The following is a 72089-nucleotide window of genomic DNA, read 5'->3' on the forward strand; positions in this document are numbered from 1 at the left end:
AAGTGGCGAAGCCACAAGCGCGCGCCTGCAAAGCAGGCGCGCGAACTAGGGGCGTCCGGGGGCATGCTCCCCCCAAAAAATTTTGAAAAACGGTTAAAAATCTGTGCAATTTGGTGCATTCTGGGCCTTGTTTTGAGGGTTGAGAGCAGCATTGTTTTGGTGGGGGGGGGGGGGGGGGGGGGGGTACCTTTTTCTCATCGGATTTCACATTGAATGAAATTTGTTAGAGACACACACAAAATTTATTTTTAAAAAAAACCCAAAAAAAACCACACACACTCAAAGCAAGGTACATGCTTTTTCCAGGGGGGGGGGGGGTTCCGGAACCCCTGGAACCCCCCCCCTGGGTCCGGCCCTGTTGTCCGACACACACACACACACAATGACACACACACACACCACGCACACACATGTAGCCTAAAGCCGAGCGGTGGTAGCTTCACCGCGGAAACATTAACTGTCTGTGTCTAAGATGTTACCGTGCATGTGTTTTTAAAAGGCATTTGTCAGGATGGCATTCAAACCACACGCACCAGACGAACAGACGAACAGAATACTTCTGACAACAAAATGTAAAATCAACAAGAGTGTAGTAAGATTCCAAATTGTATTCAGACAAAAACAATCAAAAAAACATACGTGGGTTCTTCCATAGAAGTATATCTATAAAGAATCTAGGTTGGCTTTAATACAGTCTTTCCTTCTCAACTAACAAATAAATTCTGAGTCTTTAAACTGCTGAAAAATCGGGCATGACCCGTAGGTACCCTGGTGATCTAACTTACTCTCCAAAACAAAACCTAAGTCCTAGTCTGCAGGAAAAATTGGGCAGGGGTTCGGGGCCTGGACAAAATTGAGCGACGCCGCTCGATCACTGCTTGTTGGTAACCTTGGAGTAGCGGGCACTACTCTAAGCTTCGTGGTAACCGAGTGAACAGCGCGCACTGTTCACTATTGCAAGTGGAACTGAAGCTGCGTATTGAGGACGTGGTCTACAAGGTCAGGCACTAGGCTCACATACCCGCAACCCACACGCAACTCCGGGGAGAGGCACCAAGCATAAGGAAAGATTCTCGCACCTTTTACCCAGCTCAATGTATCTCTCCCCAAGTGGTCGTTTTGATGACCCTGACTCTGAAACAGGGGAGACGCATGCTTCAGGTACTTATTCAGCACCCTACTCTCTCACACGTCTCCCGACCTAGTAAATTGTAAGGGGCTAATTATTGTCCGTCAGGTCTTAATTGCCTATATTGGACATGAATTGGTTTATACGATTCGAGTTTTACGCCCTCACGGCTTTTTGATGTTTGCGTGTTTAGGTGGTATCAGCCATCTGCACTTATGGTAGAATGACCAAGATCTTTAACGTGCCATTGTGGTGACAAGGGGGTGGGAGATGGATACCGTCTCTGGGTCTGCACATAAAGTTGACCCGTGTCCGTCCCGGCCCGGATTCGAACCAGCGACCTCTCGATCACAAGTCCAGTGCTCTACCACCTGAGCTACCCGGGCCGTCTCCCGACCTGTATGTATGTAAGTTTCTATTTGTGTCCCCAGAATAAGTTTCTATTTGGGACATGAAGTGGTTATGCGCTAAGAAAAGTTGGGTGTGTGGGGGTGGGGCCGGGAGGATGACGGGAGAGGGGCTGTAAAAGTTAGAAGTTGTGTTGATAAAAGTTATGATAGTTAGGTATTGGGCACGTATCAGACTGATTCGCCTATAGTTACTATTGTTGCTGTGTCTATAATTATTGTGTCAGGGGGTGAGGGGGGTATAAAATAGTTAAGTTTTTATTAAGTCTAATAACTTTTTTAAAAGTGATAAAATCAGGACCACCCTTTTTAAAAACGTTCAGTCTGCGAGGCATCTGTTCTGCCGAAGCAGTTTTAAAACTTGGTATTTAAAATGTACATATTTTACATAATATACATAATATACATAAAACTGGCTAGCTTAAAGGTAAATAGAGGTACATGAGGATAAAAAAAAAAAAAAAAAAAAAATTAAATTAAAATAACCCCCCCCCCCCCCCCCCCAAAAAAAACAAAAAAAAAATTAAACAAGTATCCAAGCAGTGTTTCATAAAAGATATTTTGTCATATGTTGACGCGATAATTGATTATAATGAGGTTAGTAAAAGTGTTGCGTATAAAAAGTTTGTCATTTGATGACGCAGAAGATAGTTGATTTGTTTGGTTTTTTTAAATTTTGGTGGATTGCCATTTTTGAGCCCTTGGCTGGGTATAGACGTATTATTCCAGCGTCGCGGACGACGCTGGTATCTGCGGTCGGGAAAGACTTTCCACGAATTTGCCACAGGGCGCCGCCATGTTTTCTGTGCTCGACTGCGAGCAGACCACAGGCACATTACACCCAAAATTCTTGTAGGCATACACAGACGCAACATAGCATATACAGACAATAACACCCACAACACTTCAACTGCATATGAAAGGAATAAAAATAAATCCGCAAATCAGTCGCGCACAATACACCAGTTAGAAAAACAAGGAGTACCAAAGCGGCGTGCAGAAACTAAACTGACTCGGAGACTGAGAAGAAACATTTATTACACGATGTGGATAGCAAACATTAAAATAAAACAGATAAGTCAAGCAAAAAATAAACACAAATATCGAAAACACAATAAACAAAGGTAAAGAAAACAAAAAGAGATGCTTGCCGACAGTCAGTGTGTGTGTGCGTGGTTTGCCGTGTGCGTCAGCGGGGTGTGTGTGTGTGTGTGTGTGTGTGTGCGTGCGCGTGCATGCGTGCGTAGGCTACGTTCTTGCGTGTGTGCGTTCGAATGAGAAAGAAGAGAGAGAGAGGATTGAACAATGAGGTCACGTTCTCTGTCACATGAATACATATACACACACTGAAGGCTACTTCGGACACGAACACTTGCCAACAACTGTGGTTGGACATGCTTTTGAAATGTAATATTTTTTCGACATGATTTCTGGACATACGAATCCCGCTGTGTTGCCTACTGATGTTGCGAATGATGAAGGTTTTGAGTTGACTGACCTTGAGGAGGGATTGCATCAGGCGTTTATCGTCTCAAATTATATCCTTGCTACTTTTCAGGAGTCAACTATTGCCATTCATGGTAACTTGGATAGTCAATGTTTTTATTTGTTTGATTCCCATCAAAGAAACAGAAATGGTAACCATTCTTCAAATGGCGCTGCAGTTTTGATGTCATCAAGTTAATTCCTTTGCAGAATTGATTGATTTTCTCAAAAGCCATTATCAATGTGTTTATCAATTAACACCTGTTCATTTCTGTCCAACTGCAATGCAAACTCAATGTGGAGGAAACAAGGATTCATTACAAACAAGTCATCCCTGTACATCAACAGATTTATGTACCTCAATCAATACTGCTAGTATGAGTGACAGGAATCTAAAAGAAAAAACAACCAAACGCAAATGTACTACTACTTCTACGACTCGTTTGAATGTAAAACAGAAATGTAACACTATCTGTGACAATGACGGTTCTACGACTCGTTTGAAGGACAGTATAGATCGAACCTTAACCCACAACTACGACAATTTGTGTCAGACTTTTTTGAACAGGAAAATATGCCTCTGTTCAACAGTAACCAAAACATGGAAGATGTTTTTGAAACTTTACAGAAATGTAACACTAGCCTATCTGTGACAATGTTGCTTTTGAATTGAACCCACATTTGTTGAACAGGAGAGAATGTTCCTGTTCAACAGTGCCCAAAACACTGAATCTGACGTTTTTGAATCTTTTCTGTCATCTAACTGAATCTGACGTTTTTGAATCTTTTCTGTCATCTAACCCAATTGCTCATGACTTCATCGATCTTGAACATGCCTACTTTTCAAAGAAAGACAGACAAAAGCGAAATCTGCATGTTAGCCATCTGCCTGAAATGGTCAATGCACTTTTGTAAAATTGTCACAGCTGTTATGCACTTTTGTGAAATGGTCAGTGCTGTTGTGCACTTATGCAAAACTTGGTGCTGTGCTGTTAACATTAATTTTGAACAAAATGCATTTTGTTCAAATGTTTAGTGCAACTTGCTACTATATAATCGCTGTATGCGCTTTGTGGTAATAATGCACTGTTGTGAAAAGTTTGCGCTAAATGTTGGCACTATGCATCATTGTTGGAGCACCCTCCTGTAGATGCACCATGCTGAAAAATGTACTTATGAATCAAGCATTGACTGAAATAAACAATTTATATATCCAGCACAACATGCAATTCATTAACTTTTGACCCTAACCTTTAACACTTCCCAAAATAAATCTTTGGTGGACATTGCATCGACGCTGTTCATTTTGAATGAACATTTTTCTTGTGTGAGTATTAGGTGGGCGGTGCACAGCTCCCCCCCCCACCAGGTGGAGCAGGGAAGGGAGAGGGGGGGGTGGGGGATAGCCCTTCGCTCCCAGCGGGGGGGATGCTGGCGTACGCGCACACCAAGTGGGAGTTGGGGTATAGTGAGGGGTGTTAAGGTTGGATTTTTAAAGCCATACCGGGCTATAAGGTCCACTGTACACACTGGGAGTTGGGGGATGGACCGGTTGAGAGCCTTTTTGTACGCGGTGCAGTATTTTTAGCCCGTCCGTTCTGTTAGGCTGGGACAAGAGGGTGGTTGAGGTATGGTGGGGAGGGTTAGGTACGTGTTCTGTTGGTATTAGGTGTGCGGTGCACAGCTCCCCCCACCAGGTGGAGCAGGAAAGCCCTTCGCTCCCAGTGGGGGGATGCTGGCTGGCGCGCACACCAGGGACGTTGGGTGTAAGGGGTGTTAAAGGCCGAGGTCCAACAGGCCAGAAATCCCATGGGTATAGGCGGAGCCTCTTTCCTGGGATTGGTGGCTGAGTGGCAGGTCTCGCGTTACTCTCAACTGCCAGAGCTGTCTATTTTTGACCACAGCGGTCAGTAAGCGTGAGAAGATAACACAGCTGCGCTGCGCCCGCTCGTCAGCCGTGAAACCATACGCTACGGATAACGGGTTTCGGTGCTAGTACTGAAGATTTGTGAGTGTGTGTGTGACTGACGATTTTATTCATTCCTCGTAATAGTAGCAGTACTAGTGTGTGTGTGTGTGTGTGTGTGTGTGTGTGTGTGTGTGTGTGTGTGTGCGTGTGCGTGCATCTAATTTATTAATCCATCTCTCACTCTCTCTCGCGATAAAAAACACACACACACACACACAAACATACACTGACACACACATGCGCGCGCATGTTCTCACGTATGCCTTCTTTCATTTCAATAACCTATAAATAAAGATAAAAAAAAGAGTTTGAATCAGTGAGCTTGTAAACAAACTTTTAATCGTATTGTGTGTGCTCGTATGACGTTAAAAACATCCTGGCGGGAAATGCGGTACAACATCAAAGGTCAATTCAAAATAATAGTAGGGTAAAAAAAAAAGGTTGTTGGACACACACACACACACACTTCTCTCTCTCTCTCTCTCTCTCTCTCTCTCTCTCTCTCTCTCTCTCTCTCTCTCTCTCTATCTCTATCTCTCTCTCTCTCTCTCTCTCTCTCTCTCTCTCTGTTTTACTCGGGAAAAGCGTAACACTGATGCAGAACAGTAATACATGCCGGGGAGTGAATGTAAACGTAATAACATAGGTTAAAATACAGCTATAATATTATTGCATCATGTACACTTGGGAGTGTATTATTGTTCTTCACACTGTGAGATTACTTCTGCAGTACACAACACTCTTCTCATGCAGGTCCCGTTATCTTGTTGACACAACTGTGTAACAGAAAGTGCCAGCAGATGCTTTGGCAGGGCTGGCATGCGTCTGGACCCCCTGAATTCAGTTACTGTTTACAGAGCTAAATCTGTTGACCAGACACATTTTACTAGGAAGTCCTTAGTCAAGAATTTGGCGCGAATATTTAACTCTATGTCATGTTGGTTGATCGTTTTCCGGCACTAAGGGTTATCCCATTGTGAAGGGTGGGGTAGAGCCTCTTACATTGGACATCCTTGCAAGTGCAATTCATGGTATGATGGAGATGCTTCTTTACCCATCCAAATTGGATTCTTCCAAACGGTCAGCTGGTCGACGAATCTTGCAGGCGAAGAGAAGAAAATTTGGAGGGAACCGTTATTCTAAGCCGTGAAGCAAGCGTTCGGTCATACAAAGGTTTTTCATCATGGCTGAGAAAAAAAGATTCGTTGTGACTGTGGAACTTTCGTCGGATGAATTAGACAGGTTGGAGGCATTTTTCCAGCAAAGTGATGTTGACTTTGATATTTCTGTTGATACTGATTCTGCGGGATCGACTAGTTATTCACAAATATCGGAATGTGCAGCCAACCCGGACCCGCCTTTTTATATTCCCGCGCTGGAGGGACGAGAAAGGTGTCCGTTTTGTTTTGCACAGCCCTGTGTGACGCATGAGGACTTTCGTCAAGGATGGTGGCCGATGGAAAATGTTGAACCACACCGGAAAAATCATCTGTACAGAAAAGACCTGTACAGAAGATTCTGGACAATGCTTTACCACCGAGGAGTCTGGAATCTACCTGAATACATTGTGAAGAAAGAAAACGCACTGGAGCTCGACGCACACAGAAGGAAATTTGTATGGAGTAAAGATAGAGACAAACGCGACATCATGCCGAACTGTGTGATATCTCTTATACGGACATGGTTCCCAAATCCAGCTTGCACCGCCTACATGGGTCATTTGTGGGAATAGACAGAAGTCGTCAAGACCTGTAACGCTCGTGTTTTTTTTAAATGCCTGCATTCCATTTATGTTTGCAAAAAGGTTGAACTGAATGTTCGTGTGTGTGTCTCGGTTGAGAAGTAGATCCTGATGTTTTCAAAACAATTTTAAATTTCCTTTTCATGGTCATCTCAACACGAAAATCATAACTTACAGGGCGTATAAAACAAAACAAAATATTATGTTCACAAATTAAAAATAAAAACGGACAAAAAGTAGCAGGAAGAATTCAGATGAACACTGGATATAAAAAGCGGTCAACTCTGTGCTTTCTCAGTGCTCAACGAACGTTGGTGTTAGGTATCAGCTCCAGCGGCAGTGGCCGCCAGTGACCGGAATGTTGGGGTCGTACGCCATCTGGATGACGTATTCCAGGTGGTGGGTTCTTACAGCAGGAACTATTTTTAGGATTCGGACGTTGCCTACGGCTATCATTGGCGCCGCACACTTTGGTTGACTGACAGCCGTTTGATTTTGAATTCAAACTTGGTGAGTGAGAATTTTTTTCTGAAAAAGCATGTTAGAAGGTTGTTTGTGATAAAATTTTGAACTGCATGTGTAGTGTTCATGCAGATGTAATCACTCGCACAATTTTGTGATTGTTGTTGTACTGCTGCCGTCGTACTTTACAAAAACTTGGTTCAAACGAGAGCTCGTTCCATCAAAGCACCCAATCACAAACTGGTCGTGGCACGCGCCAGTCTGCTTTTATACCCGGCCCTCGGCCTTAAAGTTGGATTTTTAAAGCCATACCGGGCTATAGCGTCTACCTGTTCTGTTGGTATTAGGTGTGCGGTGCACAGCTCCCCCCACCAGGTGGAGCAGTAGCCCTTCGCTCCCGGCGGGGCGAAGCTGGCGGTCGCGCACACCAGGGTAAAGGGTGTTAGTGTTGGATTTTTTTTTTTTTTTAATTTTTCTTAAAGCCATACGGCTATACAGTCTACCGACAGACTGTTTACTTTAGTTTGATTGGAGATACATTTTATGACACTCAGGACTATGGTTTAAAAACAGTACGCCGTATCAGAGTGATATATAAATATAGCATACATTCCTGACATGACTCCACCCTAATTCTGCGTGCTGGTGCAGGCATGGTGAAGGTGTGAGATTGTGTTGTTTTATGTAGCGGTCAAGTGTTGGGAATATTGTTCTGATTTCTTCACAGTCACTGAAAATGTGTTCAAATGAGATATTCGTACCACACTCACACACCTCATGAGGACTCTGGCTTTTATAGCTAACGGGGCTTCCTCCCACGTCACCCTAGCAGGACCAATGAGAATCTCGCTCTGGCAGCGCGGGAGCAAAAGGGAGGGGAGGTGGAGGGCTCCGAGCCTGCTGCAGGCATGGGAATTGTCCGCCGAATGGCGGATTTCCGCCGAATTTTTTTTTTGTTCCGCCGAAAATGCAAAAGTGTCCGCCGAAAAAATAAAGGGGGGAGGCACACAAAAAAAGCACCGGTTACTTTGGCCTTTGCGCAAAAGCCCGCGAAAACTTTCCGTACTTTGTTCACGCACTGCTACCGCCCGCCTCAGTTATTGAACTATTATGTTTGAAAGTAAACCAGATTGCACAGATTGTGTTACAAGTTACATTTTCCTGTTTGTCTCAACAGATAAATTTTTTTACAAATTTAAACCATATATAATACATGTAAGCAACATTTGGTACATTTTTGTACTAAAAACTCTGATTCTAAAAACAGAATTTAATGGCAAACTTGGAGCTCAGATGACACCAGATTGCACCATCTGGGTTCTTTGGAGAAAAAAAAATTCCGGGGGGGCATGCCCCCGGACCCCCCTAGTAAGGCTAGGCGCTTCGCGCCGTCGACTTGACGCTTCGCGTCTTCAGTTATAAATTTTCCGCCTTTTTTACAATTTTCAATTCCCATGCCTGCTGCTGCCAGCCTCCTTACAAACTGAAGTTAAATTCCTCAAATATACACAAAAGTTCTTCTTGTAAGAAAACCCACATGAAAAATGATGTACAAACATATGTCATTAAATGACAAACCTTACAACGTATCCGTAGATACCAAACACTTGTAGGTAGACAAAAACGCAGACGAACTGCAAAACTTCCAATTACACTGTCTCTCAGTTAAAGACTGAGCAATTATGTTACACACAAAAATACTTCTTCTTTATTATACAAAACGTACGCTAGACGTTCGTATCAGACGGCAAATCCATGCCCATAAAAACCCCACAGAAACGCTGCGTGCTCAAAGCAACAACGGCCCTTGCCATATTAACAAAAACGTCGGCACACACCGGTTTCATCCGTCTTTATACATTCGCATTAGCCACATATATGATTAACATAGCGCCTACATTCTACTGAATAAATGGATACATGTATGGAATATACGAATAAAAGAAATACTGAGGAAAATAATGGCAAAATAAAATAGCCTGGAGAGAGAGAGAGAGAGAGAGAGGGGGGATATGCGTTTGTGAGTATAGCAGGAGGAAACGTCAAGCCTAGTAATCAACAAACTAAAGAATGGGGTGCATGGAAAACGACTGAAAGAGAGGGTAAGAAGAGCACGCCCCTCTTCACTAAACCTTCATAAAAACTGACCGTAAAACTTAACAAAGATGGTCCTACAACAAAAAGGGACGTTATGTGTTGTATCCAAAAACGATGTGATTTAAACATTACAAGAAAAAAGGTAGGGCAAAGAAGATCCTAAAATCTCCAACACGAATCATTTCCAAAAGCTACTTGGGGGCGGGTAAAGTCCAGTTGCGGGAGGGGAGGGGGGGACTAGAACAAAGGCCCCTCTGTGGTCAGTCGGCTTCCTAGGGCCAGCCACGCTCGCCTCAGCAACACATGTGAAAGTAATTAACTCGCTCGGTACCGGAGTTTTGCTAAGGAATAGAGTAAAACTCAGGTTTGGCTGCACAAAAGTTGTCGGCTTAAAATGACCTACTTTCTCTGCTCAACGCACGGGCTATTCGTACTATATCTCCTCTTGTACACTTACAAGGCTCCTATGGGGAAAATAAGAGATACCAACAAAAAATGTGTGTGCACTGCACTTCAAGTTTCTCCACTGACACACACACACACACTGCACACACACCGACACAGTGACACTCACACACACACACACACAGTCACCACACACACACACACACACAAACACACACACACGGCACACAGTGACACCCACACAGGCTCAGCCACGAACAGAAGAGAGCGTTTTGGCGGGTTATAAGGCGGATGAAAGCGAAAGTAAAAGTTAAAAAAACCGGAAGTGAGCCGTGTATGTCGCAACTGAACCTTCAATTGTAAATAATTACTATCGCGTTACTATTGTTACGGTCAGATGTCAGAAATCAACATCACTTACTAGTATAACCTGCTTGTGTTTAATTTAAGTTTTGAGCGACACCGATCGATTTCCATTCTGAACCATCGCTATCGGAAGTCACGTTTCTTCGATCTCTACAGAAGTTGTTTGAGCGAAGTAAGGCATGGCCGGAGATAGGAGTAATTGACGAGTACGTACACTATTTCTTCAGCTGTGGCACTGCGGGCATTCTATGCTGCAGAGCACACAAATAAAGGTGAGCAAATTAAATTATTTAATTATGTGTGGCAATTTCGTTTAAATTAAAACTGAAAGGTTTTGCATGAGCAGCCTAAATTCGCACAAGTTGATGCTATCTGTGCTACTTCTTCTTCTTCTTCTTCTTCTTCTTAATTTCTTGAGAGCAACTAGCCTCATTTGGTTGGTGCGCCTAATTTCCCTAGTGCGAAAGATAAAGTGGATAGTGTTCCTGTGGAAATAATAACATGGGAGGGTTGGTAGACAAGCTTGCTTTACGTGATTTGCCCTGGCGCCCAATTTCGGGCCCGGCTGAGGGGCTGGCCTACCAGTACCACTGCAGTGCTACCTATTATCCAGGCATCTTAGCCACTTTAGTGAAGGGAACGTTGAAGTGACAATGACTAGGTTTAAAATGTCCCTTATCAGAAAGTTCAACCTCAGTCCTTTGATGTTTATTGAACACATTTTCATATAAAGTTGGCGCTTCATACGGAAACATGGCTTTGAAATAGCCTTGACCCACAAGTCAGCAGCGAATGTGATAAACGGGTTATCTCCCCTGAAAAGCGAAGCAAGCTTCGAAGATGGTGACGATGGAAAAGAGAAGAACTGTGAGCGAACTGCGAAAGGTGTGTGTGGGTGTGTGTGTGTGATGTGTGTCAGTGTGTGTGTATATGCGCGTGCTGTGTGTGATGTGTGTCAGTGTGTGTGTATGCGCGTGCTGTGTGTGTGTGTGGCTGTGCTTGCATGAGCTTGTGTGTGTGTGTGTGTGAGAGAGAGACAGAGAGCGATAGTGAGAGTAGGGTATGGTTGTTGGTGAAAGTTGAGTTGGACGCTGGGGTTGGGCGGGTGTGTGTGTCAGAGAGGGTTGTGTGTGTGTGTGTGTGGGGGGGGTGGACTGCGTGTGTGTGTTTATTTGTGTGTGTGAGGGTTTGTGTGTGTGTGTGTGGGGGGGGGGTTGACTGCGTGTGTGGGTTTATTTGTGTGTGTGAGGGTTGTGTGTGTGTGTGGGACTGCGTGTGTGTGTTTATTTGTGTGTGGTGTGTGTGTGCCTTTCGCCTTGTATTGAGGAAATTAAACTGCGTTTGCGTATTATGTGTGTGTTTGCAAGCGTGCGTGTATGTTAGACATATCTCAGTAGGTGTGTGTATGTGCGCGTACGTACAATGTGTGTGCGTGCGCGTGTGTGTTTGTGTATGTATGTATGTATGTATGTATGTATGTATGTGTGTGTGTGTGTGTGTGTGTGTGTGTGTGTGAGAGATAAACAAACTATCAAGAACAAAACAAAACTGAACAAACGAAATGTTTTCCCCCCAACTCTGATTATTGCTTGTTTCGGAGACGACTGTGATTTTGACTTTTTGAGTAAGCCTACACGAACACACAAGCTCAATACAGCCGGCAACAAGTTCGCCGGTCGGGGCAGTGAAATACTATTTCAAATAGATCTATTTCACTAAGAATGTCAATGGATATAGGGCAACATACTTATTTTTTAAATCAGTGATTGATTAGATCGTCATATTTTTGTGACACTGAGACCAAACCATCAAAAAATTAGCAATAGGCCTTGAATCAAAGTCGTGCGAGATCTGACCTTGCTGCAAATGTACGTGTACGACTTGATTGTGTTGACGTTCAACTGGTAAGCTGGGCGATTGCAGGCTTTTATCCAGCGAAGGCAGCGATCTAGATGGTACAGATGCTTTCCCGGTTTCACAAATGGGATGAATTTCACGCCAACACAGCGTTCAGGATACCTATCATCCGTTTTACATTGTCCCCAAGCACAGCGCTTGTTAGGCGGCATTTGTGTGTGTTTGCTTCCTAAAACAAGGGAAGTAACTCCCAGAGCCTCGATATGTGGATATGGTTAATTGACCCTAATCCTTCTTTGGGCTCTGTAAATGTCGTTTGGGGCTTATGGTTGTAAACTGGTATCTACTGGTCACCCCAATGTATAAACTGAAAACTCTTTCTGCACCAGAACACGCAGAAAGGATTGTATCTGCCTGATGTCTGATGCTTTTCAAAATCCCCAACCACTAACACCTTCAAAACGGACTTTACCTGACACTGTTGTTTTTCCCTATATAATCCTTACTATTTTTCCGAGACGTCGTCGTGTTGTGTATTTAGCTTGCCACAACCTCATACATGGTCCTAAAAGTTCAAGTTGAAGAAAATACTAAAGATAAATGAACAAGCTGACGCAGTGTCATTCGCACCGTGAATCCCCCCATGGGAACATACTAAAGTCTGGTTCCAAATAGGCTCAATTTCCTTCTATTTCTTTGTATTTCTCCCTCGTAGGGGTGGGAGTGTTCAAACCAAAGGCACCTTTAAACCAAAACTCATATCACACATCTTACTTCTTCTTCTTCTTGGCGTTCGCAGAGGTTACACAATCAGTCCAGCACTGGTGATAAATGTTGTCGTTTTCTCCAACTCCTGTCGACTGCCGTATAGTTTGGTCTGCAAGGGAGTTGGTGACGGCCACACTTCTTTTCGTTCCTCATCTAGTAAGGGACATCGCTGTAAGATGTGTTCCGCTGTTTGGTCCTCTTGACCGCAGGCACAGGTTGGTGATGGCGCCAGCTTGAACTTTCGGTTCATGTGAGCATTGAGCCTGTTGTGGCCAGTACGCAGCCTGATGAGGTTGACTTGCTGCTCTCTGGACATTGTGTGGTAGTCATCTCTGTTTGTCCTTGGCCTCATCAATGCCTTGATGATTGTCTTCTGCTCACTAAAGCTGACACTGTTTTCAGGACACATCTTACAATACTAAGACACTCAGCAGTGAAAGGGTGTCTGCTGGTAAAAAATTACAAACAATCCTAAAAGTACTTCACTACTAAACGTGCTTTTAAAAAGAGCCGTTATTTTTCCCTCTATAATCAGTATTGTCAGGCATGGGAATTGTCCGCCGAACGGCGGATTTCCGCCGAAATTTTTGTTTGTTCCGCCGGAAAAGCAAAAGTGTCCGCCGAAAAAATAAAGGGGGGAGGCACACAAAAAAAAGCACCGGTTACTTTTGCTTTAGCGCAAAAGCCCGCGAAAACTTTGTTCACGCACTGCTACCGCCCGCCTAAGTTACTTGAACTTTGAGTGAAACAGCTCGCTGTTGATTCGCGGGCACGCTATAGGATTCGCGGGCACGCAACAGCATTGAAGTGATTGAACGCAGTGTACCAGTGAAAATGTCGATCGCGCGTGTTGTATAACGTGGTCAAAGATTCGATGACACTGGATGCGCGAACAAATGGAAATGGGAGTGGGTGTCGGCTGTTGTGGAAGTGAATTGAGACAAACAGCGCGTCGGCACCCGATTTAGAAAAATTGATGTCCGTGGTTCAGCATGTGCATCGTCTGCAACACCTACTAACTGTTACTGACCATCTCCGCAGGAAGAAGCACATTGAAACGTGCTCTTCTCTGAAGAACAATCAACGTTTGCCAGGTGGGTTTTTTTCTGCTCAAGTAAGGCACAGTGCTCCTGAATTGTTGGATTTTCCTTCGATTTTATACGGCAGAAGAAGAACAGATTTTGGCTCAAGTCAAGCGAAGAACACCGCTTACAAGTTACATTTTCCTGTTTGTCTCAACAGATCAATTTTTTAACAAATTTCAACCATAAATATACATGTATATATTTTTTTTCTTCAAAAAATCAAAAATTGGTACTAAAAACTCTGATTCTAAAAACAGAATTTAATGGCAAACTTGGAGCTCAGATGACACCAGATTGCACCATCTGGGTTCTTTGGAGAAAAACATTTCCGGGGGGACATGCCCCCGGACCCCCCTAGTAAGGCTAGGCGTTTCGCGCCGTCGACTTGACGCTTCGCGTCTTCAGTTAAAAATGTTCAGCCTTTTTTACAATTTTCAATTCCCATGCCTGATTGTGTTTTCTGCGAACATGTAGTCTATTTAGATGGTTGTCATGTGCACATGAGTTGCTAAAGCGTTTTCAGTTGGGCCATATGTCGAAAAGCAAAGAATTAGCCATTTGAAAACCATCAGAACTGTCACACAAAAATAACATTTACCTATCTCACCAACTGACCAAACATAGGGCGTTTCCTTATGTATTCTGTATTGTCGTGTTTTTTGTAGCATACTTGTGAAACCAGCCACCACTGTTGTAAATGATACTTTAAAGAGCATTATTTCATTTTTACAGTTGAAGGACAACCTGGACTGCCGTATATTACAGCTGTTTTACAATCAGCCAAAATTTTCTTAACAAACGTATGTTTAAGAACAACTCCCATAGTGAAATTGAAGGAAAACAAAGTGAAAACCCCCCTGCCATAGAGGAGCTAAAGAATCAACAATAAACGACTGCATGGATAGCTTGATGCACGAATGCATTGCGGACATGTTTGTCTCCAACCAAGAGAAAGTTCCAAAAAATCCCTTTTGTGCTTCTTATTATACAGTGACGTCAAAGACAGCCTTTTCTGCTGTTCATACATTCAGGGGTTATGGTTACACTAAACGACGTAGTTGTAGCCATACTGCCATCCAGATTTATTTTTTCCTTGCGAGCAGTCACAGGGTGTTTGTGCTGTCTGCCAACCGTCAGACGACCCCGCCCAAGTCTGTTAAGGGACCGTTTGACCGTTATAGAACGCGTCTTTTTGATTTTTTAGCACATTTGGAAACGGTTGATTTTTATCCCTACCATTGTTTCCAAACATTATATAGGAATGTTTTGTGAACAACGGATAATAGCCGCTACTCGCATGTGTAGCAAAAGTGAGCGTACATACTCACCCTGGTCGTACAGCCGTTGTCCGTTGCCCGTCTTCATCTGTCTGTACAAATCATTACCTTTGGATTTTTCTCGAACGCTATGAAGTGAAGAAACACCAAATGTTGCAAAATGTTGTATGACCCCAAGAGCTCAAAAAAGATACTTGAGAACCTTGACCTTACCTTAAGGTCAAGGTCACAGGGAGAATGAATGTGGTCTAAAAACTGCAAAATTTCACATTGTGCCAGTTTTCTGGAAAACAAATTAAAAACAGCGGGCTTAGTTTTGTATGGTATACAAGAAAAAGAAAGCCTTATCTTCTGATACCATTTTGGTTGACCTCGCTTCAATGTCAAGGTCACAGGAGTCCTTCAAAGTTGAATTGTATACATGTTTTGAAGTGACCTTGACCCTGAACTATGAAAAAAATCTTTCAAACTTCATAATTGTGTGGGGCACATGTTATATACTGATATTGAGCCACATTTAGTCACATATCATCAAGGTCAAGGTCACTTTGCCCCTTATGAAATGTGACTGAAACGGGCAATTGAATCACTAAAAGTGACAATGTCTCTTTGTAGAAAGTGCCAATAAGTATGTTTATGCTTCCTATGTCTTGAATTGATAGCCTTGTGATGTGTGACCTTTGATGATCTTGACCTTGGCCAAAGGTCATGTGTAATTTGGTAGGAAAAATCTGTAAACCAGTTCTAATAGTGTACAATGTCCTTGCCAGCTTCAGTTGTTAGACCTTCACCTTCAAGGTCACCTGAAGGTCAAGGTCACTTTAAGACAAAGGTCAAACATGAGAGTCGCATGGGCTTTGCTTTGTTAAGATATTTTACCAAGACACATGGATTTCTTTACCCGGCTTGGTCACATTTTTCATAGGGGTCAATGTGACCTTGACCCTAACGATATGTGACCAGATGTGGCTCACTATGAAATTCTAACAAACGCCCCACTCAGTGTTTAAGTTTGTAAGAGATATCGTCCATAGTAAAGTTAAAGGGGCAAGCTCACATCAAAATATGTCTAACTTTGAAGGGCTCCTCTGACCTTGACATTGAAGCGAGGTCAACCAAAATGGTATCAGAAGATAAGGCTTTCTTTTTCTTGTATACCATACAAAACTAAGCCCGCTGTTTTTAATTTGTTTTCCAGAAAACTGGCACAATGTGAAATTTTGCAGTTTTTAGACCACATTAATTCTCCCTGTGACCTTGACCTTATGGTAAGGTCAAGGTTCTCAAGTATCTTTTTTGAGCTCTTGGGGTCATACAACATTTTGCAACATTTGGTGTTTCTTCACTTCATAGCATTGGAGAAATATCCAAAGGTAATGTTCAGTACAGACAGATAAAGACGGGCAACAGACAACGGCTGGACGACCAGGGTGAGTATGTACGCTCACTTTTGCTACACATGCGAGTAGCGGCTATTATCCGTTGTTCACAAAACATTCCTATATAATGTTTGGAAACAATGGTAGGGATAAAAATCAACCGTTTCCAACTGTGCCAAAAAATCAAAAAGACGCGTTCTATAACGGTCAAACGGTCCCTTAACAGACTTGGGCGGGGTCGTCTAACGGTTGGCAGACAGCACAAACACCCTGTGACTGCTCGCAAGGAAAAAATAAATCTGGATGGCAGTATGGCTACAACTACGTCGTTTAGTGTAACCATAACCCCTGAATGTATGAACAGCAGAAAAGGCTGTCTTTGACGTCACTGTATAATAAGAAGCACAAAAGGGATTTTTTGGAACTTTCTCTTGGTTGGAGACAAACATGTCCGCAATGCATTCGTGCATCAAGCTATCCATGCAGTCGTTTATTGTTGATTCTTTAGCTCCTCTATGGCAGGGGGATTTTCACTTTGTTTTCCTTCAATTTCACTATGGGAGTTGTTCTTAACATACGTTTGTTAAGAAAATTTTGGCTGATTGTAAAACAGCTGTAATATACGGCAGTCCAGGTTGTCCTTCAACTGTAAAAATGAAATAATGCTCTTTAAAGTATCATTTACAACAGTGGTGGCTGTTTTCACAAGTATGCTACAAAAAACACGACAATACATAATACATAAGGAAAAGACCTAGTTGGTGAGATAGGTAAATGTTATTTTTGTGTGACAGTTCTGATGGTTTTCAAAGGGCTAATTCTTTGCTTTACGACATATGCCCAACTGAAAACGCTTTAGCAACTCAAGTGCACACGACAACCATCTAAATAGACTACATGTTCGCAGAAAACACAATACTGAATATAGAGGGAAAAATAACGGCTCTTTTTAAAAGCACTTTTAGTAGTGAAGTACTTTTAGGATTGTTTGGAATTTTTTACCAGCAGACACCCTTTCACTGCTGAGTGTTTTAGTATTGTAAGATGTGTGATTTGAATTTTGGTTTAAAGGTGCCTTTGGTTTGAACACCCCTACCCCTACGAGGCAGAAATACAAAGAAATAGAAGGAAATTGAGCCTATTTGGAACCAGACTTTAGTATGTTCCCATGGGGGGATTCACGGTGCGAATGACACTGTGTCAGCTTGTTCATTTATCTTTAGTATTTTCTTCAGCTTGAACTTTTAGGACCATGTATGAGGTTGTGGCAAGCTAAATACACAACACGACGACGTCTCGGAAAAATAGTAAGGATTATATAGGGAAAAACAACAGTGTCAGTTAATGTCCGTTTTGAAGGTGTTAGTGGTTGGGGATTTTGAAAAGCATCAGACATCAGGCAGATACAATCCTTTCTGCGTGTTCTGGTGCAGAAAGAGTTTTCAGTTTATACATTGGGGTGACCAGTAGATACCGTTTTACAACCATAGCCCCAAATGACATTTACAGAGCCCAAAGAAGGATTAGGGTCAATTTCAAAGCCACTTTTCCATTTGAAGCGCCAACTTTATATGAAAATGTGTTTAATAAACATCAAAGGACTGAGGTTGAACTTTCTGATAAGGGACATTTTAAACCTAGTCATTGTCACTTCAACGTTGTTCTCTTATTTGCTTGGATCACTAGTGCAGAGGGGGGCGATGCTTTACCACGTGCACCGGGAATGGGCTTTTTGGACGTAACGTGCATGGGAATGGGGAAATTGTTGGATCACCGTGCATGGCACTTTTGGCCTCAACGTACACGTGCACAGACCCCCCCCATGGTGACCCTCAGTGCAGCAACCGGGCCCTGACGAAAACAATACAACCAAAACGGAGAAAGAGCGATAGAATCTACCTTTATCACTGCTGATGGATAGAGAGGGGGGGGGGGGGTCTATTACGGAGGGAGGGGGGGTGGTGGAGAGGGGGCGAATCTAGTGGGGAGGGGAGGCGGGGAGGGGGAGCAGGCATGGATCGAGTGGGTTTCGACAGGGGATGCCTATGGGCTCGCCCCTCGGAGCCAGGCCTCAACGATGGTTCTGAAGTCCTGGGGGGAGTCTGCCTCACAGCCTCTTGGGGGATCCCGTTATTCCAGAGGTGGATCGCAGACGGAAAGAACGACGTTCTGTGGGAGTCAGTGCGGGATTGGGGGACCTGTATACTATAGTCTGGTTGTGTGCCCCCTGGTGGATCTTGGGACCGATGTCAGTGTGCCTTCCCTTGGGGCTACCTCGACCAGTCCACCCATGATTTTGTACATCATGGTGGCCTCGGTCACGGTGTGTGCCGTTGTATGAGGGGGTCCAGCTGGAGCCTGGAGACGGGTTCCGTTGCGCTAATGGTGGGTTTGAAGTCGCGCAGGATTATCCTTGCGGAGCGTAGCTGCGTCATCTCCAGGCTGTCGGACAGGCCCTTCTGACGTGGGCCTCAGACTGGGGAAGCATACTCCAAGACCGGTCTCACCAGCCCCTGATTGTAGCAGGTGGTTTGAACAGGATGGAGGCAGCCCCTGAGGTTTCGGTAAACAAAGGCACTGGGTTTTTTTGCCTTTGCTGTGGTGGCCTGAATGTGCGCTCCCCAGTGCATGTCTTTCGTGAGCTCCACGCCAAGGTACTTGGCCTTGTCCACCTTCTGCAGTGTTTCCCCATGAAGGGTGTAGTTGGTGCAGACCGGTTTCCTCTTGCGGGTGACTGATAGGACGTTTTTCTGTTTTCTGATGGTCCTTGGAAGAGAGCGAACTTGCAGCTAGGATGCGAAGGAGATAATTTAGAATCTTGATGTTAGACATAGATGGCCAAGAATCTGTCAAGGAGTCCAAAAAGTGTTACAATTTTTAGACTTTTTTAAACCTCCTTAAATTTACATGAATAAACATCTCGGTATTCCTGTCCTTCAATTGCAGCATTTTATTTTCCAGTCAAGTGTTCGGTTTATCAAATATTTGCAGATAAAGCACAAATGACTGTATGTTACATTTACACCATAACATAATTTCAAGGTGCTGTCATTTTCTTAGGTTCAGCTTTAGGCAACTGTTTCACTATCCAATGGCTTGATGGCTGAATGTAGAGTTGATCTGTACTAATTAAAGCAACACTTGAAAAAAGTTTCTCCTGTCTCAATATAAGCAAAATCATTTATCCGTTAGTTACTTTACACCAAAGCCCAGAATCAAAGTTACAATTCAACATTTACCTATTTACACTGTTTTTAAAACAATGAAATTCTCTATGGAAGTGCAGAAAAGGTTCCAGTAAATTTTCATGTCATTTGTTTTGCAAACCTTAACCTCAATCATCAGGTTATTACTTAATTTGAAAAAAGCACGGTCAGCGGTGTAGAAATTATTATCAAATCACCCTCTTTAAATATTTTTACACTATTTTGGTCTGCAGTTTTTTGAGTTACAAACAAGAAATCATAACAAATCCTTTTCACGATAGAATAGTCAGGTTGGTACTCCACTACGGTACCAAATGTTAATTTTACCCATGATCTGTACGTTACTTTACACCAAACAGCAAGTACAAGGTACTACATTTACATTTAATGGACTATGCTCACCTCAGTTAAACAGTATTTCTAACTTGTTTGTTCTAAGCTACCTGTCTAAAGTCAAAATAAAGGGTTAAATTAATGGTTGTGCCTTTTTGGTTGTGTGTACATCTTTACACAAAAGGATGGTGTAAAGTAACATACAGAAGGCTCCGAAGATCTGCAGGTCCATTTGAAGGGTAATTTATCTTTTATTTAGCTCATAAACCCTCAACAGACTGTTATGTGCTGTTTTTAGCATTATTATGTGCTGCATATGGTCTCAGTAAAAAAACAAGGTGATGTATGTTACATTTACACCAAAATGTCCCAACAGTGGTCCTTCTGAGGTAAATTTTGTCATTCAGTGTGCTTGTTTTCATGTTGAAACAAAGGTTTGGTCTTGCTGGTTGTTCTTTAAGCAATGATAAGTTATCTTCTGTCTCTAAAACAAATTCATTGTCATTTTCAAGTATTCTCAGTATGACATTGTACGTTACATTTACACCCTTGTCAGATGGCCTCACTTAAGTCTCTCTACAAGCCAACAGGTGCAAGCACTAGGAATCCTGTGACCATAGTTTAACTACCAGGTGTCTGAGGTATAAGAAAACACACACTTTTGTGTATTATGGCATTATTTAAAGACTGTGACAAAACTTGTTTGGGCAAGTAGATACAATTTCTTAATTTATTTCATTTACACCAAACGCATATTTTTAACTTAGAAGTACAATTAAATTACATCCAACACAACTTTTTCGCTCAATTTAAAAATAAATACAATCATCCTACCTAATGACTTTCCTCTGCAATGATTTTCAAGTAAGTTTGACCAGAAAATTTTTTTTAAGATAGTTTCCCTTTTTGACTCACATGCGAAGCAAAAGTGAGTCTATGTACTCACCCGAGTCGTCCGGACGTCCGTCCGGAAAACTTTAACGTTGGATATTTCTTGGACACTATTCAGTCTATCAGTACCAAATTTGGCAAGATGGTGTATGATGACAAGGCCCCAAAAAACATACATAGCATCTTGACCTTGCTTCAAGGTCAAGGTCGCAGGGGCCATAAATGTTGCCTAAAAAACAGCTATTTTTCACATTTTTCCCATTTTCTCTGAAGTTTTTGAGATTCAATACCTCACCTATATATGATATATAGGGCAAAGTAAGCCCCATCTTTTGATACCAGTTTGGTTTACCTTGCTTCAAGGTCAAGGTCACAGGAGCTCTTCAAAGTTGGATTGTATACATATTTTGAAGTGACCTTGACCCTGAACTATGGAAGATAACTGTTTCAAACTTAAAAATTATGTGGGGCACATGTTATGCTTTCATCATGAGACACATTTGGTCACATATGATCAAGGTCAAGGTCACTTTGACCCTTATGAAATGTGACCACAATAAGGTAGTGAACCACTAAAAGTGACCATATCTCATGGTAGAAAGAGCCAATAAGCACCATTGTACTTCCTATGTCTTGAATTAACAGCTTTGTGTTGCATGACCTTGGATGACCTTGACCTTGGATCAAGGTCACATGTATTTTGGTAGGAAAAATGTGTAAAGCAGTTCTTAGTGTATGATGTCATTGCTAGGTTTAGTTATTTGACCTGTAAAGGTCAAGGTCAAGCATGTGAGTCGTATGGGCTTTGCCCTTCTTGTTTCATGATTATTTACACCAAATGTAACGTACTGACCAGCTAAAAAAGAACGTTCAAAATCCAAAACCTATGTTCAGATCAAACTTTCATTAATCTAACATATGTTTCTCCATCCATTTCTGGACCTATTAAAAATTAGATTGAGATGATACCCTTATCAGTAACTTGGTTATTCAATGCCCAATGTACCATGCGTTTCGCGTAACGCCTTGTGTGCCCAAAAAGGTGCTTTTTTTCTTGAACAAAGTCAATTTTCTCAGCATCCAGACGACTGACAGACATAAATTTGGTATGGATAGAATCTGCATGAGGAATACTTCATAACTGTATTGTTTATATTGTAGTCATTTAAAAACAGAATAAAATACAAAGTAATAAAAGTATCCAGAACAGGATTTTTGCATTTGGACACCTTGACAGATTCCTGACCTATATGTGTGTTTAAGCAGGCACTTCCAAAGTGCTATTATAAGGTAATTCCAAGGGAATTTCATATTAAAAAAATGTAGTCCGTCTTATCCCCCACTCGATCCCCCCCCCTCCCAAAACACACCATATTCCTTCTGTTATTATCTCTGTAAGAACCCTCCCTCTACCTTCTCGTTCTCTCTCTTTTCACCATAGCTTAATTTGTTCTTTTCTGTCTTCATCTCTTTCCTGTCTGTTGCTGCTGCTTATCCTCTCCATTTACGTCTCACCTGGATCATTCCTCCTCCTTTCCCCGACATACCCCATGTGCAATAATTGTTCCACATCCTCAAAATATTTAGTGGCATATTTTGCTATTCAGATAGACACGTGGCGGAATTGGGGGGTTGTGATGGGATAGAACCCTATTTCAGCGATTTTTCATGCTTCTAGTTCTATGGAACTGGTTCAATATTGTTTATACATGTCTTTACAACAACAAAACTACAACTTGTACAAGTGCACAGTTCCGGTTTCTCCCGCAGTGGGGCACTGCGGTTATGAAATTAAAGGCCCCTCCTGTTTTTGGAACCGCAGGAGCTTTCTAGTTTGCTGTTAGGTAGATTTTTGGTTCCTCTTTCCTGTCATGCTCTCTTTTTCTTCATGAATTCTTTTCTTTTTTCTGCCTTCTTGCTCATTCACCTGTATTTTTTCCAAAAATCTCTTCTCTTGCCGCTTGTCTCGCGATTCATGTATAGTTTAATCTGTTAGTGTTCTGATGTAAGTCCAGCAGTAGATAGGTTAAGCCTATTTTAACATACTGGAAACTGGTAATCTTCCAGTAGGTATTAATTTAGTTTTACTAAAGCCTACTGGGACACAAGTAATGGGTTAGTGCATTTGTAAACAGGAATCGCTTGACAAGTGGCCCCCTTCATCCCCCCCTTCCTCGTCCTGATATGGCTCTGCGTAGTCGGCTGGACGTTAAGCAACAAATAAACAAACAAAGTTCCGGTTTCACACAAACAGACAGTCTTTCCAGCGTTATCCTTCAATCAAAGATATTCAATTCTTCTTTCCAATGCTTGCCAACTCTAAAGATGATAATGAGCTACCCTAATTGGCCTATTTATCCAAGGAAACATTATAACATAATTTATGTCCTTGAACACAACAAAATCTTCAAACTGAAAAAGTGTCGAGCGCCGAAAGCCAAGTCAGTCATTCGAAATGGAGAAACAAATCACAAAAAGATTAGGTTTTTTGCTCTTCAGTCTTCTCATCGTCAGTTTTTGTGTGTTTTTTACAGGCAAAAACTCTCAAACTTTATGTTGTGTTGAGTACGAATACCGCTGCCTTGTTTGGTCCCAAAAGGGCAGAGAAGTGTGTATGCGCAATAAACATACGCAAAAAAAGTGTGTCTGCTCTTGTCAGAAAACAGTCGCATTGAAGTAATAAAAAACGCTCGCGCTGGACCCGAGTACTCTTCAGACTGGCTCGCTCCCCCAGTATGAAAGTTTTTGTCTTGTGCACGTTTAAGATCAAGTGATTGCTCTGTGTGAATTACAGGCATTCCCTTTGCTATATAACTACATTGCATGCGAGCCGAGGATGTGCGTGGTGACTGGCCTTTCTCTTTTATTTGATCACAGTGAAAAATATACTGCCGACCCTCTTCATAACTGGTGAACTGGTGGCCCACGAAGTTCTTTTACTGTCCTGGCTCGCGGATTCTTGCATTTATCACGCCCCAGGTAGTTTTACCAAATTCTTTAATGTAAAGTGAAGGTAAAAGACTGAAACATATGTAAACAAAAGAAACCATAAGAAAAAATACAAATTAATATGAAAAGGAAACAAAACACAAAATTGCGACCTCTAAACCACCGCAGTCGCGACCGAACAACCAACGCTTGGTAGAAAATGGGGTACACGAAAAATCACATTATTCAAACACACAACGCACAAAGCCTGGCAAATCGTCTCGCATGCCCACAACCTGACCTACAAAAATCCTCTGCGTGCGTGTGATCTTCTTCTGTCTTCTTCTGCGTTCGTGGGCTGAAACTCCCACGTACACTCGTGTGTTTTTTGCACGAGTGGGATTTAACGTGTATGACCGTTTTTACCCCCGCCATTTAGGCAGCCATACGCCGCTTTCGGAGGAAGCATGCTGGGTATTTTCGTGTTTCTATAACCCACCAAACTTTGACATGGTTTACAGGATCTTTTCCGTGCGCACTTGGTCTTGTGCTTGCGTGTACACACGAAGGGGGATAAGCCACTTAGCAGGTCTGCACATAAGTTGACCTGGGAGATCGGAAAAATCTCCACACTTAACCCACCAGGCGGCCGCGGCCGGGATTCGAACCCTCGACCTTCCGATTAAGAGGCTGACGTCTTACCACCCCGCCACAGCGCCTGTCCGTGCGTGTGATGATGCGGGAAATAACTAGCGCGCTGGCTGGCTATTCTATCAGGCTGCGTGTTGCCTGCCTGTGTGAATTCGTCCCACCGCCAAGTCGTTTTTGTGGTTTATTTCGCATTTAGGTCCCAGGTAACATTATGAAGTTTTAATACGATCAATCGGACCTATTATCAAGTTAGTGTATCAACTTTTGAACGAACTGCGCCCAGTAGCTTCCCAGCAATAAGCTGTTAAGTGGAGAAAGACACACACACACACACACACAATTAAAGTCTGCTGAGCCCATTGTACTAGCGTACTCGGGGAAAACTTACATTTTGTAGGTTCTTAACTCTATACCAAGTTCAGAATAGCAGTATAAACGCTATTGTGTTTTCTGTGTAAGGTCCAATATTTTGACCCAAACAAATACAATATCTATGCCTAGTCAGAAAAACTCGAACAACTATCATACTATTATTATAATTATGTATTATACAGTAAAATCTCCAACTGATTACTTTGAAAAAGTCTGGAAAAATCGGTCGTAAAAAGGAGGGGTCTTTATTTGGAATGTGTGGGTAGAATTTTGTTCTAGGGGAGGCAACTTCTTTTTGAATGTTTTCTGTAAGCAGCTTTGTCCGCTTTCCAAACTGTTCGGAATAGACTCTTGATCTTTGATTATTGACTGTATCTGGTTTGTTTTTTCAACTCCCAGACTTGTTTGTGATTCTGTTTGAAGTCACCACCTCTCAAAGATTTAGAATGAAATTGAACTAAGACTGAACACTTTGACAGACAACACCTCACAAACTCAAGTCAAGAAAAGTATTGTAAATGTTCATTCAGGATAATTCATTCACTCAGTAGTCGAGCACACAATCCACAGAATACATACACTAACAAACACAATGAACAAGCCAAAAAGAATGCTAGCGGGTCTGTAAGCAGAGCAGCATCCAATCTTGCATTATTGAGTTGTTTGCGGTCCTTCAATTGTGAAAGCAAATTGTGAAACAGGGACAGCTGCTGGTCACTTAATTTGCACGCACTACTGACTGCTTTTGTTTGGTTGTTTCGTTTATGGGCTGACACTCCCAGGGCTCTTACTTTTACTTACTTTTAATGCTTTTCAGCATACATTTTAATTCGTCTTCTGTCTTTCTAGGAAGATAATTTTTCGACCCACCTGTAAACAAGAATAGCAGATGATGGACTCCGAGAACAGGCCTAGCCAAGGTTGGTAATACATATATACTGTCTTTGTTTTAAACACAATTTTATTCAGACTTGTACATACAGTATAAAACACAGAAATGAGAAACTTACATGGTCTCTTTAACATTATGTGGCGGGATAAGACCCGCACGAAATGAACATATATGGCCATATAAGAGACATAATTATAAGAAACCTATAAGTTTCTTATAAGAAACATATAAGTTTCATATATGACAAGTAAAAAAACTGTGTATGTCAGTTATAGGAATAGGTTTCTTATAAGTCTCTTATATGAAAAAGACCCCAATTCATATATCTATATTATATATATACGACTAGTGTCTGTCTGTCTGTCTGTCTGTCTGTTCGCGATGCACGGCCAAAGTTCTCGGTGGATCTTTTTCAAATTTGGACACCGTATTCAGCTACACCCCGGACACTACCTCATCGATGAGATATTTCAACACGTGCCCTCAGCGCGCAGCGCTGTGCGCGCTGAACCGATTTTTGTTTTTGTTTTTTGTTGTTGTCGGGATCCACTACCAGTAACTCTTCCTTATCTTCTCCAGTGTTTTCAGCCGCGATTATCTCCCTTCCTCCATGTGGCGTCAATCCATATTCCCGTTACTACGTTACTATTTTTAGAAGGTCACTGCACGTTACTATTTTTAGAAGGTCTCCAGTGTTTTGCGCGTTTATCTCCTTTCCTTCGTGCGACGGCGAAGCCGGCGTACACCCGGCAAAGCCGGGTCACAGGCGCAGCCTGGTATTCGGCTCTACTTCTTCCCGGCGAAGCCGGTACCCGGTGAAGCGGGAATCATCTAGTGAATCATATATGAGAACCTGCACTTCCCGAAACCTATAGTTTTCTTATATGTTTCTTATATGAATCAGAATTTAGGACTTAGAAAATGTTTGGATCATGCTGAATAACTGGTAATACTGGCTTTCATATATGTTTCACTAGATGAATACCCGCTTCGCCGGGTAACCGGCTTCGCCCGGAAGAAGTAGAGCCACGGTGATTGGCGCACCGTACGCCGGAGCCGGGAAGAAGTAGAGGAATACCCTGCTTCGCCGGGATGAAAGCGTTGTGGACAGTGACCTTCTAAAAATAGTAACGGGAATATGGATGAAAGCGTTGTGGACAGTGACCTTCTAAAAATAGTAACGGGAATATGGATTGACGCCACACGAAGGAAGGTAGATAAACACAAAACACTGGAGAAGATAAGGAAGAGTGAGTGGGAATGGATCTGGGAAGATGAACAGAAAAACCAAAATCCGTTCAGCGCTGCGCGCTGAGAGCATGTGTTGAAAATTCTCATCGACCAGGTTGTGTCCGGGGTCTACCTGAATATGCCCACCAAATTTGAAGCAGATCCATCGAGAACTTTGGCCGTGCATCGCGAACACACATACAGACAGACACAAGCCGTATATCATATATAGATAGATATATGAACAGGAAGTTGATGGTTTGCCTTGAGCATTATCTCCCCCTGATAGAACGGCCATGTTGGATGGAATTCAAACTTCTTTGTGACAGCAGCTCTGTAAATGTTAAGCAGAAAATCAGTGAAAGAGCAGGACTTAAATGCAGAATTCTTACAGAAATGATTTGACTTGATGTATGAACATGTGAAGAGAATGTTTTTATCATGCTGATGTTTTTGGGTCAACAGCTTGACAGGTTTGTGTTTTTATTGAAAATCCAATTTCCCTCCATTACTGTATTGTTTTTGCTCTAGTTCTGGTTCTGCCTGCATGGTGATCAGTGATCTTAATGAGATCTGTTTTTTTTTCCTCAAACTGAAAAAAAATTCAGTAAAGATATATCCAGATAAGGTATTTTACCGTTGGATTCATTATAATTCAAAGTCAAGACAGTTTAGTTGGGTTAAGCAGGTCATTTTTGCTGTTATTTCCCTTGTAAACACAAATGTAGGTCAAGGTCGTGTGTTTAGTATGAGACCTGTAAGTGTCATATATGAGGCATATAAGGGAAATGTAGGTTTCATATAAGATTCTTATAAGTTTCATATATATATGAACATTTCATATAAGAGACCTATAGGTTTCATATAGGAGAATATAAGGTTCACATAAGAGACCTATATATATGAGTTCAGGTTATAGGTTTCATATTTGATTCATATAAGTTTCTAATAAGAATTTACCTCATTTGCATTTAAAATACCTATAAGCCACATATATGATTCTGTCATATAAGAATCTTATATGAAATGGGGTCCAATTTCTTATAAGTTCATTTCGTACGGGGAATGACAAAAATACCATAAACTACCAGTATCGAATAAACGCCCAACCCCAACTTTGGGCCGAAAACTGTGCCTAGGGCATACTTACCTAGTAAGCGCCATGCACCCACCATTTCTGGATTAATGATGTCACTCATACACTATGTCCACCCCTGGGGTATAAGTCAAGTAAAGTGTGCCTTTGATCGTGGTGACATAGGAGTACTGTACTCCAGTCTTGCTAAAGTGAAACTGAATTCAGCAGTTTACTGCAGTCTTGCATATAAGGGCACAAGATTGAGTGTGATGTCTTTTCCACCAGGAAATCCAACCATTCCCTGTATACAGGAAAAGCACCCACAGGAAGTCCACCTACAGGAAATGCACCCAGTTTGGGTCGAATTAGACCCCCTTCTGAGGATGAAAGTCGCTTGTTCATTTCAATGCTTGTTATTCTCTCAGGTGCCAGGAGAAAAGGTTCCGTACAACTCTCGCTTACTCTATTACACATGTCGTATGCATTAAGAGCGATTACTTCCCTTTGGTTATTTGATATTTGTTATCCTTTAAAATGTCTTCATTGCAGATGAATCCAGGCCAGGGAGAGTGCCTTCTAAAGGTCCGGGGCAGCCAGCATTCGACATTACCGAAGAAATGCTGTTTAAGTTTCTAAAGGACGGATTAACAGTGGCACAAATGGCATGTGAGCTGCATGTGAGCAAGAGTACCATAAAACGAAGACTGAGGTCAGTATTAGCTTTAATGCTCGTCGTTAGTTTGAGGTATTTTTTTTCACTAAAAAACAACAAAGAAACAAGTCGCGTAAGGCGAAATTACTACATTTAGTCAAGCTGTGAAACTCACAGAATGAAACTGAACGCACTGCATCTTTTTTTTACAATGACCATAGTCCGCCGCTTGTGCAAAACGGAGTGAAACTGACGAGCCTGTTCAGCGCGGTAGTGGTTTCGCTGTGCTGCATAGCACGCTTTTCTATATCTCTATTCTTTTTAACTTTCTGAGCGAGTTTTTAATCCAAACATATCAAATCTATATGTTTTTTGGAATCAGGAACCGGCAAGGAATAAGATGAAATTGTTTTTAAATCAATTTCGGAAATTTAATTTTGATAATAATTTTTATATTTTTAATTTTCAGAGCTTGTCTTTAATCCAAATATAAGATATTTACAGTAGTACCTGCCATATCCGGTCACCCATTAGTCATTGCAAAGGTGACCGCAAATATCAGGTGGCCGTTCATTACAGGCCCCCTCCTCCTCCAAAAAACCCCCAAAAACACGATCAAGTTTTCATGAAGAAAAGAAAGCGATCATCCACGAGCCGCCGATTCATTGTCTCTGTTAGTTTTGCTTTCGTTTATACATCTTAATTATTTGCGTGTTTAACTCGATCGTCCTGGCTAAGCTATTGTTTCGTATGTTTCTATGTGTGTTGTTTGGATTATTATATATGTATTTGAGTGTCAGATAAACAAGTGTTTCAAACTCACATCAGCTGTGATCGATCCGGAAGTGACTGCCGTAAATGTACATGTATGCGCATGTCTGTATTTACAGTTTGCGCATGCGTAAGTATTCATGTTGTCTGCTCGTGCTGTGCCGTCTGTGCACACAACACACACACACACACACACCACACACCGTCACACACACACACAGCTTTATTAACAGGCGATACATGTGTTAACAGTTATAGAAAGTGGACAGGTGCTGATTTCTAACGGCCAGATAGCAGGTGGGAGGTGGGTGGGCTGGGAGAGCCACAGGCGCTCGCCCGCGAAAGTGACAAGTGGCCGTTAAGTGGCCGCTCCTGTCGAGTAAGAGGGGCACCTTAGGGCAAAAATCAGTGACCGTTGACCGCGTCAGACAGGTTAACGGCCATTAAGAGTCAATTATAGAAGGAAAACTCATTAGTCATGGGAAAGCTGGCCGCTCCGGGCAGGTTCACGCCCACGAAAGGGCCGGAAATGGAAGGGACTACTGTAATAAAAAAAATAATTTTAATTACAAGTTTCCGATTTTTAATGACCAAACTCACTCATTAGTTTTTAAGCCACCAAGCTGAAATGCAATACCAAACCCCGGCCTTCGTCGAAGATTGCTTTGCCAAAATTTCAATCAATTTAATTGAAAAATGAGGGTGTGACAGTACCGCCTCAACTTTTACAAAAAGCCGGATATGACGTCATCAAAGGTATTTATCGAAAAAATGAAAAAACGTCCGGGGATATCATACCCAGGAACTCTCATGTCAAATTTCATAAAGATCGGTCCAGTAGTTTAGTCTGAATCGCTCTACACACACACACAGACACACACACACACACACACATACACCACGACCCTCGTCTCGATTCCCCCCTCTATGTTAAAACATTTAGTCAAAACTTGACTAAATGTAAAAAGAGATGTTGAGATACGTGGCCTTGGATTTAAATTTAAAGAAAAGAAAAGAAAACAGTGAAAACAATATGATAATGTGTAATAAATCACTTAGTTCACAAAAGATAGAACAGAAATAACAAGGTAATGTAAGATTATCAAAGTGAGTGAAATGCAGGCTTTGAAGTGCTTCACTTGTAACATGTGAAAATTACAGTCAATGATTTAATTTGAAACAGATTTCAATATATGAAATATACTTGACGCACCAAAATTTAATGTCTCATAATTCCTTTAGAGTGTGTTCATTTTACTTTTTGTGTGTGCAGTGTGTTCAACATTTCCACCCGTAAACCTCCCACTGATACCAGCAAAGAAGTAGATGACAGTTGCTCAGTTGATGCGTCAGGTCCTTGTGATGCAGAGGAAGGAATGCTGAACATAAAGTAAGGCTCATAATCTGAAATGTAACCCTTTTCCTCCTCAGAGAATCATGCTGTCTCCTTTACAGTTCTGAGATTTAACTGAATGCTCTAATGAAGCAATTTAGGCGTCTTTATTTACATATTATGCCATCTTTTGGCAGGAAACGGGGGATAGCGATTTTCCTGATTGATTAATGTGGTTGTTACTGGATCTACACATGGATTATCCAGCAGGCGATATTTGGTACTCTGGCAGGCATTGGGAGCTGTTCTAAGTATAGCTCTAAAGCCAGTTCATAAAAGCACCAAAGATTTCTTAGCGAACAGTGTTGGACAAAATGTTTGCATGGTCATGCATTTATTTGCAAACACTGTACTGTGAATATTTGTTGTCGAATGTCACATATTTGTTCTGTCTGGTTAAAATCGAATTAGCAAGGGCGTAAATTGTGATTAAAAAAAGTCTGACACGATGAAAGAGAAATGGTAAATGTTGGCACACAGTTCCAGCATCTGTGATTAGCTCTAGATACAAAAGCCTTGTGTAACAGGGTGATGCAGAAGTCCCACTTTCACAGCAGCTCCTCTGCACAGACGGAGTTGTCTGCCAGCCTTGGGCGTGAGCTATTTAAAGTAGCTCTTGCTTCTCATAGGTTGATAGACAGCACACCCGTGAGATGCTAAGAGCTGTTTGTGATAGGGTCCGGCTGCTGGTGTCTCCTGAAATGCTTTTGCGAAATTCACATAGCAGATTTCCATAGGGGTATTAACTTAGCCTGAACTGACACTCCTGTTTGACTGGCTTTGCCTCCAAACATGATTCCAGTGTTTCACACACTTGGTTACACACGTAAGAGAGGTTAGCAGAGGCATTATAAATGAAGAGAAGATGAACAAGTCGCGTAAGGCGAAAATACAACATTTAGTCAAGCTCAGTCGAACTCACAGAATGAAACTGAACGCAAAGCATTTTTTCCGCAAGACCGTACACTCGTAGCATCGTCTGTCCACCGCTCGTGGCAAAGGCAGTGAAATTAACAATACAGAAAAGCGCGGTAGCGGTTGCACTGAGGAGGATAGCCCGCTTTTCTATATCTCTATTCTTTTTAACTCTCTGAACGTGTTTTTAATCCAAACATATCATATCTATATGTTTTTGGAATCAGGAACGGACAAGGAATAAGATGAAATTGTTTTTAAATCGATTTCGGAAATTTAATTTTAATCATAATTTTTATATTTTTAATTTTCAGAGCTTGTTTTTAATCCGAATATAACATAATTATATGTTTTTGGAATCAGAAAATGATGAAGAATACGATAAACGTAATTTTAGATCGTTTTATAAAAAAATAATTTTAATTACAATTTTCAGATTTTTAATGACCAAAGTCATTAATTAAATTTTAAGCCTCCAAGCTGAAATGCAATACCAAAGTCCGGCCTTCGTCAAAGATTGCTTTGCCAAAATTTCAATCAATTTTATTGAAAAATGAGGGTGTGACAGTGCCGCCTCAACTTTTACAAAATGCCGGATATGACGTCATCAAAGACATTTATGGAAAAAAAGAAAAAAATGTCTGGAGATATTATACCCAGGAACTCTCATGAAACATTTCATAAAGATCGGTCCAGTAGTTTTCTCTGAATCGCTCTTCACACACACACACACAGACACCCGTCGCGATATAACCTTCGTAATTGCAAACGACGTTAAACACAAAATAAAGAAAGAAACACACACACACACACACACACACACACACATACACCCTGACCCTCGTCTCGATTCCCCCCTCTATGTTAAAACATCAAGTCAAAACTTGACTAAATGTAATACAGTGGAACCCCTCACAAGGACCCCCCTCTCTAACGACTACCCCGCCACAACAACCCTTTTTTTTTGTAACCGATGTGTTTCCTTATACAGTTGTCACCAGTGTAGCGACCACCCCGCTCTAACGTCTAAGGACCGACCTAACAGCTTGTGTAACGACTTTGTCAGACAAAGCCAAGACTCTCAGTCAGCTTAACGCATCACTGACAAACCGGTTATAACCAGTTATAACCGTCTCGCGTAAGCAAAGGCACTAAACCACTCAGAGGTGCAGAGGTGTGATGGTTGGGTGGGCTGAGTAAACATCACAAACCAATCATCGAGAAAACAAACTCACGTGACCAACATACACCGTTCAACTCAGTCAGAATAGACAGTCTTTGGACAGAAGAGCAGTGGAGATCGACATGGCGTCTACAAATAAAATAAAATATTTCACTCTCGAAAATCGAGTGAATGTTGTGAGACACAAAAAGGGAGAAACTGCCATCGCGATTGCAAAAAGTCTTGATGTTGGAAAATCGCAAATTCAAAGAATTATCCAAGACTAAGAAAACATTCTGAAAAGGTGGGAAAGTGGTGACAATGCCGATCGAATGCGATCAAAGCGGCAGAAGACAACATACTCTGACGTAAATGAAAAGGTTTGGGATTGGTTCCTGGCTGCCAGAAAAAAGAATTTTCCGATCTGCGTGTGCGGCGAGATCAAAGGCAGGTCCATTGTGATAGCTGGGTGGCCTTGTTTATAGACACTGACCTTCTTCCCTGGGGTCATTGACCCAGTTTTAGCTATGAGAGGTGGTTCCCCTTTCATATCTGAGAGAGGAAACACTTCCTGCACCCGGGTCAGTAACCGAGTTTAACCTATGGGGAGTTTAACCTATGGGGCGGTCTCTTTGATGTCTTGAGAGGAAACTTGGCCAGGGTAGTACATGCACCAGAACTGGTGGACACCAAGGACAATGTCAAACATGAAATCGAAGCAGTTTGCTTGAGGAAACGGTCGTCAGCAACTCAAACTTTTTTTTAAGAAAATCTTACTTTTTTTGTGGGCCCCTGACCCCGCCCCCTCCCTCTGTAAGGACCCCCCTCCATAAGGACCGATTTTTGTCAACATTTTCAAGGTCGCTAGAGAGGGGTTCCACTGTAATAAAAAGACCCCAAAATACTGCACTCGCTTGTAAATAAAGATGATACAAATCACAATGTTTGACCCTAGGGTGGAATATTGTGATTTGTATCTTCGTTAACACGTGAGTGCAGTATTTTTGTGTATTTTTATTTCTCGCTCTCACACGCTATCACTATTGTACTGCTTTCGAAGAGAAGATGAGTTGTGAAAAATCTTGTTCAAACATTACATGGAAGAGTCTGATGAAACTTAAGACATACCAGTTAAAGCCCCAGTCTGCCTCAAATGGTTTACAGAATGATTTAAATCTTCCCATGAAAAAAGCAGTTCTAACCTTATCGAACACACTTGCAATAACATTTAATACAGTGGAACCTCCCGTAACGACCTCTCCCAAGAACGACCCCCTCGTTTTGCCGACCGAATTTCTCGACACGGATGCTTTTCACACTGTAACTAACTTCCCAAGAACGACGTCCTCCTTTTTTTCCGACTAACGACCTGCTAACTTAGGGTCAATAACGACTTTGACCTTGTAACCAGTGAGTGTCAAAGTTCGTAATTACGCAGCACACGTGGAACACGCACGCCATTAGTCACGCATCAAGAGTCAGGGGAGGTTGTCTGTAGTTAGTAGTGCGTGCAAGTCAATTGGCCCACGGCTGTCATCTTCTCACCTATTGCTGTCACAATGGATTGACTGCCCTCGAAGTAAGGGGGGGGGGGGGGGGGGAGGGGGATGGGAGGGGTTGGGTAGGGGCAGTTAGAACGACAACTCAATAATGAATTGCTGTGTACGTATTCTGTGAGTGTGTGCTCACCAACTGAGACCTCGGGTCAATGACCCATACTTGCCAATGAGCAAGTTTTACCTATGGGACGGTCTCCTTTGATGTCTGAGAGGAAACTCTTCCTGTCCCAGGTTACAGTCACTGACGCTGATGGGGTCTATGTCGACCAAAAGAGTGGGATTCCCTGTAGGTGGAGTTCCTGGAGGGGGATTGATTTAGTTCCTGTAGCATATCGCTGAAAGTCATGTGATGCTTGGCGACATCGGTAGAATTTGATGTTTTTCAATCTTTTTTGATATTTCTTAGAAATTCGAGTATGGTTTGCAAGTTTTATTGAAAAACTCCACCCTGTGGGATTCCCTGTATACAGGGAATCCCCTCCAGGAACTCCACCTACAGGGAATCCCACTCTTTTGGTCGACATAGACGCCATCAGCGACACTGACCTTCTTACCCGGGGTCAATCACCAAGTTTTATTTATGAGACCGCGCGCGCGCGCGTGTGTGTGTGTGTGTGTGTGTGTGTGTGTGTGTTAAGTCTGCCAGTCTGTGCGCTGGTGTATGCACGTACATCATGCTTATCCATATGCACATCAAATGGGAACAAACATAGGATAAGGGACACAACTTTCAAGACTGAACTGCCCAACAGTTGCCACCCCTGTAAACAAAATGATACCTCCCAAACTCCCAATAAAGACCCCTCCTTTTTACGACTGATTTTTCTGGACATATTCAAGGTCGTTAGGAGGTTTTACTGTAGCATTAAATGACACAGTTCGTTTGAATGGCTATTTCGCTTGCCAAAACCACACACCAGTTTTCGTGGTTTATCTAACCCCTGAGCCGTCGTCGACCCGTGTGATCCACTTTCCTTTTTTTCACAATTTAGTTTTCAGTTTGTGATTTCAATGCGACACGCTGTATCTGCAATTGCACTTTATTGTGTACCTCTAAATCTAAAATGCAACAAACGGCTGCGAGTCACACAAACTTATTGGCGGCGGTTCAGTGGCTTCAAAGAAGCAGGCGTTATGCAGAAAATTTGTCTGCTTGGGCAAACAAAACCTTGCGTGAACTCCTTCCGGGCTCCCTTTTTCAAAACTTTCAAAAATTCGAGTTGTACTGATCTTGTCTTGATGAAAAAAGAAATATTTTAGGATTTAAGAATGTTTGTGTTACAAGCTGTCAATTTATTATTTAGATTTTAAAAGTTAGCGTCAAAACGAGGCGTCCGATTTGTCTCATGGCAAAACCGGTTGGCCACGCAAAAATAAATTCGTTGAAAAATGCTCGCTCTTTACGCAGGGCACCTAGGATGTTCTCAAGCGGTGAGTGTTTAAACGAAAGGGTGTTTGTACTGTCTGTAAAAGCCTGATAATCTTATACAAAATGGTCACATGTCTGAAAAGAAGACTAGTGCTTTTCAGGGCAAGCAGATTTTTTTGGACAGAAAACCATCCATAACTATGGTCACTTTCATTTTTGTTTTCAGGGAGTTGCGAGGAGTGACTGAGACAGAACAGCTGCAAAGTAATGACATTGCTCCTAGTGTCTTCGAACATTCTGAAAATTACGGTAAGGAGACACTTTTGTCCTGTTTTTTTCCTTCTATTTCTAGTGCAGCCTCTTATTCCCTTCCTGACCCTTACATGTTCTCTTTCTATTGCTTTCTCATGTCTCCCAGTTTGGCTCAACCTGAACAGGTAAGCCCTTGTAATGACAATAGATGCAAAAGATAAAAGTAGTTGAATCAGGAGCTTATGTGGTCATGCACCAGTGTTGTTCCCAGCCTCAGAGGACAAAAGGTCAATTGGACCTAAATTAAAAATATGTACAGTTCCAAATGTCCTGCTTTGTCCACTTATTGGTAGGAAAAGTGATGATCAGAAGACCTCCTACATGTCAAATGTATTGTATGTTTGACCGGCCAAGAGTCAGACCAATGTGTCAGATGAAAACAGTATGTGTCAATGACCAAAGACTGAGGTCTGGGAACATCACTGGGTCTCAACTCTCTCAGTTCCATCCAATCCCCAAGTACATAGCAAGGGAGATAACTTGCTTTCGTGACAAACTGTACAGTAGCATGACCTCACACCGGCTTAAGTTGATCATTTTGCGATTTTCTTGCTACACTTTCAGTTGTGAGCGTGGACATTAAATGCGTGTGAGTGTGTGTGTGTGTGTGTGTGTGTGTGTGCATGCATGTGTGAGTGTGCGTGCGTGTATAGAAGACTCAGAAACTCTGAAGTGTGTGTATATAGTTATACGTAAGTGTGTATGTGTCTGGACATTCAAGGCTCAGAAACTCTAAAGTGTGTGTATATATGTGAGTTTGTGTGTGTGTGTGTGTGTTTATTTGTGTGTGTGAGAGGGAGAGAGCTTTTTGCACGCTTTAATTAGTATCTTTGTTTTGCTTGACAACTGATACACTATTTTACAGCAAATGCTGACCCAGGATCAAGCTGTGTTGCCAACAAGGCTGGCTTCATCCGCAAGGGTCAACACAGGGGAATTTCGGCCGCTGAGTTACTAGGTACAGACACAGAGGATGGCATTTGTGGTGCTGAGGAGAACAACGAACAACAGGCCACCGGCAGAGGGCAGCACGTTATATCTCCAGGGGGTGCAAGGGTACAGGATGATAGCTGCCTACCTCCTAGACGCTATGCCAGAGAGGGGTACTATGATCTACAGATCCTCAGTCCACAGTCTCAGGCTGTCTCAAGCCTTACTGCTTTGAGTATAAGTTCCCCTGCTGAAAGGTCTGAGCCGGAACTCCATGCATATGATAACATCGAGATCCAGGAACCATTTACCAAAATAATTCCTGAACTGGAAGACGAAATCGAGAAGTACCTGTGTCTCCAACCTGAAGAAATTGAACACGAAAAAGCTGCACTCATTCGCATCTCGGAGAGTGCATATATATAGCTAAGTCTGGTTGTGAGAGTCGGCCTAGTGGTTAAAGGTGGTCGTCTACATTTTTGCTTTTTTTCAATAATCTTATGGTTAGATTTCTCTAAAAAGTTATGTCAGATGATGAATGAACCATGGGGAAAAAAGTTATAGAAAAAAAATATGTAAAAAAAGATTTTATTTTTGGGTAGCGTGACTCACGCTTCCAATATTTTGTTTTCTGTTTGCTGAGAACATGTGCTTTGCCTAAAAATACTGACCAATCAAATTCATGTCACTATGCTTATAGCCACGCCCAAACAAGTGCAGCTACAGTTTGACACTGGAGCGCTGTCCACGCTTTTTTTTAAACGCACGAAATGCACGGGATTTGAGAGGAGTTTTGCGCTTGGCATTTTCCAAATAAGGATATGAGTACTACGCTGGAATACTACAAAGAATTTTCAAACGGCTACACTGGCTTCGTCTTTCCTGATCGAAAGGGGGTGCATTGTTGATATTTGTAGATAATAGACTCTGCATTTTAATGGTCAAATGGCGATTTTGGTATAAAAATGTAGACAAGGACCTTTAACACATCAACCTTCCACGTGGAAGGTTCGGGGTTCAAATCACGGCCACGTCTGGTGAGTTAAGGGTGGAGACATTTCCGATCTCCCAGGTCAACTCATGTGGAGACCTGCGTGTCCCTTATCCACTTTGTGTGTACACTCAAGCACAAGATCACGTACGCACGTCTAGAGTTCTGTGGGTTATAGAAACAAGAAAATACCCAGCACGCATTCCCCGAAAACGGAGTATGGTTGCCTAAATGGCAGGGAAACAAATGCTCATACACATTCAATAACATATTCTTACCTCAACTCACATAGTTAGCATTAACTTCAGTTTATTGCTTAGGTATTGAAGTAGTACTCTACCCTGGTAAAGGGGGGAGGAACCCCCAAAAGAAATAAAGTCCTAAAGGACGGGAGTTTCCTCCCCTAGCTGCCGCCCGCGCCCTCTATAGGCCGCCCGCGCATGCGCGGATCCCGCCAACAGGCGTCATTCCACCCACTTCAACACTATTGTTCAGACGTGTGTCGTTGGTACTCTGATTATTCTCTTGGCCTTTTGTGGAAGGCCATCTGTCCTGGTTTCTGCAGAGTCTCTGGTAAGATTGTTCCTTTATTTCTTCGACGCGTTCTTCGAATTCGAGTTTTCTTCGAGTTCGTTTCGAGAATTTACGAATTTCGCCGCGATTATCACCACGTGTCGGTATTCGTTTTGTCAATGGCTGACAAAGCTAAGAACAAGCCTCTATCTCTCCTCCCTTCTCCAGGGAAGGAACAAGACAAATCCAAATCTAAAGCTAAGACTCGCACGCCGAACTCTTCCGCAACGGCTAGGCCTTCAGCCGTGCCAGAAAAATCCTCCGTGCAGGTGTTCGACCCCGCGACTAAAAAGTCCGCGCGAGTCTCCATTGATTCAACTTCTCATGCACCGGTCTTTTCACCGGTTTCGCGCTCACCGGTTCCTCGCCCTAGCGAGATCGTCACGCGTGAAGAAATGCTAGCCATGTTTGCCACGCTAAAACAGGATCTGCAGTCGATGCATGTGGCTGATATAAGCGTGCCTCTCTCGCCGGTCGCTTCTCGCCCTGTCGCGGTTAGCGTCCCGTCGATTTCGCAGCACGGCGCGGTTAACGTCCCGTCGATTTCGCAGCACGGCGCGGTTAACGTCCCGTCGATTTCACGGACTCGGCCTTCGGCCACCATCACGTCGGCCGACATCGGGCCGAATTTTTCCGGTCTCTTGCCTTACTCCCCTGGCCTTCCAGGAGAGTTCGCGTTCTCCGCTCCGCCTGCCGCTAGCACTTCGGCGGAAGATGGCGGTGGTGGGGGTTCCCATCTTTTTGGGGGCTCTGACGTTACCTTTTCCCCTGGTCGGGGGTCTAGGACGGCTTCTCCTCGCCTGCATTCCGCCCCTGTGGCGGGTGTGCCGGGGAGCGGCGCCGCTCGTCAGCCTGCGCCCCCGTGTTCAGCTTCAGCTGTTCCAGCCTCTGGGGGGCAGGCAGCAGCACCTCCCTTGCCCATTCGTGGTTCGGGGGGTCCTGCGTTGGCATCAGCACCTTCCTTGCCCGGTTGCGGCCTGGAGGGTCCTGTCGGCGGTCATCGGCCTGTGTCTTTCGGATTGTCGTCCTTCCCTGTGGCGGTTGTGCCGGGGAGCGGCGCCGCTCGTCAGCCTGCGCCCCTGTGTTCAGCTTCGGCTGTTCCGGCCTCTGGGGGGCAGGCAGCAGCACCTCCCTTGCCCATTCGTGGCTCGGGGGGTCCTGCGTTGGCATCAGCACCTTCCTTGCCCGGTTGCGGCCTGGAGGGTCCTGTCGGCGGTCATCGGCCTGTGTCTTTCGGATTGTCGTCCTTCACTTCCGGTTGTGCTGTGGCTAGCACTTCCGGCGGAGGACAGCGCACTGGAGTGTTCGATCGCAGTGACCCTGCTTTCCCTCTTCCGGTGTCGCACCGACTTCCGACCGCGACTTCCGGTTCCGTCTTTACGGTTCCGGCGTCCGCTTTGTCGCCCTCCACCTCCGGTTGTGCCGTAGCAAGCATTTCCGGTGGAGGTCAGCGCATTGGCGTGTTCGGTGGCAGCGACCCTGCGTTTCCGCCTCCGGCGTCACACCAACTTCCGGCCTCGACTTCCGGTTCCGTTTTTTCGGTTCCGGCGGCCGGCACTTCCGTCCTTGGGCAATTTCCGGTTTTTCCGAGCTCTGCCCAACCGACCTTGGCCACTTCCTCCCCTGCCGAGGCGTGGGTTTCCGGTTTCCCGGACTCCTATGTGGAGGGCGATCAGGAAGATTATGTGGAGGAAATGGACGCTGAGGACGAGCGCTCCGAATCTGACCCACCTTTGTGGATTCCCAGCAAACTTGGACCTACTCTGGAGTTGGCCGCTGAGGTCACTTCACGGTACTTCCCTGAATGCGTTTCTGCCCAATCTGCTTCTGCCGCTCCTCCTCCTTCCGCCTGGGTGGATTTCGCAGCCGCGGGTGACACTAAGGCTCGTTTTCGTTTTCTCGAATCGCCTTCGGTGTCGTTCGCCATGGCTCAGGTGTTGGGTGCTGACCCTGCATCTCCCTTCCCCTTGTTGGCCGCTCATGGCAATGCTCCCGATTCTGCTCAGCCCTGGTTGGCTTCGGCACACACAGGCAACGGCATACCAGCCAACTCTAGAAAATCGCGGCTTCCGGGTTAGCCCCTCTCTCTCCTCTCCTCGTTCTCTTTGCCCAAGGCACCACTTCCGGTGACACCGGAACTAGCTCGCCTGCGGCACGACGGCTACAGTCGTGAGAGATCCTCTGTCTGCACAGAACAGAGTCTCCTGGGGTTAGAGGAGACTGGACGCTCCTCTCTCGAGCTCTCATCCTTAGCGGAGACGCTCATCCGCTCGTTGACGAGAGCTATTTCATCATCCATCGATCCTTTTAAGTTTCGAGATGATGCAGTGGAGGCCGACGCGGCCATGCTACTGGCGGCTCTCGCGAAAGTCACGGATACCCAGATGACTAACGCAGCGCGCCTCTACTCTCAGGTTGTGTTTTGGAGACGCGAAGCCTTTCTGCACGGTTCTCGTCTGACAGACAGAGCCACCTTGGACTCTTTGCGAGTCTCTCCCTTTTCGGAAGGGGCGTTGCTGGGCTCTCGGTCACTGGACGCTCTTCGCCAGCAAACCGAAGAAGCCCGCGACCAGCAGGTGGTTCGGTTGTCCGAACTTGCACTCAAACAACAGAGCAGCAGAAGGAATAAGGACTCAGCACCACGCGGTCCTGCTCCGGCACCTGCCAAGTCATTCGGGCATAGAGCTCCTCCCGCCGGAAGGGGCGGCGCACGGCCCCGCCCTTACCAGCGCAAGCCTTCCTTTGGGAAGCGGGGGTCCGGGCGCAAGCCCCACCCCCAATGATACACCCCCGATCCAGTCACCCCCCCCCCCCCCGCCCTCCACCCCTTCGGTGGCGGGCAGCCTCTCCCGGGCCTTTCCAGCTTGGCTGTCTCGGACGGACAGTCTCTGGATCAAGGGGGTGATTCGATCGGGGTTCCGTCTCCCTTGGCAGGGAGACAAAGCCCCGTTGTTCAGAGCGCCCTCCAACTCCCGGTTTCCGGTCAGCCCCGGCGCTCGAGAGGTGATTCAAGCGGAGATCATCCTATTGCTACAAACAGGCAATAGAAGAGGTTCTCGACCACTCCTCCTTGGGCTTTTACGGACGAATCTTCGTCGTGCCCAAGGCTTCCGGAGGTTGGCGCCCCGTATTGGACCTCTCTCCCCTGAACCGCTTCTTGAGAAAGATTCGGTTCACCATGGAAACTCCTGCAGACGTCCGGGAGGCGCTTCGCCCCGGCGACTGGGTGACGTCCGTCGACCTGACAGACGCCTACTTTCACATCCTCATGCACGAGGCGGACAGGAAGTGGCTCCGTTTCGTCTGGGGAGATCGAGTGTTCCAGTTCCGAGCCCTACCCTTCGGGCTTTCTCTCGCCCCCTGGGTGTTCACCATGGTGGTGCGCCAGTTCTGCGCCCTTGTGCGGCTGCACGGCGTCCGCCTCAGGGTGTACCTGGACGATTGGCTTATCCTTCACCACCAAGAAGTTCTTTGCCACCAGCACACCCAGTTTGTCCTTGCCCAGGCACAGACTCTTGGCTTTCAGATCAATCAGATCAAATCCGAGTTGTCGCCTTCCCAGACATTCTCTTACCTGGGCTTGGTATTCGACATATGCGCATGGACAGTCCGTCCCACGCAGCGTCGCATAGACAAGCTGCAGGTCCTTCTGGCTTCCCTGTCGGGGCAACAGTCTGCCCCAGCCAGGACACTGGCGTCTGTTCAGGGACAGATGGAGTCAATGTCCACTCTCATCCCGTTGGGCAGGGCACACAAGCGCCCATTTCAGGAGGCCCTCAGCTCAGCCTGGAACCCGACTTCACAGGGGTGGGATGTGGAAATCCCTCTCGGGCATTGGTTTCGGCAGACCACTCTTCAGTGGATGAATTCTGCCTGGCTCACGCAGGGAGTGCCCATAGCGCTACCTCCTCGCTCAACGCATCTCTTCTCGGATGCGTCTCAGAAGGGCTGGGGAGCTCACCTGGACACACTCACGACTTCCGGTCGGTGGTCCCCGGAGCAGCAGCTTTGGCACATCAACCGCCTCGAGCTCGAGGCAGTCTTCTTGGGACTTCAGCATTTTGTCTCTGCCCTTCAGGGCAACCATGTGTTGATCCATACCGACAACACGACGGTAGCTGCTTACCTCAACAAGCATGGGGGCTCTCGGTCTCAGCTGTTGTCCACTCGTGCCTGCGAGATCCTTTCTTGGTGTGCTCACCATCAGATCCTGATCTCAGCTCGCTATCTGCCCGGCTGTCTGAACGTCCTGGCCGACGCTCTCAGCCGCTCCTCTCAGGTCCTCCACACGGAGTGGACCATCACCCATCATGCGCTCCTGCGTCTTTGGGCGCAAGTAGCGCGCCCGATGATTGACCTCTTCGCCACGAGATTCTCGCGTCGCCTCCCAATCTTTGTCTCCCCCATCTCCCTCGGGGGAGTCATCGCAAGTGTGCTAAAGGGCGCGGCCCTCAGTTCTGCAGCGGCAAGGACTTCGGTCCCGGCTTGGGATGTGCTTCTGGTACTAGAATTCTTGCGCTCTAGTTCCTTCGAACCAATACAAAGCGCTAGCCTCTCTAACCTTACGCGAAAGACGCTCATGCTAATGCTGCTCGCTTCGGCGCGAAGAGGTAGTGAGATACACGGTCTTTCTGGCCTAGACCGCGACATCGCCTTTGAAAGCGACGGCTCCATCTCTTTGCATTTTCGGCCCGATTTTCTTGCAAAGAACCAAAAACCGGACCAGCTTTCACCAGTGATCTCCATCCGGCCTCTCCGGGACATTTTAGCCCCGGGTGATCCGGATCTCTCGAACTGCCCGGTACAGGCACTTAAAGCTTATTTGTCCCGCACAGCTCCGCTCAGATCAGCTTCTCAAAAATTTGCTTTTCATTTCGCTGAACAAAATGCGAGATAAGGACATAGCGAAAACCACGCTCACCAGATGGTCTTCCACACTCATTAGGCTCGCATATCAGTGGTGGCAGACACAAGGGGGGGGGGGGGCAGTCAGTTCTCCCTCTAAGATCACCTCGAACTCACGAGGCGCGAGCGTGGGCAACATCCCTTGCAGTCCTCAAGTCTGGCAGGATGGCGGACGTACTCAAAGCCGCCTATTGGACATCCCAGGACGTGTTCCTGAGTTTCTACCTCTGCGACATTGCGAGCACTCGGCCGGACGGGACGAGCTGCCTCCCAGCAATGGTTGCCGCAGGCCAGATTCTTCCCAGGGACTAATGTGAGTATCCCACCGCCTTTATGTGCAATCTGCTAACTATGTGAGTTGAGGTAAGAATATGTTATTGAATCGAAAATTTCTAAGATAAATTTTCATTTAATTAATATACTTACTCAACTCACATATCTTATACCCTCCCAACCTTCCCCGCTAACATTCTATGTGTTATGGGTGTGTGTTTCGTGGGGGAATGACGCCTGTTGGCGGGATCCGCGCATGCGCGGGCGGCCTATAGAGGGCGCGGGCGGCAGCTAGGGGAGGAAACTCCCGTCCTTTAGGACTTTATTTCTTTTGGGGGTTCCTCCCCCCTTTACCAGGGTAGAGTACTACTTCAATACCTAAGCAATAAACTGAAGTTAATGCTAACTATGTGAGTTGAGTAAGTATATTAATTAAATGAAAATTTATCTTAGAAATTTTCGATTAAAGCCCACTCGTACAAAAGGTTAAGGTTTGGGGGGGGGGGGGGGGGTGTTATAAACACATTGACTGTTTCTCAAAAGATATAAACAAAATTATTTCGCTCAAAACAACATGCTCAAGGACTTCACACGCTTCAGAGATGACTTGCGTGGTGCCTGCATGTACATGGGTTTATGTACGCCATCATGACTTGTAATATTTTTTATTTGTTTATCTTATTTATACTTGGTTTCTGCACATGTACTTTAAGCCTTTGTTGTTGTTTTGTGTGTGTGTGTTTTAAACCTGTTTTGTGTTGTTGTAATTCAGCAACTGCAAATTTTGTGTGTGGTTTGTTACATTTTGTTGCATTAAACCAGGGTCATCAATTCCCCTGTGAATTCTGATGAGAGCGACGCCTTCTTCCACTGTAAAAAGTCATCCTGTTCCATTGTGCTTTCTGTTTTTGAGTTTTATCCCAAACCTCTTTGATGTTTGTTTGATTGTAAGTGCCATGCATATTTCCAGGAAAGCCCAGAAAAATACGCTTTGTTCCACAAAAAAACCTTAGCCCTGCTACAGTTGGATGGTTTTAATTATACTGTTCATATTCTGCTTTGCAAACAGACGTTTCACGAAATAACTCTCAGGACTTTTATGGGCTGTGGAAGAGTTGCATGTCACCCCAAAAAATGACTCATAATTATTTTTCGTCAAGGGATTATGTGCACATACTGCAGTGCAAAATGAGCTGCCATGTGCGATTTGTGCAGTGTCCGCTTGATATGACTCCCTTTTTGTGTGTGAAAATATGCACGTTGGTCCTCACCATGATCGCTTGGCTGCCGGCTGAAGAGTCACCCAATGCGTTGATCATTTAAGTCAAGACACATGGCATCTTTTCAATCGGCAGCCGGCTAAGCATTCATGAGCTCCTATGTGCATTTATATTTTTTATTTATCTAGGACAATTAAAAAATGCATATTAAAGCTCATATTTCACTGTGATCCTCACGGTTGCTTGATTCGGCTTAATTTTTAATTGGCACATGTGACTCATTTTGATGGGACGCAACTCTTATACATGAAAACCTTGTCAGAGTTATTACAAAATATATTGATTGGTGCTTGAATATGTATGGTTGATGTTTCTTTTACATTTGACCAGTGAATACAATGTAGCTGTTTTTAGACACTCTTCATTCCTTTCCTGTTGGAAGTTTATGTTTTTACATTTAGTCAAGTTTTGACTAAATGGTTTAAGATAGACTGGAAATCGAGACGAGGGTAAGTGGCGTGTGTGTGTGTGTGCATGTAGAGCGATTCCCGAAAAACTACTGGATAGCAGACGGTCACTTTAATGAAAGAAAGCCCCTCCTATATCTGATACTTCTAAATGCTGTGGTTTGTGTATACGCAACACACAGCACAACCACTCTCCGGAATCCATTTTACACGTCATGTTGGTAAGCGCGAAATGTACATATGACCTTGAAAACGCGTGACGTAAGAACTCAATTTGATGACGTTACACGTACAGGGAACGTCATAACTACACGTACAGGTTTTCTGTCTTAGCTATATGTCGTGGGATCTAAATCTCTGGAATGTGTCGGTTCTTTCTCGGCCGCAGGTTTCAGCCAGCCTATGATTTTCAAGTCTTCGTGGGAAATAAATTATGTTCAGTTTTATTCTGTAACAGATTGACCAAATGTATTTATTTTGCTTTATGCAACTTTTTTTGTTTTCTATGGGATCAGTTTCATATAACCATGAAATTTTTATGTGATGTTTATGAGTTTTGTACTGCTGCAAATATTGAGTGTTCCTGAAAACTTTTATTCTGCATGATATATTTTTAGTGCTTTTTGCTGTAATTGTATATGTTCATTATTTATGAATTTCTGATTATTATTGTTACATGAAAAGGTGCTATCTGTGATCATGTTTTGGGATAATCTTATCTACATTTTGTCAGCTTCGACATGGAAAAGGAGAACATGGAGATGTAAAATAAAAGATATTGCAATGGTTATGAATTTGTGCCATACAGAGTATTTCAATCTCAAATCTCTTCCCTCCTTAACTGCTATGTTCCATACTTAAAAATGTGTCATCTCTCCCTTTATTTTGAAAATAATAATTTTTTTTCCCCCACATGTTTTAAGAATGAAAATAAAAGTGAACAAATAGACTTTATAATTGTGTGTGTGGTGTGTGCCTCTGCCTACATGTGTGTGTGATAGATGTAAGCTTTAGATAAATGTACTGCAGATTTAGCACAAACTGCTTATTAACATTTTTAGTTTTCAACAATGTGTAGTTATTTATTTATTTATATGAAGTCTTATATCGCACGCGTATCTCCAGACTCGGACTCAAGGCGCAGGGATCTAGTTAACTGTTATGAGCATATTCCATAAAGAGCACACTGCTTTTAAAAAATAAAAATAAAACATTTTTATGGGAGGGGGGAGCACATTTGAAGCTACCATGCAACTGCTTACACATTTTTAACAATACCCTAGCTGAAGTGAAACCTGGGAACCAATACAAATTTGCCGTATTTTGTATGCTTTATTGTCTAAAATACGATAAGTACGGTTGTTGCATGGAAAGAAACTTAACTATCAAAAAGTTCCTAGACTATTTTTGACAAGCGCATACCCAGTATTTTGGATGTTCGAATGTTGTGTGAAGTACACTATAATTGTTTCTAAAAATACTTGAAGTTTCTTTGAGAATACTCCAAGTGCAAAACAGGGGTTCCCAGGTCTGGGGGTCCATGATAAAAAACGCTCGCGCTGGACCCGAGTACTCTTCAGACTGGCTCGCTCCCCCAGTATGAAAGTTTTTGTCTTGTGCACGTTTAAGACCAAGTGATTGCTCTGTGTGAATTACAGGCATTCCCTTTGCTATATAAGTACATTGCATGCGAGCCCAGGATGTGCGTGGTGACTGGCCTTTCTCTTTTATTTGATCACAGTGAAAAATATACTGCCGACCCTCTTCATAACTAGTGAACTGGTGGCCCACGAAGTTCTTTTACTGTCCTGGCTCGCGGATTCTTGCATTTATCACGCCCCAGGTAGTTTTACCAAATTCTTCAATGTAAAGTGAAGGTAAAAGACTGAAACATATGTAAACAAAGGAAACCATAAGAAAAAATACAAATCAATATGATAAGAATCAAAACACAAAATCGCGACCTCTAAACCACCGCAGTCGCGACCGAGCATCCAACGCTTGGTAGAAAATGGGGTAAACAAAAAATCAAATTATTCAAACACACAACGCGCAAAGCCTGGCAAATTGTCTCGCATGCGATACGCATGCTTTTTATGAGCTATATTTCTCTCTCGTCACTGTGTGACGCGTTCGGCTGTTCTATCAGCTCAATGGCTGCGTGTTGCCCCGCCGGTGTGAATTCCTCCCACCGTTAAGTCGTTTTTGTGGTTTATTTCGCATTTAGGTCCCAGGTAACATTATGAAGTTTTAATACGATCAATCGGACCTATTATCAAGTTAGTGTATCAACTTTTGAACGAACTGCGCCCAGTAGTTTCCCAGCAATAAGCTGTAAAGTCGAGACACACACACACACACACACACACACACAATTAAAGTCTGCTGAGCCCAAGTACTAGCGTACTCGGGGATAATGTTCACATCTCTTTCTATACTGATGATGTTTTATCACAAATCTGGTCTGTGTACAACGTGACGTAACAAAACGTATGACGTATCACACGTTTCACGGCATGAAACGCAAACAACGCAAGTGTATAAAGTGATTCCGAGAAAACTACTGAACTGATCTTCATGAAACTTCACATTAGAGTTCCTGGGAATGATATCCCCCGAGTTTTTGTTTTCATTTTTTTGATAGAATCCTTTGATGACGTAATATTCGCCTTTTTGTGAAAGTTGAGGCAGCACTGTCATACCTTTATTTTTTCCAAATTGATTAACATTTTGGCCAAGCATTCTTCGACAAAGTCCGGACTATGGGTTTGCTTTTCAGCGTAAACGCTAAAAATTTAAAGTTGTCATTAAAATCGAATTTTCAGATGCATAATAAACAAGTCGCATAAGGCAAAATGACTAAATTTAGTCAAGCTGTGGAACTCACAGAATGAAACTGAACGTAGTCCGCCCCAAGTGCAAAAGGCAGTGAAAGTGTCCCGCAGTGGGGCACTGCGGTTATGAAATTAAAGGCCCCTCCTGTTTTTGGAACCGCAGGAGCTTTCTAGTTTGCTGTTAGGTAGATTTTTGGTTCCTCTTTCCTGTCATGCTCTCTTTTTCTTCATGAATTCTTTTCTTTTTTCTGCCTTCTTGCTCATTCACCTGTATTTTTTCCAAAAATCTCTTCTCTTGCCGCTTGTCTCGCGATTCATGTATAGTTTAATCTGTTAGTGTTCTGATGTAAGTCCAGCAGTAGATAGGTTAAGCCTATTTTAACATACTGGAAACTGGTAATCTTCCAGTAGGTATTAATTTAGTTTTACTAAAGCCTGCTGGGACACAAGTAATGGGTTAGTGCATTTGTAAACAGGAATCGCTTGACAAGTGGCCCCCTTCATCCCCCCCTTCCTCGTCCTGATATGGCTCTGCGTAGTCGGCTGGACGTTAAGCAACAAATAAACAAACAAACAAACAAACAGTGAAAGTGACGAGCCTGTTTGGCGCGGTAGCGGTTGCGCTGTGCTTCACAGCACGCTTTACTGTACCTCTCTTTGTTTTAACTTTCTGAGCGTGTTTTTAATCCAAACATATCATATCTATATGTTTTTGGAATCAGGATTCGACAAGGAATAAGATGAAAGTGTTTTTAAATTGATTTCAATTATTTAATTTTGATCATAATTTTTAATTTTCAGAGCTTGTTTTTAATCCAAATATAACATATTTATATGTTTTTGGAATCAGGAAATGATGAAGAATAAGATGAACGTACATTTGGATCGTTTTATAAAAATTTTTTTTTTTTTACAATTTTCAGATTTTTAATGACCAAAGTCATTAATTAATTTTTAAGCCACCAAGCTGAAATGCAATACCGAAGTCCGGCCTTCGTCGAAGATTGCTTGGCCAAAATTTCAATCAATTTGATTAAAAAAATAAAAAAAACGTCCGGGGATATCATTCCCAGGAACTGTCATGTAAAATTTCATAAAGATCGGTCTAGTAGTTTAGTCTGAATCGCTCTACACACACACACGCACAGACAGACAGACAGATACACACACATACACCACGACCCTGACGTCTCGATTCCCCCTCTGCGTTAAAACATTTAGTCAAAACTTGACTAAATGTAATAATGATTGCATTCTTTTCCTCATCTTCTCCTGAATTTAAAAATATATAGATATGTCATGTACGTTAACTTTAAAAATGTGCTTAGAATAAAACGAAATAGGTTTGTAAGTACTACGGTCGCATATTCTTCGCGGAGACAAGCATTAACCCGTATCGGTCTTCGGGTATAGTTAGCCAAGACTATCTAAATGTAGCCTAGCTCGGCGATGACTGGTTTGTGGTGTTGATATTCTAGTTTGATACCGACTGACTAAATGTTTTTATATCGCTTCACACCACTTGTTGTTTGTTTGTTTTCTCTGCGCCTTTTACATGGTGTTCTGTTGTCACTTGAAACGAAAGTTACAAGTAGTCAGCCGATTCAAACTATCTGATTAGATGTGACTAACTCTTAATGTTCTGATAATCAGAAATGTTTTGGAGGTAGTATAACCTGTGTTACAATTTTTCACCAAATATATCTATCTACTTTAGAAATAAATGTGATTAAGTGAATGAAAATGGTTTAATTAGGTTTGTCAGCCTGTGTTCCGTTAGAAAACAACTGTTATAAACTTAAACATGTTAAATCTTATTCTCTAGTCATAAGATAATGTCACACTGAAAAGCAAGTGACACTTCCAGGTGTACAAATGATACAACCTTGTATCTTCAAAGCAGACAGAGGTACTGATTTACTCTCTGCTGCTTTGCATTCTGTACACTTTGCACTTTCAGGAAAGCTAAGTTACAGCGAACAGCGCACTCTTTTAAATGTTTGTTGCATTTCCCACATATTGTCACCATTACCAAACACTGTACATAAGGTTTCTTTGCCATTACCAAAGAATGACTGATATTCAAATGGAGACAAGATCTGTTATCAAAGAAATAGCAAATCGGACCCCAGAGGTTAATTTGATCACATGTTTGGTCCCTGTTAAATTTGATCCATCCCATTTATTGTGTGAAGGTGCAGTGCCAGTGGAAGCAGACGCCTTTTGGCCAAGGGCAAGGGACATAACTGTTGCGACCCATCTCGTCATCGGCGCTTTTCCGGAAATGACCTGCGCTTTGTTGGAATTCCAACAATGGCCGCCATTGCAGGAATTCCAACTTTGCGCTACGCGATTCTAGAAATGTTTCTAAGAATGCGATGTAAAATGATACAAGTCATGATGGCCCATGATGATCCTTGTGTTTTAAAGTGATCAATGCTTAGTCTTGAAAAAGCAGAAGCATTGTAGTAACGCACCAACCCAACCGAATTACAAAAGGCAAAAACACTTACATCTTCGGCAGGCGGCTGTAACAACACAGTTCAACGACCCATCCCACTCAACCAAAACGCACCAATTTTACGTAATTTTTAATGTTTTAGATCTTACATTTTACAACAACAAAAACACAACAAGAGTGTTCCGAAATAACTTTTCACTGGTAACTATCGATTGTAATAATTTTTCAGTCAGTCTTAACTGATTATATGGGACTTTTTCAAAAAATGCACAGATTTCAGACGGACAAAACGGAGATATATCCAACATCAAAAATTTCAAAATTTTATCAGGCAAAGTTATTAAACATCCTTTCGTCTATCTTGTGCCAAAATTTGCGAGCTTAATAACAACTGCAAATGTATCTAAAAATAAAAAAAATATCCACTACATTTATAAAAATGTCTGTGCAGTTACCATGAACAAGTTTTATTTTTCCTACATAATTGTTTTCCAAAAGGCAAGTTTTCATATAGCAAATGCTATGCAAACCCAGTGCTAAAGAATGGATACCAAAATGTATGATTATTAATGCAATTATTTAATCCAAATTAAAACAAAATTGTAATAGTGCAAAATTGTCATTATCAAATGCATGTAAATGAAGTAATGTCCAAACTGATCTGTTTGCTGCCCAAATATATTATGATCATTTGAAAGTTGTTGAAACCTTTCAACTTAATACCACAATTGACTGAATTTGATTAAATTATTTTAAATATACAGTCGGAATCGTTTATAACGTAACCGGTTATAACGAATATTGGTCATAACGAACATTTTATTTTTCCCCTGCCAGCGCTGTTCTTAGTTATCACTAAAAACAAACTGGTTATAACGAAACCGGTTATAACGAGAAACTGCTTACAACGTCAACATTTCTTGTTCCCAGACCAGAAAAAGAACCGGTTAGAACGAAACTATGACGCAAATCCAACTTTTTCGTAACTTATGACTTATGACGTCAACTTTGGGAAGTAATTCATACAACAAGATGGCGACTAAATATGTGACCCTCCACCACGAAATGAGTCGCATGTCACCTTTGCATGATTTTCATGTTTTTACATTTTTATAACGATTTTTTTATGCTCTATCCAGTGGTGAAAACCGTGTTAGAAAAGAGTGAAAACTGTTCGAGTTATAAGCATGTGACTAAGGTGACCCTCACAATGTTACCAGACACCCCCCGGACTTATATTAAGCCTAGCGCAGAACCGCGCGAGGTGACATGCGACTCATTCCGTGGTGGAGGGTCACATATTGATTATAACGAACATTTTATTTTTTCCCTGCCAGCGGTGTTCTTAGTTATCACTATAACGAAACCGGGTATAACGAATATTGGTTATAACAAACATTTTATTTTTTCCCTGCCAGCGGTGTTCTTAGTTATCACTAAAAACAAACCGGTTATAACGAAAATGCAAAGCAGAAACAAAGGTATAACTTTTGCAACTTGAATTTGTTTGTTCTGTTATAGAGTCACGCTGCAGCTAATTTTCCTTATTCAAATGTATCGTTGCTGATCTGTGTTGACCATTTCATTTTGCGTTCATTTATGGGAAGATTATTATCTAACGACACTATTATTTTAATCCAACTCGATTGCTAGTGTCGCGATAGTTAAGCATTTGTAAACACTGTCAAGTTGTACAGGTTATTTTTGTGCTTCAGTTTCAGTTTGAAAAAAGAATCCATTTTTCCATAAATATGTAGTTCCAAAAGACAAGGATAATTAAATTCATTACAAATGAATTTATTTGAATTGTTTTCACCAGTTTCTATTTGTAAATTGCTTGATAGTTTAACCTTTGCCGTGCTTCCTGGGTTCACCTGTACCCAGAGACACACTAAAATCATTGTAACTCTGGAACCATTAAAGGTATCGTTTTGAAATTTTAAGTATCTCTCACACACCTAATTTGCTCTCTGTCTGCAAATGTTTAGCGTGTACATGACAAAACATTAAAATTAATTGATTATGATAATTTACATAAACACTACCGATGGCGCGGGTTCACACAAACCCATACTTTTAAAGAGTAATAGTGATTGTAACTATCCCTCTGCCGACGGCGCGGGTTCTGCTACACCCATAATTACCAAAGCGGCGGAACAGTGTCTGTCTGCCTGTTTGTCTCCAAGAGACTGTCTGTCTCTCTGTCTGTCTGTCCGTATCTCTCTGTCTGTCTGTTGTCAGTTGCTCTGTCTGTTTGTCTGTCTGTCTATCCGTCTATCTGTCTATCCGTGTATCTGACTGTCTGTCTATCTGACTCTCTGTCTCTCTCTCTCTCTCTGTCTCTCTCTCTCTGTCTCTCTCTCTGTCTCTCTCTCTCTCTGTCTCTCTCTCTTAGTCTCTCTCTCTGTCTCTCTTTCTTAGTCTCTCTCTCTCTCTCTTTCTTAGTCTCTCTCTCTCTTAGTCTCTCTCTCTCTTAGTCTCTCTCTCTCTTTCTTAGTCTCTCTCTCTCTAGCTCTTTCTTAGTCTCTCTCTCTCTCTTTCTTAGTCTCTCTCTCTCTCTTTCTTAGTCTCTCTCTCTCTCTCTCTTTCTTAGTCTCTCTCTCTCTCTTTCTTAGTCTCTCTCTTTCTTAATCTCTCTCTCTCTCTTTCTTTGTCTCTCTCTCTCTCTTAGTCTCTCTCTCTCTCTTTCTTAGTCTCTCTCTCTCTTTCTTAGTCTCTCTCTCTCTCTTAGTCTCTCTCTCTCTTTCTTAGTCTCTCTTTCTCTCTCTTTCTTAGTCTCTCTCTCTCTCTTAGTCTCTCTCTCTCTCTCTTTCTTAGTCTCTCTCTCTCTCTTAGTCTCTCTCTCTTTCTTAGTCTCTCTTTCTCTCTCTATTTCTTAGTCTCTCTCTCTTTCTTAGTCTCTCTCTCTCTCTCTCTTTCTCAGTCTCTCTCTCTCTCTTTCTTAGTCTCTCTCTCTCTCTCTTTCTTAGTCTCTCTCTCTCTTTCTTAGTCTCTCTCTCTCTCTTTCTTTGTCTCTCTCTCTTTCTTAGTCTCTATCTCTCTCTTTCTTAGTCTCTCTCTCTCTCTTTCTTAGTCTCTCTCTCTCTCTCTTTCTTAGTCTCTCTCTCTTTCTTAGTCTCTCTCTCTCTTTCTTAGTCTCTCTCTCTTTCTTAGTCTCTCTCTCTCTCTTTATTTGTCTCTCTTTCTCTCTCTTAGTCTCTCTCTCTCTCTTTCTTAGTCTCTCTCTCTCTCTTTCTTAGTCTCTCTCTCTTTCTTAGTCTCTCTCTCTTTCTTAGTCTCTCTGTCTTTCTTAGTCTCTCTCTCTTTCTTAGTCTCTCTCTCTTTCTTAGTCTCTCTCTCTCTCTTTCTTAGTCTCTCTCTCTTTCTTAGTCTCTTTCTCTTTCTTAGTCTCTCTCTCTTTCTTAGTCTCTCTCTCTCTCTCTCTTTCTTAGTCTCTCTCTCTTTCTTAGTCTCTCTCTCTCTTTCTTAATCTCTCTCTCTCTCTCTCTTTCTTAGTCTCTCTCTCTCTTAGTCTCTCTCTCTCTCTTTCTTAGTCTCTCTCTCTCTTTCTTAGTCTCTCTCTCTCTCTTTCTTAGTCTCTCTCTCTTTCTTAGTCTCTCTCTCTCTCTTTCTTAGTCTCTCTCTCTCTCTCTTAGTCTCTCTCTCTCTCTCTTTCTTAGTCTCTCTCTCTCTCTTAGTCTCTCTCTTTCTTAGTCTCTCTTTCTCTCTCTCTTTCTTAGTCTCTCTCTCTCTTTCTTAATCTCTCTCTCTCTCTCTTTTTCTTAGTCTCTCTCTCTCTTAGTCTCTCTCTCTCTCTTTCTTAGTCTCTCTCTCTCTCTTTCTTAGTCTCTCTCTCTCTCTTTCTTAGTCTCTCTCTCTTTCTTAGTCTCTCTCTCTCTTTCTTAGTCTCTCTCTCTCTTAGTCTCTCTCTCCTTCTTAGTCTCTCTCTCTCTCTCTTAGTCTCTCTCTTTCTTAGTCTCTCTTTCTCTCTCTCTTTCTTAGTCTCTCTCTCTCTCTTTCTTAGTCTCTCTCTCTCTCTCTTTCTTAGTCTCTCTCTCTCTTTCTTAGTCTCTCTCTCTCTCTTTCTTAGTCACTCTCTCTCTCTCTCTTTCTTAGTCTCTCTCTCTTTCTTTGTCTCTCTCTCTCTTTCTTTGTCTCTCTCTCTCTCTCTTTCTTAGTCTCTCTCTCTTTTTCTTAGTCTCTCTCTCCCTCTCTCTTTCTTAGTCTCTCTCTCTCTCTTTCTTAGTCTCTCTCTCTTTCTTAGTCTCTCTCTCTTTCTTATTCTCTCTCTTTCTTAGTCTCCCTCTCTCTCTTTCTTAGTCTCTCTCTCTCTCTTTATTTGTCTCTCTTTCTCTATCTTTCTTAGTCTCTCTCTCTCTCTCTTTCTTAGTCTCTCTCTCTCTCTTTCTTAGTCTCTCTCTCTTTCTTAGTCTCTCTCTCTTTCTTAGTCTCTCTCTCTCTCTCTCTCTCTTAGTCTCTCTCTCTTTCTTAGTCTCTCTCTTTCTTAGTCTCTCTCTCTCTCTTTCTTAGTCTCTCTCTCTCTCTTTCTTAGTCTCTCTCTCTCTTTCTTAGTTTCTCTCTCTCTCTTTATTTGTGTCTCTTTCTCTATCTTTCTTAGTCTCTCTCTCTCTTTCTTAGTCTCTCTCTCTCTTTCTTAGTCTCTCTCTCTCTCTTTCTTAGTCTCTCTCTCTCTCTCTCTTTCTTAGTCTCTCTCTCTCTCTCTTTCTTAGTCTCTCTCTTTCTTAATCTCTCTCTCTCTCTCTTTCTTTGTCTCTCTCTCTCTCTCTTAGTCTCTCTCTCTCTCTTAGTCTCTCTCTCTCTCTTTCTTAGTCTCTCTCTCTAGCTCTTTCTTAGTCTCTCTCTCTCTCTTTCTTAGTCTCTCTCTCTCTCTTTCTTAGTCTCTCTCTCTCTCTCTCTTTCTTAGTCTCTCTCTCTCTCTTTCTTAGTCTCTCTCTTTCTTAATCTCTCTCTCTTTCTTTGTCTCTCTCTCTCTTAGTCTCTCTCTCTCTCTCTTTCTTACTCTCTCCCTCTCTTTCTTAGTCTCTCTCTCTCTCTTTCTTAGTCTCTCTCTCTCTTTCTTAGTCTCTCTCTCTCTCTTTCTTAGTCTCTCTCTCTCTCTCTCTTAGTCTCTCTCTCTCTCTTTCTTAGTCTCTCTCTCTCTCTTAGTCTCTCTCTCTTTCTTAGTCTCTCTTTCTCTCTCTATTTCTTAGTCTCTCTCTCTCTTTCTTAGTCTCTCTCTCTCTCTTTCTTAGTCTCTCTCTCTCTCTCTTAGTCTCTCTCTCTCTTTCTTAGTCTCTCTCTCTCTTTCTTAGTCTCTCTCTCTCTTTCTTTGTCTCTCTCTCTTTCTTAGTCTCTCTCTCTCTTTCTTAGTCTCTCTCTCTCTCTTTCTTAGTCTCTCTCTCTCTCTTTCTTAGTCTCTCTCTCTCTCTTAGTCTCTCTCTCTTTCTTATTCTCTCTCTTTCTTAGTCTCTCTCTCTCTCTTTCTTAGTCTCTCTCTTTCTCTTTCTTAGTCTCTCTCTCTCTCTTTCTTAGTCTCTCTCTCTCTCTCTTTCTTAGTCTCTCTCTCTTTCTTAGTCTCTCTCTCTCTTTATTTGTCTCTCTCTCTCTCTTTCTTAGTCTCTCTCTCTCTCTCTTTCTTAGTCTCTCTCTCTCTCTTTCTTAGTCTCTCTCTCTTTCTTAGTCTCTCTCTCTTTCTTAGTCTCTCTCTCTCTTTCTTAGTCTCTCTCTCTCTCTTTATTTGTCTCTCTTTCTCTATCTTTCTTAGTCTCTCTCTCTCTCTCTTTCTTAGTCTCTCTGTCTCTCTCTCTTAGTCTCTCTCTCTCTTTCTTAGTCTCTCTCTCTCTTTCTTAGTCTCTCTCTCTCTTTCTTAGTCTCTCTCTCTCTTTCTTAGTCTCTCTCTCTTTCTTAGTCTCTCTCTCTCTTTCTTAGTCTCTCTCTCTTTCTTTATTTGTCTCTCTTTCTCTATCTTTCTTAGTCTCTCTCTCTTTCTTAGTCTCTCTCTCTCTCTTTCTTAGTCTCTCTCTCTCTCTTTCTTAGTCTCTCTCTCTCTCTCTCTCTCTTTCTTAGTCTCTCTCTCTCTCTTTCTTAGTCTCTCTCTTTCTTAATCTCTCTCTCTCTCTTTCTTTGTCTCTTTCTTAGTCTCTCTCTCTCTCTTTGTCTCTCTCTCTCTTTCTTAGTCTCTCTCTCTCTCTCTAGCTCTTTCTTAGTCTCTCTCTCTCTCTCTTTCTTAGTCTCTCTCTCTCTTTCTTAGTCTCTCTCTCTCTCTTTCTTAGTCTCTCTCTTTCTTAATCTCTCTCTCTTTCTTTGTCTCTCTCTCTCTCTTAGTCTCTCTCTCTCTCTTTCTTAGTCTCTCTCTCTCTCTTTCTTAGTCTCTCTCTCTCTTTCTTAGTCTCTCTCTCTCTTTCTTAGTCTCTCTCTCTCTCTCTTTCTTAGTCTCTCTCTCTCTCTCTCTTAGTCTCTCTCTCTCTCTTTCTTAGTCTCTCTCTCTCTCTTAGTCTCTCTCTCTTTCTTAGTCTCTCTTTCTCTCTCTATTTCTTAGTCTCTCTCTCTCTTTCTTAGTCTCTCTCTCTCTCTTTCTTAGTCTCTCTCTCTCTTTCTTAGTCTCTCTCTCTCTCTTTCTTAGTCTCTCTCTCTCTTTCTTAGTCTCTCTCTCTCTCTTTCTTTGTCTCTCTCTCTTTCTTAGTCTCTCTCTCTCTCTCTCTTAGTCTCTCTCTCTCTCTCTTTCTTAGTCTCTCTCTCTCTCTTTCTTAGTCTCTCTCTCTTTCTTAGTCTCTCTCTCTCTCTTTCTTTGTCTCTCTCTCTCTCTCTTTCTTAGTCTCTCTCTCTTTCTTAGTCTCTCTCTCTTTCTTAGTCTCTCTCTCTCTTTCTTAGTCTCTCTCTCTTTCTTAGTCTCTCTCTCTCTCTTTCTTAGTCTCTCTCTCTTTCTTAGTCTCTCTCTCTCTTTCTTAATCTCTCTCTCTCTCTCTCTTTGTCTCTCTCTCTCTTAGTCTCTCTCTCTCTTTCTTAGTCTCTCTCTCTCTCTCTTTCTTAGTCTCTCTCTCTTTCTTAGTCTCTCTCTCTCTTTCTTAGTCTCTCTCTCTCTCTTAGTCTCTCTCTCTCTTAGTCTCTCTCTTTCTTAGTCTCTCTTTCTCTCTCTCTTTCTTAGTCTCTCTCCCTCTCTTTCTTAGTCTCTCTCTCTCTCTTTCTTAGTCTCTCTCTCTCTTAGTCTCTCTCTCTTTCTTTGTCTCTCTCTCTCTCTCTTAGTCTCTCTCTCTTTCTTAGTCTCTCTCTCTCTCTCTTTCTTAGTCTCTCTCTCTCTCTTTCTTAGTCTCTCTCTCTTTCTTAGTCTCTCTCTCTTTCTTAGTCTCTCTCTCTTTCTTAGTCTCTCTCTCTCTTTCTTAGTCTCTCTCTCTCTCTTTATTTGTCTCTCTTTCTCTATCTTTCTTAGTCTCTCTCTCTCTCTCTTTCTTAGTCTCTCTCTCTCTCTTTCTTAGTCTCTCTCTCTTTCTTAGTCTCTCTCTCTTTCTTAGTCTCTCTCTCTCTCTTTCTTAGTCTCTCTGTTTCTTAGTCTCTCTCTCTCTGTTTCTTAGTCTCTCTCTCTCTTTCTTAGTCTCTCTCTCTCTCTCTCTCTTTCTTAGTTTCTGTCTCTCTCTCTCTTTCTTAGTCTCTCAGTCTCTCTCAGTCTCTCCCTCCCCCTCTCCCTCCCCCTCAAGAGGTCGGTGAAGGGAGAAACTCGATGCACCCACTGAAGTAGCGCTGTGGGTTTCCCTGAACCCACCCCGTCGTTAGAGAAATAAACGGTAAAAACCCTCTTTCAAATGTATGGGTTCAGACAAACCCGCATCGTCGTTAGAGGAATAAACGGTAAAAACCCTCTTTCAAATGTATGGGTTCAGACAAACCCGCATCGTCGGGAGTGTGTAGTCAAAAGCGGCATCCGGCAAAGGTTAAGTAAACATCTAAGTGTTGTTTTTTTGTCTATTTTCTTTTCCGCAGGTCTTTTGTTGTTTTGTTTTTGTTGTTGTTTTTATTTCATTGTTACATTCTTGGGTACAAGCTTATGGCCTAATAAACAGATTTGTTGAAGAACAGAATTCGATGTGTGTGTGTGTGTGTGTGTGTGTACGTACGTGTGTGTGTACGTGTGTGTGTGTTTATTGTTTCAGGCAAACTTTGGTATTTCTGTTGAAAACGATCTCTCTGCTTAATTATTCATTTATTTGACCTTTGTATAGACCACATAACAGTTGATAATTCTCCACTTGAATCTCCAGCTTTCCCTAGGCCTGTTGCATGCCCCATACCCCCCCCCCCCCCCCCCCCTCCTCTCTCTCTCTCTGTCTCTTTCGCCATCTCTCTCTGAGTCTCTCTCTCATGTACGATTATGTATGTACCTCATTGAATGTTTTAATGATATGACAAAAAGATTACTTATGCAACAGAAAACAATACTTATTTGCCAACATTTTACCATTTTTACGTTGAAAATGTGAAGAAACCGGTTATAACAAAAATTTTCCTCTTGTCTTCGTTATAACCGATCTAATTGGAAAATCGATTATAACGAATAAAAAACGTTTTCCCCTGAGATTCGTTATAAACGGTTTCGACTGAAGCTTTACTTTTATGCTTGGTAACAACAGGGACATTCGGTAACTGCACGGACCCTTTGTTTTCGCATTAACCCCATTCGAGCAAAACACACAGACATACGTTTAAAACTATCATTTTATATGTCTTAACTATATTTGTTGCTGTTTTCAAAGCACTGTATATATTGTTTTGTGGTCTTGACTTAACAGATTGTTTTTTAAATTGCATTTTCTTCAATCATAGGTAACTGCATGGACATCTGGTAACAGCACAGACATTTTCTAGTAAAAGACACTGTGTTACTAGAAAACAAAGGGTTATTTTTGTTATGGAAATGAATTTTATATATCAGTAAAATGTTTTCGATAATTAGCCTGGTATGTAAAACGATTTTTTTTTTATATTGTTGTGCTTGTGTGAAACAGAACCAATAGCATACCATATATTATGCATAATTTCTTCCACATGAAGATAAACATACGAGTCAACAGTTAACGCTCAATCGACAAGATTTTATTGAACCAAATTGGAGTTGAGGAGAATGGTGGTGGCAGGGAGGGGAGGGGAAGGCTGTGGCAGGATAATGGGGAAACAGAACAAAAAAGTATTGGCTCTTCAGGGGCGGATCAGTTGCTTTGTAAGGGGGGGGGGGGGGCACTTTGAATCGAAAGTGAATGTGATGGGCGCGAAGCGCCCGAATTTGCTAGGGGGGGTCCGGGGGCATGCCCCCCCAGAAAAATTTTTGGCCTAAAGAAGCAAAATCTCTCTCTCTCTCTTTCTTAGTCTCTCTCTCTCTCTTTCTTAGTCTCTCTCTCTCTCTTTCTTAGTCTCTCTCTCTTTCTTAGTCTCTCTCTCTCTTTATTTGTCTCTCTCTCTATCTTTCTTAGTCTCTCTCTCTCTCTCTTTCTTAGTCTCTCTCTCTCTCTTTCTTAGTCTCTCTCTCTTTCTTAGTCTCTCTCTCTTTCTTAGTCTCTCTCTCTCTCTTTATTTGTCTCTCTCTCTCTATCTTTATTTGTCTCTCTCTCTCTATCTTTCTTAGTCTCTCTCTCTCTCTTTCTTAGTCTCTCTCTCTCTTTCTTAGTCTCTCTCTCTCTTTCTTAGTCTCTCTCTCTCTTTCTTAGTCTCTCTCTCTCTTTCTTAGTCTCTCTCTCTTTCTTAATCTCTCTCTCTCTTTCTTAGTCTCTCTCTCTCTCTTTATTTGTCTCTCTTTCTCTATCTTTCTTAGTCTCTCTCTCTTTCTTAGTCTCTCTCTCTCTCTTTCTTAGTCTCTCTCTCTCTCTTTCTTAGTCTCTATCTCTCTTTCTCTCTCTCTTTCTTGGTCTCTCTCTCTCTCTTTCTTAGTCTCTCTCTTTCTTAATCTCTCTCTCTCTCTTTCTTTGTCTCTCTCTTAGTCTCTCTCTCTCTCTTAGTCTCTCTCTCTCTTTCTTAGTCTCTCTCTCTCTCTCTAGCTCTTTCTTAGTCTCTCTCTCTCTCTCTTTCTTAGTCTCTCTCTCTCTTTCTTAGTCTCTCTCTCTCTCTTTCTTAGTCTCTCTCTTTCTTAATCTCTCTCTCTCTCTTTGTCTCTCTCTCTCTCTTAGTCTCTCTCTCTCTCTTTCTTAGTCTCTCTCTCTCTTTCTTAGTCTCTCTCTCTCTCTTTCTTAGTCTCTCTCTCTCTTTCTTAGTCTCTCTCTCTCTTTCTTAGTCTCTCTCTCTCTCTCTTTCTTAGTCTCTCTCTCTCTCTCTCTTAGTCTCTCTCTCTCTCTTTCTTAGTCTCTCTCTCTCTCTTAGTCTCTCTCTCTTTCTTAGTCTCTCTTTCTCTCTCTATTTCTTAGTCTCTCTCTCTCTTTCTTAGTCTCTCTCTCTCTCTTTCTTAGTCTCTCTCTCTCTTTCTTAGTCTCTCTCTCTCTCTTTCTTAGTCTCTCTCTCTCTTTCTTAGTCTCTCTCTCTCTCTTTCTTTGTCTCTCTCTCTTTCTTAGTCTCTCTGTCTCTCTCTCTTAGTCTCTCTTTCTCTCTTTCTTAGTCTCTCTCTCTCTCTTTCTTAGTCTCTCTCTCTTTCTTAGTCTCTCTCTCTCTCTTTATTTGTCTCTCTCTCTCTCTTTCTTAGTCTCTCTTTCTCTCTCTTTCTTAGTCTCTCTCTCTTTCTTAGTCTCTCTCTCTTTCTTAGTCTCTCTCTCTTTCTTAGTCTCTCTCTCTCTTTCTTAGTCTCTCTCTCTTTCTTAGTCTCTCTCTCTCTCTTTCTTAGTCTCTCTCTCTTTCTTAGTCTCTCTCTCTCTTTCTTAATCTCTCTCTCTCTCTCTTTGTCTCTCTCTCTCTTAGTCTCTCTCTCTCTTTGTCTCTCTCTCTCTCTCTTTCTTAGTCTCTCTCTCTTTCTTAGTCTCTCTCTCTCTTTCTTAGTCTCTCTCTCTCTCTTAGTCTCTCTCTCTTTCTTAGTCTCTCTCTTTCTTAGTCTCTCTTTCTCTCTCTCTTTCTTAGTCTCTCTCTCTCTCTTTCTTAGTCTCTCTCTCTCTCTTTCTTAGTCTCTCTCTCTCTTAGTCTCTCTCTCTTTCTTTGTCTCTCTCTTTCTTAGTCTCTCTTTCTCTTTCTTAGTCTCTCTCTCTCTCTCTTTCGTAGTCTCTCTCTCTCTCTTTCTTAGTCTCTCTCTCTTTCTTAGTCTCTCTCTCTTTCTTAGTCTCTCTCTCTTTCTTAGTCTCTCTCTCTCTTTCTTAGTCTCTCTCTCTCTCTTTATTTGTCTCTCTTTCTCTATCTTTCTTAGTCTCTCTCTCTCTCTCTTTCTTAGTCTCTCTCTCTCTCTTTCTTAGTCTCTCTCTCTTTCTTAGTCTCTCTCTCTTTCTTAGTCTCTCTCTCTCTCTTTCTTAGTCTCTCTGTTTCTTAGTCTCTCTCTCTCTGTTTCTTAGTCTCTCTCTCTCTTTCTTAGTCTCTCTCTCTCTCTCTCTTTCTTAGTCTCTCTCTCTCTCTCTCTTTCTTAGTCTCTCAGTCTCTCTCAGTCTCTCCCTCCCCCTCTCCCTCCCCCTCAAGAGGTCGGTGAAGGGAGAAACTCGATGCACCCACTGAAGTAGCGCTGTGGGTTTCCCTGAACCCACCCCGTCGTTAGAGAAATAAACGGTAAAAACCCTCTTTCAAATGTATGGGTTCAGACAAACCCGCATCGTCGTTAGAGGAATAAACGGTAAAAACCCTCTTTCAAATGTATGGGTTCAGACAAACCCACATCGTCGGGAGTGTGTAGTCAAAAGCGGCATCCGGCAAAGGTTAAGTAAACATCTAAGTGTTGTTTTTTTGTCTATTTTCTTTTCCGCAGGTCTTTTGTTGTTTTGTTTTTGTTGTTGTTTTTATTTCATTGTTACATTCTTGGGTACAAGCTTATGGCCTAATAAACAGATTTGTTGAAGAACAGAATTCGATGTGTGTGTGTGTGTGTGTGTGTGTACGTACGTGTGTGTGTACGTGTGTGTGTGTTTATTGTTTCAGGCAAACTTTGGTATTTCTGTTGAAAACGATCTCTCTGCTTAATTATTCATTTATTTGACCTTTGTATAGACCACATAACAGTTGATAATTCTCCACTTGAATCTCCAGCTTTCCCTAGGCCTGTTGCATGCCCCATACCCCCCCCCCCCCCCCCCTCCTCTCTCTCTCTCTGTCTCTTTCGCCATCTCTCTCTGTCTCTCTCTCTCATGTACGATTATGTACCTCATTGAATGTTTCAATGATATGATAAAAAGATGACTTATGCAACAAAAAACAATACTTACTTGCCAACATTTTACCATTTTTACGTTGAAAATGTGAAGAAACCCGTTATAACGAATTTGTTCCTCTTGTCTTCGTTATAACCGATCTAATTGGAAAATCGATTATAACGAATAAAAAACGTTTTCCCCTGAGATTCGTTATAAACGGTTTCGACTGAAGCTTTACTTTTATGCTTGGTAACAACAGGGACATTCGGTAACTGCACGGACCCTTTGTTTTCGCATTAACCCCATTCGAGCAAAACACACAGACATACGTTTAAAACTATCATTTTATATGTCTTAACTATATTTGTTGCTGTTTTCAAAGCACTGTATATATTGTTTTGTGGTCTTGACTTAACAGATTGTTTTTTAAATTGCATTTTCTTCAATCATAGGTAACTGCATGGACATCTGGTAACAGCACAGACATTTTCTAGTAAAAGACACTGTGTTACTAGAAAACAAAGGGTTATTTTTGTTATGGAAATGAATTTTATATATCAGTAAAATGTTTTCGATAATTGGCCTGGTATGTAAAACGATTTTTTTTTTATATTGTTGTGCTTGTGTGAAACAGAACCAATAGCATACCATATATTATGCATAATTTCTTCCACATGAAGATAAACATACGAGTCAACAGTTAACGCTCAATCGACAAGATTTTATTGAACCAAATTGGAGTTGAGGAGAATGGTGGTGGCAGGGAGGGGAGGGGAAGGCTGTGGCAGGATAATGGGGAAACAGAACAAAAAAGTATTGGCTCTTCAGGGGCGGATCAGTTGCTTTGTAAGGGGGGGGGGGGGCACTTTGAATCGAAAGTGAATGTGATGGGCGCGAAGCGCCCGAATTTGCTAGGGGGGGTCCGGGGGCATGCCCCCCCAGAAAAATTTTTGGCCCAAGGAAGCAAAATGGTGCCATCTGGTGCCATTTGAACTTAGAAATGGTCATAGAATCAGCTTTCCAATTTTTTTTAATTTTTTTTTCGGGGGGGGGGGGGGGGCACGTGCCCCCTGTGCCCCCCCCCCCTCGTCCGCCCCTGCTCTTTCTTTGGCCCATTTTGTCTAGCGTATTTAATTAACTGAGTCAGTTGTAAAAAAAAACATGAAATGGAACAACTGATTCTTTAACATTAAATCAAGTGTCTTTTCACTTAGAACATAAAATAATTCACCACTCTATTTAGAAACCTTCATTGGAACATAAAATGAGTCATCACTGTCTTTGAAAATCTTCATTGCCACTGTCTTTGTAAAACCTTTATTGAAAAATATGATTCAACACTGTCTTTTCACTTGGAACATCACCACTGTCTTTGTAAAACCTGGATTGGAACATAAAAGGATTCACGACTGTCTTTTCATTTGGAACATAAAATGATTCACCACTGTGAACAAGAAGGGCAAAGCCCATACGACTCACATGCTTGACCTTCTGCTTTACACATTTTTCCTACCAAAATACATGTGACCTTGACCCAAGGTCAAGGTCATCCAAGGTCATGCAACACAAAGCTGTTAATTCAAGACATAGGAAGTACAATGGTGCTTATTGGCTCTTTCTACCATGAGATATGGTCACTTTTAGTGGTTCACTACCTTATTTTGGTCACATTTCATAAGGGTCAAAGTGACCTTGACCTTGATCATATGGGACCAAATGTGTCTCATGATGAAAGCATAACATGTGCCCCACATCATTTTTAAGTTTGAAACAGTTATCTTCCATAGTTCAGGGTCAAGGTCACTTCAAAATATGTATACAATCCAACTTTGAAGAGCTCCTGTGACCTTGACCTTGACGCCAGATAAACCAAACTGGTATCAACAGATGGGGCTTACTTTGCCCTATATATCATATATAGGTGAGGTATTCAATCTCAAAAACTTCAGAGAAAATGGGAAAAATGTGAAAAATAGCTGTTTTTTAGACAACATTTATGGCCCCTGCGACCTTGACCTTGAAGCAAGGTCAAGATGCTATGTATGTTTTTTGGGGCCTTGTCATCATACACCATCTTGCCAAATTTGGTACTGATAGACTGAATAGTGTCCAAGAAATATTCAACGTTAAAGTTTTCCGGACGGCCGGACGGACGACTCGGGTGAGTACATAGACTCACTTTTGCTTCGCATGTGAGTCAAAAATGTGATAAGAACATAAAGTCATTCACTTCTGTCTTTGGAAAGCCTGACTGGAATATGAACAAATTCACCACTGTCTTTGAAAAACTTGATGACTGAAAATTGAGAAAAAAATACTACAGCATAGCCATAACTGTCCTTCTTGTTCTCGAATAGTGCCTTTTTTCTGAAGTAGCAAAAAAAAATGGTTAATTCAACAAAGCTAAAACAGAAAACATTTGAATCTATTTGAAAATATTTGAAAGCTTTGAAACTGTTTACATCTGCAAATAACACATTATTTGAAGTTTTGTCTTCTAACAAGTAGCAAAGTTACTGAATACTCAAACGTAAATAACATATTTTGACAAATTCTCTGCAGTTACTAAAATAGATCTGTACAGTTACCTGACTCGTCAGTGCACTTACCTGACTCGTCAGTGCAGTTACCAGGAAACTTGTAGCAGTTCCTGAGTAAAGTAAATTACTTTATTTTGAATAAAACTCTATATATAATACCTATATTTATGCTGGTTGGTTTTCCATCCCTTTTGTATAATTGGCTGTCCATAATACAGAATATAGAATAACAAGAGGCGAAGCCTTCAAGGCTCACGTAAGAAATCGACAAACAGTAACACAAACTCAATCATTCCGTCACACATACACACACACACACACACACACACACACACACACACACACACACACACACACACACACACACACGGTAAGCATAGGTGAAACTGTGCAAGAAAGCGAGACTCTGGATCTGCCAAGTAGTCTCGGCCCGCTCACAATAACAATGACCGAGACGTTCAGTAATTCCTTTGCGTGACGTCTAACCCTCTTACGTCATAATGTGACGTCTTCAAATTGTTTCTATCACACACGTCAAACACTTTTGACCGAGACTGACGTAATCCATAGACTCGGAAATGTTAAAGTTTCTATCACACACACACACACACACGCACGCACGCACGCACGCACGCACGCACGCACAGACAGACAAAGTTTATCATCGCATAGGCTACACTTACGTGAGCCAAAAATGGTATGCAATCTACAAGCATTTCAATGCAGTTACCATGATGTCTCAGTGCAGTTACTAAATAGGTCCATGCAGTTACTTCTCTGGCAGGTAACTACACAGAAAGTAACTGCACAGACGAATTCATTATTTTCAAATAATAATCACTCCCTGTCATCAATTGAAATTGGGAGAACAAAACTACTGATTGTATCGATATTTTGTTTTTGTTATCTTGAGATAATGACGGGATAAACATAAACCAACAAACAAAATGATAAAAAAAAATTGTCTGTGCGTTTTACAGAGGTGTGAAATTTTGCTAATGTCGATGGGACATGCATTTTGACCCCCCCTTACACATGATAACTGACTATAATTAACAGAAAAATACAATAAAACGGGCAAATGAGTATACTTTAAGGTCCGGAGGACATTGAACTTAAGCACTTCCAATTTTCAGATAAGTAGGATGAAAATTTTGAATTTATAAAATTTTAAAGTCAAAAGACAGGTTTTTATGCATTTTTTGAAAAAGTCCCATATATCAAACTTACACAGTCTCTCTGGGCTGCAGCGACAGCATTACGTCCCTTTACTGAGTAGGCTCTTGTCACTGCATGGTAATTTCAGAATATTTTCGTCACGTCGTCAATTGCTGACTTTTAGGAGAAAAAATAAAAAGTAACTGAGGATAGAAAAGACTTGAGCATAAAGGAAGTAGTCAAACGAAACAAAACGATCAAGGAGGAACTGAATATAACTGAGACCCTACTCTAACTTTGAAATAAAATAAGGAGTAGGGAGGAGTTAGAGTTTGGAGAGCTCCCCTCTGAAAGATACCAGAGAGGGAGCCTCAGCAGCAGCTGCTGGGAGGGAATTCCACACGGGGATGGTACGCGGGAAGAAGCTGTATTTGAAGTAGTTTGTACGGGCGGAAATTTGGCGAGTTGGATCGAGTTCTGCCAGTGCCAGGGGTGAGGTAGGGGTCTGGGGGGATATCTACCAGGTTGTTGATTTTGTGGAGCATTGTGAGTTGGGTCTTGGTGCGCCTACTTTCTAGGGTTTCCCATCCGAGTGACTGCAAGTAATCTATAGGCTCTTGAAACGTAATGTGCAAGTCTGTGCGCTATAAAAAGTTGATAGAATAGGCCACGGTCACGAAAAGATCGTGTAGGTTACCTAGCTCAAAGTTAGTGTAACCGAGTGCCAATTAACTTTCCTCTTTCTTACCGAGCTCAAACACTCAAGCAAACGACACAAGTTATATTAACCAGGTTCTTTTATTCCATACGATGAAATGGGGAATGTGTGGGATAACGGGGGTTTACTTTCAAATACAAAACTTTCAATGTATTACTATAGGACTAAACAACTCAACAAAAAAACAACGCTCTCAACTCTTCACTCTAAAACTACATTCTAAATTCTCCCTCTAAAGCTACCCTTTAAAAACACACTAAATCCTTCCCCCAAACTACACTCTACTCTAAATCCTCACTCTCAACTTTAATCCAAAAAACCACAATGAGACTCTAATCTAAAACAAACGAAATCTAAAAAAACAACCTAAAAACAATTCTTCAAAAAAAACCAAATCTACAAAAACTCTAACAAAACCTGACCAAAATCCCTCCACTAAAACTAACTGCTCCCCTCTAACGAAATCTAGTCTACGAAAACCTAACGAAACTAAAACCCAGCAAAAAAAACCGTCTACTGAACCCAGCTAAAAAAGAAAAAAACCTGAATCTAGAAAGAACCCCGTCGCACGCTCCACCATCCTGCAAACCACAGAATGCACGCCGTAAGCATACGTAAACAAATCAACAATTTCAACTACCACAAGCTAACTCGTTGAACAACAAAACACATCATTCCTACCAAATAACATGCCTACAATACCGTTCTCTCAAACAACGGTTTTCTAAAGCATTCAACAAACAAAAGTCTTCCCAAACATTCCAACTCACAAAACAATCTACTTGAACATTCAAATAAATCCTTTCCCCAAGCAGCATACTATTCTTCTCACTGCTTACCCATTTACAGAAAGAAAATTGTATTAACCTACCAGCAAAAGAATTCTCACATCCCGAAAAGATTGCAGCCCGTGACAGACATGTCACACAACGGCATCAAAAACACACGCTGTCTTCACTCCAAGACCCCAAGCAAAAAGACAGTTTTAGCGGTCACATCCTGCGCGCCGGTGTCACAAGATTTATATTTAACTCGAGGGGTGTCAGGCAGCCCCACTTTCTTTAGTTAGTGTCTAACGTCACCTTCAACTATTCAAATTTACATCGCGGCGGAGGGAAAAAGGGAGATGGAATAAAGCCACCTGTCAATTGTTTCCCGTTCACAAAAACATTAATCACAAAATTTACTCCAGAGGCTTGTACCAAAAAAGCGATCGTTTTACCTATGCAAATTTTAGAATCGGCTATTCCGCGAGACCAATTCAATAGAAATGAAACTCAGTCTCGGAAACCTTAATGGATCCCCGATAGTACAGGTTTGAATCCTTAATAGCACAGAGGTACCACGAGTTCACACGGATGCACAAAAGTGCATGTGTACCGTAACTGTCGTTCCCAAGCTCACATCCTCCCCAACTTAGACTGTCGTCTCCTGGCGACATGCCAGAATCAGAAAAATTCAAAAAAATATTTAACCTCCCAAGAACATAATATTCTCCATCCTCAAATCATTTCAAAAACTTTCACACAAAAACAACCATCAACTGACTATAACAATATTTCTCTAAAACTAATAGGTTCTGAAATACAAATTTCACATAATCCTTCCAGTGCCAATAATCCTATCTCCTGTCGACATCCAACTCACACAAGTTGACACAAAATCACAACTCATCTTTAACAGAGGCAGTTCCATGGTTCACTTTACAAAGAATTATGTTCACCACTTGCCAGATAACCAATAATGATAATCTTTACGACTTATCAAATATTTTATCTCTCTTGAGCATACATCAGAACAAAATGTTGACAATCTTTACGATTTATCAAAGCATCTGATCTCTCTTGAGCATACATCAGAACAAAATACTGACAACCTTTACGATTTATCAATGCATGTCCCCTCTTTGTATCCCAACTGTACTTGGCAACACAATCTTCTAATCAACTAACAAAATGACCACTTGCCAAGGCAATGAAAAAACTGGAAGTCCTTAAAACTCACCCAGAATATCAAACCTTTAGTCAAAAATCAGCAATAACCTAATGTCACTCATCACAATTAAACCATTCAACAGGAGTATTCATAGGCAACCATACAATCCTTCAGAATCTATTTCAAAAATCCACTAATATTAATTCTAATAAACAAAACCAATGTACACACTGTCTTCGAACAAAGACATCAGTCAGTGCTAGAACTCAAAAATTCTAAAAAATACCACCAAGAAAAATAGAAAGTGAGAACAAAGGAGACAGTAAAAGCGAGAGCGGAGAAGACAGTAAAGACAAACCAAATGATAGCAGAGAGCAAAAAGGTAGAAAAAGGTCATCTAATTCCTTACAGGTAGCATACTTTGCTCCTGAGGTGTACGAGGCTGGAGACGCCATTACTCAAATTTAATATAATATATATCCTTCTCTTCTTCACCATCACTCTCCTTCCTTCCTTCACTATCCTTCCTTCCTTCACAATCCTTCCTTCCTTCACAATCCTTTTCCCTTCCAATATGTTCAATATGTCGGTATTTCAACATTATGTTGTTCACCATGTTTCGATCCTTGAAACAAATTAACCGGCAAGCGCATAACTCACGCCCCAAGCACACGGCTTGCAACAAAAACCACACTAACACCCATACATACAACCACAAGTGTTAGTCATCACATCACATCACCATGTAGCATAATCGAGTCAAACATACTACACATGTCCGTCATAATATCAAATCAACACAACATAATCAAACACACTCTTCCAGGGCTGATCCACTCCCCAACTCTGTCTCTTTGCACAGTCTTTCACAAACGTCCGAATAAATGTTAATCGTTGAAGTCCTTCTGTGGACTAACAGAGTAAAAAGAAATGTTAATCACTGTAATCCTTTCTTCCACGGATTAACAAACTAAAAGGCAATGTTGACAACAAAGCCGCATCCGTCAACGTCACGCCCGGACTCCCTCCAACTTCTCACACGCCTGTCTCCTCCACACCAGCCCGCGTCCGGACTGCATGCCTGCCATCCTCTCCCTGTGCGACGGGGTCCCCTAACCTACTCTTATCCTAGCCTAGCAGTAACACCCCCTACCCACCCTTGCTCCGCAGCGCCAAATGTAACCGAGTGCCAATTTACTTTCCTCTTTCTTACCGAGCTCAAACACTCAAGCAAACGACACAAGTTATATTAACCAGGTTCTTTTATTCCATACGATGAAATGGGGAATGTGTGGGATAACGGGGGTTTACTTTCAAATACAAAACTTTCAATGTATTACTATAGGACTAAACAACTCCAAAAAAAACCAACGCTCTCAACTCTTCACTCTAAAACTACATTCTAAATTCTCCCTCTAAAGCTACCCTTTAAAAACACACTAAATCCTTCCCCCAAACTACACTCTACTCTAAATCCTCACTCTCAACTTTAATCCAAAAAACCACAATGAGACTCTAATCTAAAACAAACGAAATCTAAAAAAAACAACCTAAAAACAATTCTTCAATAAAAACCAAATCTACAAAAACTCTAACAAAACCTGACCAAAATCCCTCCACTAAAACTAACTGCTCCCCTCTAACGAAATCTAGTCTACGAAAACCTAACGAAACTAAAACCCAGCTAAAAAACCCGTCTACTGAACCCAGCTAAAAAAGAAAAAAACCTGAATCTAGAAAGAACCCCGTCGCACGCTCCGACATCCTGCAAACCACAGAATGCACGCCGTAAGCATACGTAAACAAATCAACAATTTCAACTACCACAAGCTAACTCGTTGAACAACAAAACACATCATTCCTACCAAATAACATGCCTACAATACCGTTCTCTCAAACAACAGTTTTCTAAAGCATTCAACAAACTGTAAGGCTTCTTTTTAAGCCTACTGTCTATATGATACTTACCGAGACAGTACTATTCTTGCACATTATCTATTATAGGCCGAAAAAATTGGACAAAACGCTGAGTGGGTACAATTATCTCCCATAACCATGCGCCACCGTGGATCCCAAGCACTGTCCGAGAGCTTCCCCCTTACAGGATCTAGGTGGCGCGTCCTCTTTCTTTATGAGCTGCAGACCCTCAAAAAGCCCATAACATATCAAGAGGGGAGGCGGGAGGGAAACTCTAATAGTACTGTCTCGGTAAGTATCATATAGACAGTAGGCTTAAAAAGAAGCCTTACAGTCAATATAACACTTACCTCGACAGTACTATTCTTGCACAGAATACCAGAGTGGTGTGAGGGTGATATGTAGAGTATTAAACTCCTTAATCAAAATCACTTAAATCCAAGGATTAAGATACCCAGGCAATTTTCGAACAGTACTACCGTAAAAGAAAATATACCCAAGAAAAATACCTTAGACTGACGTGACCATGCTGGCAACCACTGCTTTGGCAATGCCATACGACTGGTCAAGCCTGAGACTGGAAAAGTCTCGCATATAGTGGTTTATAAACGTGGCTGGAGTCTTCCAGAACGCGACCGCCATTATGCTTTGGAGCGAGGCACCCCGCACGTGCGCCAACGAGGAGCCGATAGCCCGAATCTCGTGTGCCCTGATGTCAGGGACCACATCCACTTGAGCATGAACATAAGCCTGTTTGATAAGCGAGGTCAGCCAACGAGCTAAAGTTTGTCTAGAAATATCCGATTGGTACTTCGGA

At 42.3% G+C, this 72089-nt stretch overlaps 1 protein-coding gene across 1 annotated transcript; it reads left to right on the top strand.

The window, feature by feature from the left end:
* Nucleotides 1–10219: 10219 nt before the first annotated feature.
* Nucleotides 10220–39071, top strand: LOC138954306 (uncharacterized). Its single transcript, XM_070326183.1, has 6 exons — nt 10220–10333; nt 25658–25728; nt 28558–28717; nt 30705–30821; nt 36056–36138; nt 37007–39071. Exons 2-6 carry the CDS (start codon nt 25698–25700, stop codon nt 37495–37497), a joined length of 882 nt encoding a protein of 293 aa, XP_070182284.1. The 5' UTR covers nt 10220–10333; nt 25658–25697; the 3' UTR covers nt 37498–39071.
* Nucleotides 39072–72089: the final 33018 nt, after the last annotated feature.

Source organism: Littorina saxatilis, unplaced genomic scaffold (genome assembly GCF_037325665.1).
Source record: "Littorina saxatilis isolate snail1 unplaced genomic scaffold, US_GU_Lsax_2.0 scaffold_229, whole genome shotgun sequence".
Taxonomy (NCBI): Eukaryota; Metazoa; Mollusca; class Gastropoda; order Littorinimorpha; family Littorinidae; genus Littorina; species Littorina saxatilis.

Bases quoted from the DNA above. Each gene is read 5' to 3' on its own strand.
- LOC138954306 (XM_070326183.1), top strand. From the start codon at position 25,698: ATGATGGACTCCGAGAACAGGCCTAGCCAAG. The intron at 25,729-28,557 runs GTTGGTAATACA...TCTTCATTGCAG, and splicing joins CGAGAACAGGCCTAGCCAAG to ATGAATCCAGGCCAGGGAGA. The intron at 36,139-37,006 runs GTAAGGAGACAC...ACTATTTTACAG, and splicing joins CGAACATTCTGAAAATTACG to CAAATGCTGACCCAGGATCA.